This window comes from Urtica dioica, chromosome 1 (assembly GCF_054948205.1).
Source record: "Urtica dioica subsp. dioica isolate 48M chromosome 1, U.dioica_male_clone48M_v1_H2, whole genome shotgun sequence".
NCBI lineage: Eukaryota > Viridiplantae > Streptophyta > Magnoliopsida > Rosales > Urticaceae > Urtica > Urtica dioica.
In genome coordinates, this window is record NC_142756.1 from 9,981,493 (window position 1) to 10,053,581 (window position 72,089).

At 35.2% G+C, this 72,089-nt stretch overlaps 6 protein-coding genes across 8 annotated transcripts; 4 read left to right on the plus strand and 2 right to left on the minus strand.

Moving 5' to 3' along the window:
* Positions 1–15,746: 15,746 nt before the first annotated feature.
* On the plus strand, positions 15,747–20,712 carry LOC149407106 (mitogen-activated protein kinase 10-like). Its single transcript, XM_089611108.1, has 10 exons — positions 15,747–16,275; positions 16,806–17,214; positions 17,299–17,426; positions 17,516–17,575; positions 18,470–18,619; positions 18,720–18,875; positions 18,961–19,172; positions 19,279–19,380; positions 19,991–20,157; positions 20,244–20,712. Exons 1-10 carry the CDS (start codon positions 16,252–16,254, stop codon positions 20,588–20,590), a joined length of 1,755 nt encoding a protein of 584 aa, XP_089467234.1. The 5' UTR covers positions 15,747–16,251; the 3' UTR covers positions 20,591–20,712.
* Positions 20,713–32,778: 12,066 nt separating this feature from the next.
* Positions 32,779–33,371, plus strand: LOC149407107 (transcription factor PAR1-like). The gene has a single exon (XM_089626419.1). It carries the CDS (start codon positions 32,935–32,937, stop codon positions 33,244–33,246), a length of 312 nt encoding a protein of 103 aa, XP_089482545.1. The 5' UTR covers positions 32,779–32,934; the 3' UTR covers positions 33,247–33,371.
* Positions 33,372–45,457: 12,086 nt separating this feature from the next.
* LOC149407108 (peroxisomal and mitochondrial division factor 2-like) lies at positions 45,458–47,015 on the plus strand. Its single transcript, XM_089611118.1, has 2 exons — positions 45,458–45,717; positions 45,809–47,015. Exon 2 carries the CDS (start codon positions 45,811–45,813, stop codon positions 46,663–46,665), a length of 855 nt encoding a protein of 284 aa, XP_089467244.1. The 5' UTR covers positions 45,458–45,717; positions 45,809–45,810; the 3' UTR covers positions 46,666–47,015.
* Positions 47,016–47,766: 751 nt separating this feature from the next.
* Positions 47,767–49,292, minus strand: LOC149407109 (diphthamide synthesis DPH2 family protein). The gene has a single exon (XM_089611129.1). The coding sequence runs from the start codon at positions 49,202–49,204 to the stop codon at positions 47,924–47,926; it is 1,281 nt and encodes a 426-aa protein (XP_089467255.1). The 5' UTR covers positions 49,205–49,292; the 3' UTR covers positions 47,767–47,923.
* A 3,001-nt stretch (positions 49,293–52,293) lies between these two features.
* Positions 52,294–54,487, plus strand: LOC149407110 (uncharacterized). Its single transcript, XM_089618733.1, has 2 exons — positions 52,294–52,616; positions 53,509–54,487. Exons 1-2 carry the CDS (start codon positions 52,294–52,296, stop codon positions 54,485–54,487), a joined length of 1,302 nt encoding a protein of 433 aa, XP_089474859.1.
* Positions 54,488–59,052: 4,565 nt separating this feature from the next.
* On the minus strand, positions 59,053–60,673 carry LOC149407111 (uncharacterized). 3 transcript variants are annotated; one of them, XM_089611155.1, is made up of 4 exons: positions 60,515–60,673; positions 59,638–60,257; positions 59,398–59,503; positions 59,053–59,311 (listed from the first exon to the last, which is right to left on the minus strand). In XM_089611155.1, exons 1-3 carry the CDS (start codon positions 60,621–60,623, stop codon positions 59,408–59,410), a joined length of 825 nt encoding a protein of 274 aa, XP_089467281.1. In that variant the 5' UTR covers positions 60,624–60,673; the 3' UTR covers positions 59,053–59,311; positions 59,398–59,407. The 3 variants fall into 3 exon arrangements, with proteins under 3 accessions (XP_089467281.1, XP_089467273.1, XP_089467264.1); XM_089611147.1 differs by having other exon boundaries at positions 59,053–59,329; XM_089611138.1 differs by having other exon boundaries at positions 59,053–59,315; positions 60,515–60,671.
* Between the last annotated feature and the right edge of the window lie 11,416 nt (positions 60,674–72,089).

A 72,089-nucleotide genomic window follows, 5' to 3' on the forward strand; every position in this document is an offset into this window, starting at 1 on the left:
TCGGTTTTTTAACTGAAATTTCAAACATTATAAAAACAAGTAAATAGACTGTATACATGGAAAATATTGTTTGAAAAATTGTAGACTGGTGGCATTTTATTAGATTAAGAAACTATTGACTGTTATTTGTAGAATATATTTTAAAAATGCAATATAGTAAGCAAATGTTTAAAATTCTTTCGCCTAATATGAGTCTTTACGCTACCTCATATTGGCCTCACGCTAGTTGCTAAAGTAGTGGGCCTTTGGAATGCTGGGACTCGAGGCTCCTCCTCGTGGGCTGTGCTCAATCATTTATTTATTTTGTCAAAAACCGTATGATTCTAAAAGAGCTTATAAAAAGAATTTAGCCACATATGTTTTTCATTTTCCAAAAATTATAACCTGCCGTTATATAGTTAGATGAAAAACAACAAACTTTAAATAAAAGATAACACGGAATTACAACTAAATCAAAATTAAATCAGCAACTTAATCGTGTTATTAGTAGTCTTGATATGTGAGTTTGTCGTAAAAAAAAAAAAAAAAAAAATCAGTTATATATGTAGACTTGTGATCTCGGGCTATTTTTTTTTCTAAAAAAGATGTTGATTTCAAAATATATCAAAAAAATGTTGTTTGACAATACCCGTTCATATGCAATTTTTAGTATAATAATCAATATACATTATATAATTTGGGTATATAATTTGCAGTATGTATACCAACAAGACAAACACATAAGAGTCATTGTACATCTATAAAAACATTACTTTAATTAAACATCAGTATAAAAAAATTTAAACGTGCATTAACACACAGTTACGAGACTTTATACATTTATAATACGGCATACAAAAATCAATTATGTTGGTAAAATTGAAACTTTACTTGATATACGTGTAATTTCCACTATATTTGAAAGGGCTTCTTTTAAAGCTCATTTTCTGAGCATGGGCTTTAACCCATTTTCTTTCGCTTTCCTTTAACCTTTGAAATGGGCCCAGTTTTATTTTTCTTTTTCGAAAGGTGAATTGGCCAAGTTTCTAGAAGGACAAGTTATATTCACGTCATATATATATATATATATATATATATATATATATATATATATATATATATATTTTGGATATATTTGCCTTCATAACTTCACACTTACTGATTGCCGGCATAAATATAAATATATGTTATTATCAACTTCCACGTCACCTCTATTTCCATGGAAGATGGAAGGAAAATATCGTACACATGTTGCTGATGGATATTTCGAAGTCTTTTAAGAGAAGCACGTGCTTAAAAATTTAAAAGAGGTCCCAAAGTAGAAGAAAATTTCAAAACTGGTCGAGTGTGCCATTGAGTTTCATACTTTTCTGATTGCAACCACTGATTCAATATTGGCTTCTAAAAATGTTGTTGCCAATAGAAAATAAAATAAAATTAAAAATTGAAGGAAAAGTCACGACGATAAAATAGAGTTGTAATTAATCTAGGCGGATTCGCGGTTTAATTAGGTGGCTATGTAAAAAAACAAAAACTTGGCTGTGCTTGGCTTTGATCACGCTCGAACTTCATTGTATTTTTGTATTTTTTTCTACCCTGAAACTTCAATTGGAGGAAAAGAAATCAAATGCTGAAGGAAAAACTTCAATTTAAGCTTGAAAAATTCTTGATAAGTTTGTTGCACAATGACGGAGCTTGAAGGACATTTTTGGAGGGGATAGTGATTTTTTTATGTTAAAGTAAAAAAATATTGGAATAATAATAAACAAAATAAATAAAAGACTAATGTTTGAGGATGACTTGTAATGAATTATGCTTGTATTATGGTTGAAGTTGGCTCATGAATATTTGGTGTGTGTGATAGAAATAGCAAAAATTATCCGTTATATTGTTATAATTTTTTTTCTTGTGAATACGTTGCTTCTCATTTTTATCATGATAATTATTTTATTTTATTTCGAGAATATATTTTATAATATTAATTTTCATGGTTTAGTTTAAAATTTTCTTAATTGATAATAATTTTGTTTAAAATAATGAAAAATTATATGAAATAAAGAATGAAGTATTAATAACATCACTAAAAATTAAAGGCATTCAAAAAATCACCATCCCAAAGTTAAGAATTTTTTATTTTTTTTTAATAAAATACCATTATCACCATTTCTAAATTTTTGTTATTCATATTTTAATTATTTTGTTTATATTTTGAGCCCAATTTTTTTTTTTCATATTTGCTTGAAAAAAAAACTTGATTATACACTTGTATTTTTTTAAAAAATATATATGTATTTATTAAATATGCCATCTTGAGTTCAATTTTGACTACGCTGCCCGTACATAATAATAATAAACTCATCTTTCTAAAAAAAAGGAGTTAGCCAACTCTAGCACACGGTATATCATCAAATATAATGAAAATCTTCTTCAATCACACTACAAATACAACACTATAGTTGGTTATTGTATCATGCTAAATTTGGTGTGTTAATGTATCACACGAAAAAAGAAAAAAAAATTATATTATTTTAACTTTAGTTGATTACCGATTCAACTATCAAACCAATTTTATTGTACTATTTTATTGATTTTAATAATATAATAATGAAGAATAATATTTTTAGTGTGAAATTTAGTGTTGTATTGTTGTGATTGGAATTGAAAAAAAATTTGACGTTAAAAGCACACAAAAATAGTGTAATTTCAACATAAAACTTAGTGTTAAGTTGGAGTTGCATTAGAAGTTTAGAACGAAGATTGTCCCTTTTTTGTAGGGGTGGCAATTCGGGTCACGTGTCGTGTTCGTGTCGTGTCCTATTCGTTTTCATGTATTTTTTGACAGACTCAAACCCGACCCATTTATTAATCGTGTCTAGGAGCAAAACCCAAACCCGACCCACTATGTTTTTGCCAAACCCAGACCCAACCCATTAAGACCCATTTATTAATCGTGTCTTAATGGACCATGTAACCCACGAACCCACTTAGACCCACAAACCCATTTAGACCACTAAACCCGTTTGAACACGTGAATCGGTTTAGGCCCTTACACATGTTTATTTCAAAATATTAAAATTCTCTAAATCAAATTAATTAAAAAATTAGTCATAATAAGTAATTAATAAAAATACTCCATATAATCAACTAAGCCACCAACATAATATTTGTAATATAAAAGAGAAGTTCAAACACAATCTTTCAAAAAGCAATGTATCTCCAACAGATCATTAACTAGAGATTATTCTATGTAAAGTGGATACACTTCACTTATAATTTGTATTGTATATAATATTTATTCTTATAATTTAATTTGATAGTTGTTTTTAATATTTTAACTGGGTCATTACGGGTTTGATCGTGTTTACCCATTTAATATTCGTGTCTAATCGGGTCCCAATGGGTTGTCGTGTTCGTGTCGTGTTCACCCGTTATTTAATCGTGTTAATCGTGTTCGACACGGATGGATCCAGATCCATTTTAGGTCGACCCAAACCCATTTAAACCGTGTCGTAACCGTGTCGTGTCTCGTGTCCGGCCCAAATTGCCACCCCTACTTTTTTGTTTAAGTTGTATTATTTTTACAAGTTTAATCATTTCAAGAAATATTTTAGTGATTTATTTACATTCTTCTCTATATCCTCAATTTGTGGCCTGGTAGTGTCATTGCAAAGAAAACGTCACATGGCCACGTAGACTCGAATAGTAGACAAGATATGCGTGCCAAGCAGGTTAAGGATATCCTTTGTCCCTCTCATACACACAGCATTCGTATTTTGCAACTTCGAAAGGGCTATAATAGTAAATTACAATTTATGTCAAATCCTTTGCTTTACAAATCCGTGAATCACGTGACTATATATTTATATATAATTTTCTTTAAATCGAAATATATAATTTCTTTTAACGGAATTTGATAATGATCTTGGTAGTACTTAATTCATATATTACTATCAAGCATTTATATCTATTTATAAAATCAAAATAATGCTAATATATTATAAGTTAACACTAATATTGGCTTAGACGTTAAAAAATGCGTCATTTTATTATGTGGCTTATAAAAACATAAGAAACATTACAAAACAAATTGGATGCCCTCTTTTAATATAATTAGTCTCCATTAGAATAGTGTGTTTATCATCTAAGACGATTACTATCAATAAAAGTGTATGTGTCTTATTTTTAGCATTTGAAAAAACAAGAATAATCACACAGACTAAATCATTGAAAACGTTAAAATTGTTAGTTAGGCAATGTTTCTAGTATATTTAAAATGTAAACATATTTGATGACGTGACTGAATTATTCATATAGCAATTTACGTGATTGTCATTTGTTAAAAAAAAGGTACAAAATGTCCTATAGCCAATGTTTCAACGCAACAATACAGCCAATATTTAATCTACGTTATACTCATTTATTCAACAAAATTTTATTTCCTAATTTGTAGTCCATTTATTTGCTATGAATATTAATTTTATATCAACGTTGACTTTCTATTTAAATTCACACGTGTATCAGTGACTTTCTATTTCCTAATTCATAATCATTTACGTATATAGAAGGTAGTTATTCTTATAAAATGTGAACTGTCTTATTTAGTTAGGCATAATGAATAACCCATACTTTTAGAGACCTATTATACTTTTGAAACATAAAACTTTTATTCAAATTTTTTGAATATTTCGAGCGGATCAATGCAAATAAATGGACTGCAAATTAAGAAATAAAATTTTATGTTATACTCATTTATTTGGCAAACTTTTATATAATTTCATTTATTTTCTTTTATATTCAGCTTCTTTGTTTTACGTTATAGTGCATTATCTAGTCTCCTGTTAATTTATGTTTATTTATATTAGTTTGTGTTTATTTATATAATTTTTTGTTTATTTATGTTAGTTTGTGTTTATTTATATAAAATTTTGTTTATTTATGTTGTAAGGGAAAATGAAAAGTTTGCTCATTCTCATTCTATGTGGGACTCTTGTAAGAACACTTATATGTACAATATTTTTTATTTTCCCTTCACGAGCATTGATATTATCCAACACACTTTGAACATCAATTTCTCATTCAACTTAGCTCCGATTTTTTGAAAATAAATATTAAATCTTATATCCCTCAAAACGAGAAATACGAATATGCTAGAATTATTCAATTTAGATTAGTGGACCTCATTCAACTATTAGTCACAAATCAACTCATCATAAAGTATTAAATGCTCTTTAATATTTTTATTCCAACAGTTATTACCGATAAAAGTGTATTTTTTTAGTTTGAAAAAAAAAACCAATTAAAACGGCTTATGATGGGGCTAATAAAAACGTAATAGAGACCTTACTAAACTCTTTTAGGAAAAGTATTCTCAATCAACAAGGTGATATGTTTTATCTAGTAGAGTAGAAACTTGTGTTTATCATCTAAGGCGATCACTATCAATAAAAGTGTATACATATCTTGTTTTTAGCGTTTGAAAAAAAAAAAAAGAATTAAAACGGTTGGTGATGTGGCTTATAAGAACGTAAAAAACCTTACAAAACGAATTGGATGCGCTTTATTATGGATCCATTTTACTAATATACTATCTTTTACTATAAATATTGATATAATTATGTTATGCAGTTCTTTTTTCTCTTCATTTTTTAATGTTTTAGTATTAGCGGTCATGCTTTTATAATAATCATGATATTAGCTTTGTGTTAAAGTTAATATAAGATATAAAGAGTAAGATTTTATAGGCCAATAGGATTGTAAGTCCAGCATTAACTACTTGAATGTATAATAAACTAACAATCTTCTTTTTTTTTTTTTTTTTTTTGAATAGAACTAACAATCTTCTTTTAGCTGTGTCATCTTCCACTCTCATTTGTAGGCTTTTTGTTTCTTAAGACTTAAGTACTTGAGCAAAAGGAAATATAAATGAAACAATGTTTTGGTTACGCCGTATCATGCAGAGACTTGAAGATGAAAAGCAAATACAAGTATTAAGGTGAATGGGTTAAAAAATAACTTGTTGAATTCGTTATCATAATAAAATAAAAAAAATCAGTATAAATATAAGTTGATTATTTGATTAAAGCAGAACAATTTCCAGTCCCAGCGACCGGACTCGTCGAACTTGAAGCAACTATAAATTAAACAGAAACTTGATAAGATGTGTGAAAACACCATAAATCTATAGTTTAACTTATTGTTGTCCAACTAAAATAATAAGTAAGCATATCTTTTCACTGTTAAATCGTAGTGCTTCTCAATGAAAAAAAAAAAAAAATTTACTCTAAATTTTTCAAAACACCACAAAGTTGGTGAAGTTTTGCAACACCGCATGGAGTAAAAATCACAGATTATTCTTTAACGGTGGTTTCCTCAATATTTTTGGACCAAAATCTAATATGTCAAAATTAATCCAAAAGTATGACTTTTTTATATTTGTTGGTACAAAACAACCCTCAATGAAATATCTTTCTCACTACAACAAAAACTGGTAACAGCCACGACAAAAGTCGTGGCTATTGGTATAGATTTATAGGGTGAAAATTTATAAGGTTTTCGATTTCGGGTTGATAAAAGTCTAGGGCTTCGTTTTAAAAAATTATCTGAAAAATCAAATAATCCTAAATAAACATAATAATCAAATAATCAATTCCTTAAATTATGGAGAAAAAAAAGTCAACAAACAATGTGAAACTGATAAGTGTGTGGTGGATTTTGTTTCCTTCTTTTTCACAACTACGAATTAATACTCATGTTAAAATTTATTTAATTTTAAATTTGAGAAATTTTTGAGCGGGAATTTTGATAGGGTATCTCAATCAATTTACGCGTGTAAATATTAGGTCATTATTGGGGATATAAAAAAATCATTTTATTGGGTCTGGTCGACCAGAGGCCCAATAAATGATTCAGCTCGGCATAAGGAGAAAACTCAAGCCCAGTCCGCAAAGAAGTGATCCAGCTCGCCTATTTTGACCCAGCCAAGGAGCGAAGTCGTGGTCAACTGCAATGTTACCGAGAAAACCGGATTTGAGACTTGACCAATCCGTGACGTGACAAGGGCGAGCTGATCAACACGTGTCTTAGACGATCATTTCTTCGCCTATAAGTAATAACCGTTGTAAATATTTTTCGCACACAAGCTTTCGTATTGACATTCTACATTATTCAAATTTCTCTCAGTCGATTATTGTTGAGCTCGCCTGCTTGAGTTCGGCACCTCATCTTTTTGTAATATCTGACATTAATAAAGATTATTTTTTTTCACATTTCGTGTTATATTTCTTTCAAATTAAATATTGTTTGTTTATTATACGAAGTCATTTTGAGACCTACTATATAATAAAACAAATACCTCATAAATAAGTATTTGTGATTGTTGAGATCTCGAAATCGACATCAACAATCATGACTATTTATAAAAAGCTTACTAAAAATAGGCTAAAATAAATACTGAAAAAATATAAATAAGATTATATATCTAATGAACCCTTAGTTATAAGACATAACTCTATAGTATTTTCTTTATCTAGATAGAAGACTTTTCATGGCTTGAATTCTTTCGGCTTACATGGATTAATTACATCCATAAAACTCTATCTCAATTATCCAACCCATGTTTAATTTACTATAATTTATATAAACTAATCCACATTAATATTTAACGAGAGTTACTATTCTGTAATATATGTCAATTATTGTTTATATATGAGTCCTGACTCCTGACCGACTATTACAGTGATAAATAATAGAATTCTAAATAATATAATTAGATGTGTGTTATTGATAAGTTATAGGAATGAAGGCATGGCCCAAGAGATGGGTAGTTAGGAAGACTTGGCATGTTACTTTTGTACGAATCAAATCAGCTCTTCCTCTCCATCTTATGATTGATGACCCTGCAACGAAATATTATATTAATACTTCTACTTTATAAATGTTGTTGCGCATTTGTATTTTACATAAATAAAAATAAAATAAAAATGCTAATGTCTGATATTTTTATTTTGTCGAAATAAATATGTGGCTGGGACTCATCTATATTTACAAATACAATTATTATCAGTATCACGGTTCAAAAAAAAAAAAAATTATTATCAGTATTGCGTTTAGTCGTAGCTAACTTCTGGTGATAAAGGGCGGGCTATGTCACATGATGTTAGTGGGTTTTTTTTTTTATATAAAAAATTTCTGTTTATTTATGCCGAAAGTCAATTCATGTTTGATAAAATGTCGGTATTGGGCGGTGTGGGATTTGCTTCTCATACCAAACAGGTTAACCAATGTTTTTCTTTTAAAAAATGCATGAAACTTTCTATTAGAATTTAGATAAAATACTTTTAAACACCGGTTAATAATATTTTAGTACAAGATAAACCACGGACTTAAATCGGCGTGAATCTAACAATAAATAAGTACATATGTTCACTCATACATACTCCGACACAAGAACGAATATAGAATACAATATAATTAAAGCGTTCGTTTGACTCTTTTGAGGGACATTTTGCTAACTAGCCAAATCAACCTACTAATATTAATATTAAGATAATAGTCAAAGTTTCATTTAATTAAGGGAATAGCCCAACTAATCTAAACTACCTAAATTACCCTTTCACACAACTCTCTCTCTCTCTCTCTCTCTCTCTCTCTCTCTCTCTTAAGCATATTCTTCTAAGACGAGAACGCCGAGTCCTTCGGGATGAAGATCGTCATCGTTGGCCTGATTCTGTACCGTTTCGATGACCTTCGTCGAGATCAGGTGGCCGAGGAACATCTTGAACGGTCCGGCCACGCTGAGGAGCTCCGTGAGGTTCACGAACTCCTGCGTCGGCGTCGGAGCCGACGTCAGAGTCAGCGACGGAGGCGACGGCGTCTTCTGAGCTGAGCCGTTTCAGCTTTTCGTCGTCGTTAGGGATTTTCTGGCCATGGTTGACTTGGTCTGTGTTGAGATTGCCAGGAACGGACCCTAGAACCCCCAAATTCGCGATAAGTTAATTGAATTAACCTACTAGAGTGAGTTAGGTTAATTAAATTAACTTATTGGTTGAAAAAATTAGATTAGGTTCTGAATTTTTTTGTGAGTAAATTTAGGCTCAGATTGACTCCAAAATCGGTGGGGGGAGAGGAATCGACGGCGGAGAGGAAATCGGCAGCAATGGAGGGGATTGAGGAGAGGCACTTTGTAAATTCGCGAATCGGTTAATTTAATTAACCTACTGGAGCGAGTTAGGTTAATTAATTAACTGATTCGTGAATGATTTGAAATTCACAAAAAAATTACAAAAATCATAACTTAAGTCAATTGATATTCAAAGCATTCAATTAATTAACTTAATTCCGAATTCAATCATTTAGTAAATTAACTTTACTCACAAAAAAATTCAGAATCTAAACTAATATTCAACCAATAAGTTAATTAATTAACCTAACTCATTCCAGTAGGTTAATTAAATTAACCTATTCGCGAATTTACCAATGGCGTTATGGTCTGAGCCGAAAATATGGATTATTTGCTTAATAAAATGAAACTTGGGCTATTCCCCCAATAAGAATGACAAACTTGGCTAGTTACAACAAATTTCACTTCAAAATATCCACAATGGTTGATGGGAAAAATACACACAATTTTGGTCCGATGACCATAAAGAAGATGATTTTTTTCACCTGTATAAGAAAAAACTAACAAGAAGCCCATAAAGAGAAGGTGAAAAGTGGTTAATCCATCTCTAATCCGAAACAAAGCGATAAACAAACAAAAACAAATTAACATGTTTACAAACACTATAAGACCATCTCCAACCCAAAAACGAAATTTGGTATAATTTTATACCAAATTTGGTACAGCTACAGTGTTTACACTCCAATCCACAACATCAAATCCTATCCCAGAAAGAAAATATTCTCTTTTTATACTTTTCAATATTATTTTATATTAATTTCATATTAACCTCTCTATTAATATGTTATGTCAATATTAATCTTATTAAACATTAGTTTATTTTTCTATGTCAACAATATTAAATTAATTTGTATTTATATTAAGTATTATGTTAATATTACAATATTAAACTATAAAAATTAACTTATAAAAACAAATATTATTTTGGATAACATTAATAGAACAAAGATATTACATAAACATTGCATTTCGTAGGTAAAATTAATTTTTTTCTATTATATGGCGTACGTTGTAAGTTTAATTTTTATTTAAGATTGTATTAGTATAATTGGTATGTATTTTATTTGGTTGTATCGTGCTTAATTAATGTTATATATTATTATCAATGTCATATTCTTTACTCTCTTTTTTTATTGATAATATGTATTTTTTTGTATAAATTATTTAAATTAGGGTCTAAATTACAAATTAATTTTTTTGTGGGTGGATTTGTAATTACAAATAGTTTCACCCCAAATTTGGGGTGGATGAATAGTTTCACCCCAAATTTGGTGATATACTATTTATCAACCCCAAATTTGGGGTAAAATTTGGAGTGGGTTGGAGCAATCCCACCCCAAATATCTACAATCCCACCCTAAATTAAGGGTGGGTTAGAGATGGTGTAGGGTTTGAAAAAAATAAAAATTAAAATCAGATCTCATCACTAATTTGACAACTTTGTGCAACCTCAATGCTCCCTCGACGATTGCAATATTATTAGCCGGCATTAAAACTGGCCATATGGAATCCGGGAAATGGGATCCCTTGGTCCCGTCCCATATTTTGTGGGAAATGGGACTCCCGGAACCGTAAAAAATGGTACCGGGAAATCCCGGAACCATTTTCCACGGTACCGGGAATTCTCTGTACCATATTTCGCGGTTCCGGGATTCCCATATTTATTTTTTCATTTTATTTTAATCATGAATACATTTAAAAATAAATAAAATTCATATATTTTCAATTAAAAAAAATACAATTTTAAAAATATGATACTAAATGGTGCTAAACGGGGATCCCAGTTCCGTCCCATTTCCCGGATGGTTCTGGGACAAAAGTCTCGGTACCACATTTCCTAATACGGTTTTTTCCCATTTCCCATATGGTACCAAAAATATGGGAAACGGGGTCCTGCGGTATCCCGTATGGCCACCTTTAGCCGGCATAACAAGCCCAAAAAATTATCAAAAAATAATAAATATGAAATTGCTACAACACGAAAAGATTAAATTAGACGAAATATATACTTGAAATTCTTACTTCCCCTCTCAAAAAATGAGACACAAAGGTCTCAAGAAAGGGGAGAGTATGGCGGCAGTGCAAGATTTATAGGTTAAATTAGTTACACAGGCTTAAATAAATGGGCAATTTAGCAAAATATCCAACTCAAACCTTAGAAATTGATAAATAGCCAATGTTTTGTAAATATTAAGTAAATAACCACCAGTATTTAATTACTCGTCCAAGTTTACTAAAATGCCCAAATAATTTTCTCGCCCATTCTCCATTTCCTTATTAATATTAAAAAAAAATCCAGGGAAATCATGATCTCCGAGAATCGAGGTAATTAAATCACATTCATAATCGCTCACCCTCCATTATCTCTCGGTTAAGAAAAAAATCTCCAAACAAAAAAACCTCTAGTCTCTTCCGCGACGAAAACCTGTCCAACATCTCTGACGAACGATTTTGGCAGCAGCAAATATATTTGGTATGCAAATGTAGATGTTCTTGCTATTTTAACTAGTATTTACTAATTTCCAACAAAGATTTACACAAAATGGAAAGATAAATCTGGGTTTTTGGGTTCGATTTTTGAAAAACATGGATTTTGTGCTAGTCATCTTCCTCTGGGCATAAAGATTCATGTATTGTTAATAGTTGTTAATATTCATGTATAGCTTATATATAATCCTAGATTTTTACCTTAAACCCTAGAAATTTTCAGCGAGATTTAGGAGTTCGGGTTTTAAAACGTGTATTTACTGTTGAAAATGTCATTGAAAATGAATATGATGTCCAGGTATTTTAGATGTTATTGTTTCTTTGTTAAAATGTGTATTTACTGCCGAAAATGTCAATTAAAAAGTTGTGACAAAGATATTTCCATGTATGTACTGCTGAATATGTCAAGTAATGAATTTGTTATAACTAATGAAATTGGAATATTAACACGTATTTACTGCAAACAGGGTTAATAGGGCCAAATCACGATGGCGAGAACAAAAATAACTGCCGTCGGAAATAAGGCACTCACAATAACGCCTTCTACCGAAAACATTTGTAAATCATTTTGATTACATTCTGTATTTACACCACCTGACAATGGATTATGGCTTTTCAGCCATTGACGTTCAAAAAGCTTTACTGCAACATAACAGTGACAATAAATATACGTAAATACAATAGTAATTTTATGTAAACCGGTGCGAAAATAGCCTAAATTAAAAAAAAAATATATACACCACATGATTCATTCAGAGATAGCCCAAATATATTGTGGATCGGTGATATTTTCAGACGTTTGAATAATTTATGAGCGCTTGGCAATATAACGTCTTAATGAAGATCAAACTAAAAAGTAAAGAAATAATCAAAACAGTAAATAAGGAATAAAAATCAAATATATAAGGAAACAAAATAACAATGCACAACCACGTTAATTAAGTTGCTACATATAAGGAAATAGTTAAACAACTAAATCGTGTTCACACATAAATTCGGCCAGTTCAAATTTAAAGTTTCGGAAAGCCTAACAAATTCAAATTTCAAATATTTTCATAATTCAAAACTCTAAAAGGACAGATTTCAGAATTGAAAAAATATCTAATTGGGTCATGCCATCCGAGTGGCTATTTATTTAATATTTACAAAACCTTGACTATTTAGCAAATCCCAACGTTTGAGTTGGCTATTTTGCTAATTTTTTGTAAATAAATCTATAGCTATATTATTAATAAAGATAACGTATTAATTATTTATTGTTTGATTATTTACATATTAAAAATATATCTTAACTTATATCTACATACGTTTTATTCTAATTTAGACTATTTTTTATTTTTAAATAGTTAAACTATAATTTAAATATAAAAGATCTAAATAATTTATTACGATTAACTCTCCTATAATTAATTTCACTAAGTCTTCAAATAACTAAATTATAAAATAAAAAAAGTATTTTATTTACACTTGTTTACTGTCTCACTATTTAAATTAATAAAGAAATCAAATTCACGATATTAATTATTCTACTTTTTCTTTTAAACAAACTCAATTTCGTGTTTAATAATTAAGTATTTAAATAAATCTTTTAATCATATAATATTTGAAAAATATTATTTCATGACATCAAACACCACACGGCGCACTTTTGTAGGACTAATATATCTGGTCTTGATTGGTTTTCTGTTGTTTACTTTAGTTCATCATTCTAAGTTTAATTAAGTTTGAGTTTTTCTTTTCAGAAAATAAAATACTTGGATTTGTCCAAACTTTCTGAATACAGATGATCATATACGTGTGTGTTCGAGTGATAAGTCCACTCAACCTTCACGCCCTAATTATAAGATAATAAAATAAGTAATGAACTAGACAAGATGATTAAAGGTAAGCAAATAAATAGCTTATTATATATGGAGGATTAAAATATAAAGTTGACGGATCGAAAATATTGGTATTATCATAAGTGCCGGATGTAACATATATATAGCCTAAGGAAGACGACCATTCTTAAAATATTTGATCCGGAGCATATTACAATAATACCATAAATCGTTACATAGCTAAATGTTTGGTTCTAAAAAGATATAATTCAAAAAATCTCTGATTTTTTGTGAACATTCTTAAGGGTGTGCCACTCTTAAATTACAACTATGTTCATGACAATATGGACTACTACTAAACATTCCCATAAAATATGATATTCGAGTCACAAAAAATACCAAAAAATAATTAGGAAGCGTATATAAAATCATCCAAGAGCATAGCAAATGTGTACATAAACAAGGATATATGAGCCATAGACAAACGAGACATTATAGTTGATAATCACATATTTCATGCATCAAATTCTGATCGATCGACAATTGAATCTTGATCTAAATCACTATGATAGCACATTCTATAAATTGAGACTCATTTCCTACCATCTCATTTTGATCACTAACTCATTTAGCTAAAAATATGATTAAAAAAGTAAAATTATAAATATAAATACTGAAATTTTAGTATTTTTAATGTTGATGTTCTAATAGTGTATTGCTCCAAAAAATTTGTTTTGTTCTTCATATGCTCGATTGACATTTTGATTTTTTGCATGATGTATGTTTTTTCAAATAATGATACTAATCTCATAATTATCGATAATTATCTCTAGCCTGATTAGCTACGTTATGAAAGGTGGAATATGGAAGTAGGGCAAATGATTAAAAGTGTATCGTAAGCTACATCTTGGAAAAAAATTGAAAAAGAATATCCAAAAGACGCCGTTTATTGACTTATGTTTTATACGTGCGAACATCTCATTTTCGGGCTAAAATCTAGCTTTTTTAAGTGTATTTGACGATTATTTTAAATTTTTATGATGTATTTTCAGGTAATAGGTGATAGTTGAGGGTCAAGGTGACATTGAAGCCAATTAGAGTTACTCGGGAGCATTCGGAAGCCAAAACGAGACGAAACGGAGTCATCAGGACCTAGAAACATCAATCTTGGAGCCGTGCGCTTTCTTCTGCGCGCCACGCAATTCATCGGCGCATTCAAATCAGCTACATACAGTTTTTGCGCGTTGCGTAGTCTTCCAGAAGGCACTCGCGCACTATGCAGATCTTCAATTTTTTACGAAATTTATTGCTGAATTTGATTTTTTTGGATCATTGGATCTCATCCAAAGACCAAAATTGCTCCGAAAATCACCCTTAAACCTATCTAAGCAAAAATTGTAACTTAAAAACGCATCTTTCGTTGTTCTTTAGTTTTTGATATAGTGTTTGGTAGTTTTTGAGAGCTTTTTGAAGAAAAAAAAATGTTCTTTGGCTGAATTGACAACCCGACGAGTCATTCTTGTTCATGTTTGCTTGATTATTAGCTGTGCATAATGTTAGTTCATTGATTGACTACTTTTGATTTATTATATATGATTGTTTGATTTTCGAGAGAGAGTAAATTATCGTGTTTTTGCTACAGTTTTCATTATTAACTTAGGTTAGAAAAAAACTCTAAGCGATAGTGCAATCGTATGAATTATTGCTCTCTATACGTGTGATTGTTTTAATAAAATTAGAAGTCGAGATGATAATAATCCGTCAATTGCATAAGTTTTTTAGAGCATCCGAAAAAAGATAATGAATATGTTTGAAAGAGTTAAATTAGTAATATACGAATGAAATAACAACAGATAAATTAGAGATGATCAATGTAATCGATTCGTGTTCAAGTCATCACCGTGTTTTTTCTCATTAATTAAATTTGTTAGAATTTTGTCTTCTTATCTTTTATCTAGTTTTAATTTAATCGCTCGTAATGAGTTCACTCCGTAAACAATTTAATCCCTGGAGTTGGATTTGGATTTGATTTGATTTGATTTGATTTTTTTTTTTTTTTTTTTTTTGTGATGAGTTTGATCTCTCATGGATAGCAAACGTGGCAGGGTGAGCTGTCAATCTAATTCCAACGGCGCAGAAGAACACGTGTGGCTCCACTTACCCTGGCGCACCTAACTTCCCAAAATACCCCGCAACAGGAACAAGAATCACGAGGGATTGCCACTGGTATCGTATACGGTACACAACTGGAAGCGTGTGAGCGAGAGATCGCTAGATTTATGCTTCGCAACTCTCTCTCTCTCTCTCTCTGTTAAGTCGGTCGGTGATAGAAAGCGAAATAGCACCTCCCAGATCTCGGAAAATGCGAAGGTGCTCGGCCGAGAAAAAGCTTGGGTGATACATGGTTGTTGTTGTTGTTGTGCGTCAGAGGATCGATAACATTTCGGAGGAGTTTATGAGGGAGTGTTTGGGTCGGAGAAGAAGCCTAAGCTGTCGTGATTGGTCCGAAGAGGATTCCGAGAGGATTTGGGATTGTTCCTTTGTTATCAGAAGCAGGGGTAGATGGGGAAAATGTGGCTAATTTCCTCTTTCTCCAATAGATAATAAAACCCTCTTTCCTTTTTTTTTTCCTTTCTTTTTTTAATTGGTAATTTGATCTTTGAAGACACCAATTAGGTTGCCTATTGGTCCTTGTTGTTGGTGTGGCTTTTTGGTTCGTTTTTTTTTATTTCTTTCTTTACCTCTGAGATTTTGTTTTTGGGAGAAAGAAGAAGAAAAAAAGACAATATGCAGCAAGATCACCGCAAGAAGGTGATTTATTAATTTATTTATTTTTGTTAATAATGCGTTTACTGTGGCGAAACTCTTTTTGGAGACTTGTGATAATTTTTTTTTTGGGTGGGGTTTTCCTGAAGAAGGTAAAGTAATTGTCTTTGTGGTATTCAATTATTGTTTCGTTAGCTCTTCTCTATGTCCAATTGAACCTGATTACCTATGTCAGTCTGGATTTTTTTTTTCTTTGCTTGTACTAGTTATTAAAATCGCAGTAGTCGAGGATCGTATTTGTGAGATTCGGATAAAAAAATATATACGAAAAACAATGACACTTCACATGCTCGCAGACATCGTCATCACCGTAGACTATTATATATAATTTGAAACGAATTCAAATTCTTAGTCGTTGCTTTTGTTTAGGGTGATGAGATTATCACCTTTCTGAAACTTTGCACATATATTTCTTTCTATGGTAAAAATCACAACTTTTTATTTTTTTTACTATACATGTGTTAGCCTTTTTGTTTCCCTTCTACGAAATTGATCCGAATGTTTCAATGGCACAGACTAACACGGAAGTTGACTTCTTCTCCGAATATGGAGACGCGAGTCGCTTCAAAATTCAAGAAGTTATAGGCAAAGGAAGTTACGGGGTCGTTTGCTCGGCGATAGACACCCATGGCGGTGAGAAAGTGGCGATCAAGAAAATACACGACATTTTCGAACACATCTCCGACGCGGCTCGAATTCTGCGCGAGATAAAGCTTCTGAGACTCCTCAGACACCCCGACATTGTCGAGATCAAGCACATCATGTTGCCTCCGTCGAGGCGAGACTTCAAAGATATTTACGTCGTCTTCGAGCTCATGGAGTCGGATCTTCATCAAGTGATCAAAGCGAACGACGACTTGACACGCGAGCACTACCAGTTTTTTCTTTACCAACTGCTTCGCGCGCTCAAGTACATCCATACGGGTGCGATTCAGTTTCGTGGCTCTGCAATTTTTTATGTTTTAGAATGTCTAACCCTTGGCTGATTTATTATATTTTATTTTGTAGCTAATGTATACCATCGGGATTTAAAACCGAAGAATATATTGGCGAATGCGAACTGTAAACTTAAGATCTGTGATTTTGGGTTGGCAAGAGTTGCGTTCAGTGATACACCAACTACGATATTCTGGACGGTATGTTGTTGAGAATCATTTGTTTTTGTTTCATAGATAGTTCATTAGATAAATTTGTGTAGGTTATAAACCCTATTGCACTCTTACAGGACTATGTTGCCACGAGATGGTATAGAGCGCCAGAGCTTTGTGGATCGTTTTTCTCTAAGGTACAATTTCGTATGACTTGGAGCAAAAACAATCCTCTGATGTCTGATCACATAGCAGTGTATATGTATGGGAACTCAAAAGTTTTCATTTCTGGGAACTCGAAGTCTTATTTGCATTATAATAGTAGTATTTTGGCTTATATTGTTACATTCCATGTGTAGGTAATAATATGGGTTCATAGCTCTAAGTGTAGTCGTGATATGATGTTTATGTTTTCTTTCTTAGTGCATGTAAGCCCTTAGCAATTGAATTCTCCCTTATTCTAATTCAAGAAACACTTTTTACTTTCAGGGTTCGAATATGTATTAGGTTGTAGGAGTTTAGTAAAATCAGTCAAAGAGTAAACTACTCTATGATCAACAATAACATTTTGAGTGAGATCTATTGTTGTTGTTCATGAATATTCTTCCGATTGTGCTCCATGGGTTTTCTTCCCCTCTCATTTGGGTATATAGGATCAATGGTTCAAAAATTAATGCTGATTTCGATATTTGTATCAAATTTGTGTACCGCTGGAAGTATCACTAAAGCTCTTCCACAAACTATATCATGTTTACATGTCTATTATTCTAAATATTCGTACCATTTCTATACCCTGTATTTTCATAATATATAGTCTTACTGATTTCTATCATTGTGCACACTTAAAATTATATATTCCTTCGGAATTTCGGCATTGATATTGTCATCCTCGTTTAGGACTTCTCATCCCAAATTTAGCGATGTTTTATACACATATATGATCTTCATTTTTCATCGATAAAGAAAAGGTATACCTTTTCATAAAACAAAAACTAAAAAGGAAAAGAGTGAAACAATGTCCTTAATATGCTTAAATGCTGTAATTTAGCGGCATAATGTGAACGCTGTTTTTGTGTCATATTTGGATGCAGTACACTCCTGCAATTGACATATGGAGTATAGGCTGTATTTTTGCCGAAGTATTAACTGGGAAGCCTTTATTCCCCGGTAAAAATGTCGTTCACCAGCTCGATTTGATGACCGATCTTTTGGGTACGCCTTCATTGGATACCATATCTCGGGTAAGCAAGTTTGCCCTTGAAACTACATTCAATCTATGTTTGCCATTTTGTATTTGGGGCTCAAGTAAACTCATCAAAAACTGATAATTTCCACGAACAGGTTCGAAATGACAAGGCCAGGAGATACTTGACTACCATGAGGAAAAAACAGCCTGTTTCATTCGCGCAGAAATTCCCAAACGCGGATCCATTAGCGTTACGACTACTGGAAAGTCTGCTCGCCTTTGACCCAAAAGACCGGCCAACCGCTGAAGAGGTCGGAAAGTGTTTCGTTGACTTTTTCGTGCCATAATTCCTAAAAATTCTGTGTATTGAGTTTGCGGGACTTGGTGTTGCATCAGGCACTTGCGGATCCTTATTTCAAGGGATTGTCCAAAGTCGAGAGAGAGCCTTCGTGCCAACCAATCACGAAGATGGAGTTCGAATTCGAGAGGCGAAGGGTCACCAAAGATGATATTCGGGAGCTTATCTTTCGAGAGATACTAGAATATCATCCTCAGTTGCTAAAAGATTATTTGAACGGAACCGAACGGACTAATTTTCTCTATCCAAGGTTTCTAAATCGTTTGGTTACTTATTTCATCTATTAAAAGTATTTGGGCAAGCATTAGTGATCCAAACACCTCACTTATATATTTGCTTTCTTTTATATGTTCCAGTGCTGTTGATCAGTTCAGAAAACAGTTTGCACATCTCGAGGAAAACGGCGGTAAAAGTGGTCCCGTAATCCCACTTGAAAGAAAACACGCATCGCTTCCCAGGTAAACTATTAATAGTTGATATATAGGTTACTTTTTTTTTTTTTTTTTAAACTGTGTTTTAACTGATTAAAATTAACTTCGGTTAAGTTTTTATAAAAAAAAATTGAGTTAAAATTAACCGGAGAAAAAGGTAAAGAAAAAACAAAAAATTAGGAAAATAGCCAACTTAAACATTTGGCATTACTAAATAGCAAACGTTTGACAAATCTTAGGTAATTAGCCACTTCTAGGCGTAAATCTTAGGTAAATAGCCAACGTTGGGCATATGAATGTGGCTGAATCCAGTGCTGTTGATCAGTTCAGAAAACAGTTTGCACATCTCGAGGAAAACGGCGGTAAAAGTGGTCCCGTAAATCTTACCAAACGTTGGCTATTTAGCAATGTCAAATGATTAAAGTGGCTATTTTCCTAGTGGGCCCAAGAAAAAAAAACCAATATTTTGGGTTGAAAATTAAAATAAATTTGGTTATGGTTGATCTCCAAACAGAAGTTTTGGTTAATGTTCAACTTAAAATAACCAAAAAGTCATCTAGTGATACCAATTTTGAAGATTTAGTGCGGAATCACATTATATAATGCACACTAAATTTACAATTTGATGTTTTGACAGGTCTACAATTGTACACTCGAACACGGTTCCCGCCAAAGACCAACAGAGCTATGGCCCGAACAGAGAGCGACAAAACGCAGAAGAGGCTTACAGGAACGCGAAAGAAACGGAATCAGCTTATGTTAATATAGCAAGAACTATGCAGGCACCGCAAAGAATCCCTCTAGGTATACTTCGCTCCCCCATGTTTTTATTCGGTTTTTCTCGGGTTTAATTTTTTTGTTGTCTAAAATTAATTTTTTTCTCTGTTCAGCTAAACCAGGCCGGGTCGTGGGACCCGTAGTCCCGTACGAAAACAACAACGGGAACATGAACAGAAGTACAGTCGTCCCCAACGCAGCTGGATATTACTATCGAAGACCCGCGATCGGAAACCAAGAAAGGCCGCCGGAGATGGCGACCAAGCTGGCCCCGGATATCGCCATCAACATCGACACGAACCCGTTCTTCATGACAAAGGCCGGCGTGACTAAACCCGTGGTGGACCCCGCCGCCTTGTTGCCGGGGAAGGCCCCATACGGAGGCGGCGGCGCCGGAGCCACTGCCGGAGCTTCTCACCGGAAAGTTCCGGTCCAGTACGGTATGACGAGGATGTATTAGGAGGGAGAGTTGTGTTAGAGAGAGTGATGTACTGTACGTTTCTGTAACAAAGAAAACTCCATTTTCATGAACATTTTTATAAGGACTAATCTCTCAGTTATATACATAATTTGTTGAAATTATATATATATATTGGGTTGAAAATTGAAAAGGGTCTCATCTTCGTTTCTTTATTCCAAAAGAAGTCTACTAATACTACTGAAAGGAGCTTTGGAAATATTTGAGCTTATAATAAGCTTATTAGAAGAAGCAAGAGGGCTTTTGATGAAAGATGTATATGAAAGTATATAACAGCTAGCCATGTGGTTATGTAGGGATTTCATGCAGGTGGTTCTGACACAATTTTATTACAATGAATTGATGCTTATGTGTGTAGTCATAAAATTGATGAGTGCTTTTTAAGTTTCCAGTCACTCTGATCTTTTGAACTGGTAGGAGGGTGAAAAATAAATCAGAGCTGAAAAAATGAGGAAAACCAAATTGACTCCGAGGGGGAAAAAAAAGGACAAGTTTTAATATCAATTATAATTACATTATGACACAAATATCATTAAGCTTATTTGACTTTATCAAATCAACTAAAATCCAAAATCTGATAATTTCATTATTAAATAAGTTATACAAATACTGTAATACCATTAATACTTGATAAATTGCCTCAACTACCACAATTTCATAAGTTTTTTCCAATTTCCCATAAAAAACTTAATTTGACCAAAAATAATACCAAGCCTCTTGTACAAATACAATTTTACCTTCAACAATTGATGTCAACAATTGATGTCAATTGTTGATATAGATGTCAATAATAGATGTCAACAATAGATGTCTATTATTTACATCTATGTCAACAAACAGATAGCCCAAAACTCACAGATGTCAACAATAGATGTCTATTATTTACATCTATGTCAACAAACAGATAGCCCAAAACTCACAGATGTCAACAATAGATGTCAATTGTTGACATCACATTCAGGATAAATTGTATTTGTACAAGTGGCTTACTAGTATTTTTGGCCAAATTAAGCTTTTGGTGGAAAATTGAAAAAAAAACTTATCAAATGATAATAGTTGAGACAATTTCTCTCTATACTCTAATCACAAAATACATAATTTAGTGATAGTTCGATCACGAAATTATGTATTTTGTGAACGATTTTAAAATTTCGTGATAGATCAATCTCGGAATAAGAAAACGGTCGTGAAATGGTATTTTTGTAGTAAAATAATTCTCTTTTATGATTTTAATAATAAAATTATCAAATTTTAAGTTTTGGTTGATTCTGGTAAAATTCTTTTAAGTACCAATATATTTGTTAAAATCCTTATAAGTCAACAATATTTGTGTCAAAATCCTATAAGTTACATGATGATTTTTTTTTCATATTTTATTAATGTAAAATGGTGATAGAAGCAGATACTCTGTGATACGTGTTTATCGATCCAGTCATAATTGGTGAAATAATATGGGAAAAAAAACTATGGAGTAAGTAAGTGTTGGAAAGAAGGAAAGGAAATGAGTTGGCATGGGATCGCAAGAAAAGCGAGTTCTGACTCACATTCACACACAAACACATGCACCATTTTACCCTGTTTGTTTCTCCTCCTTCTTCTCATCACTTCTGTGATTCACAATTATGGGAAGGAAATGGGTTCACATAATTCCATGCCATGCATGTGTCCATCATCATCGTCATCATCATTATTTTCCTATACAATCTTTTTCTTTTTCCTTCATCAAATGGGTCCCATTTGTTCTTCACCCCCTCTATGCTTTGTCCCGATGAATGCCCATCATATTGGCCCCCACTTTTGGCTCTCCATATTAGTGGATATGATATAATTATAGTTATCGTACACTACTACTACATTTTGTTTAAAGTAGCTAAAAATGAGTCGTTTACAACTTCGAGCGACGCTTAAACGTTTTTTCAGCGTCTTCAAGCGACGTGACAACAATTTTGTGCGGCCACATCATCTATATTTTTGACGTATGTTGAGGCGTCGCTCGGTCGACTTTTGAGCGTCACTTTTGTAAAAAGCGATGACATATTTTATTCTCTCGATAATTTTTACGTTATGATATATAGAGCATCCCTTTTCGAGTGACTCTATAATGAGTCCTTTTTTTTTTCTTTGTAATATTGGTGGTAATATGCCCTCTAGACTTGTGGTCATTTATTTATCATCTCTACAAATATCTCCATTACACTCCAACACTACTTTACTTTGTCAATATTATGAGGCAAGTAGTTCCACTACTTATCCATTTGTCTGTTCACACTTCAAGAAATTTAAACACTAGTTTTGTAATAAGCATAGGATGTGATTTAGTTGTTGAACTAATTTAGTAGGTTAATCAATGCGGCCTTATCTAGTAGTTTTTGTACTTCACATGGGTACGGACGTGAAGGAAGAAAACAAATGAATATAAAAATTGAAGATCAGATAAAGAGAGAGAGGTGGGTGGGATTTGATCCAAGAAAAATGAAATGTAGGTGTGGTGGGAATATAATAAGAGAGAGAGAGAGATATTTGATGTGTTGGGCATTTGGGGCTCCTTTTTACCAGAGCCATCTCAGAGCCTTCTGTAATTTGTGTCACATTCACAACCTACAGTTCAACAACAGAAACACACAACACATCAAATCTCTCTCTCTCTCTCTCAATGACGAAACCAAACCACCAGCTTGTTTCCTCCTTGGAAACACCACCACAACTTTTTTCTAATCTCCTTTTCTATCTAAATTCTAAACCATCTTGTAAAACACAATTTCGGAACACGAAATATTCATAATATACTTGTTGATCCGAGATAACAAACAAGTAATATTATTATATGCTTGAACTTTAAGCAAAATAATATATGTGTGTACATATATATATATAAATTTTTTTTCCACAAATAATCGCTCAATTTTATTTAAGATTGCGTCATTTTAGTTCCTAATTTTATTTTTTCCGAGTAATTTGATCCTTAATTTATTGATTAAAATGGTCTTTGCCAAGGCACAGTTAACTTTGTTTATGTGAAAATAAAGATCTAAACTTAATTTAAATCATGTATATAAACTAAATAATAATTTGTGTATAATTCTTAAAGATATTATTTTAAATAAAATAATGCTCTAACGCTATTACAAAATGGTTTTTTGTCGTAACACGTCGCTTTAAAAATGACTTGTCACTTCTAAAGCGATTATTGGTATTTTAAAATAGATATCAATTTTATTTTTTTAGTCGTTGCTAAATGATTAAATAATTTAGAAGCAACTAGTCGTTTCTAATGTCGCTTCTAAATTGATTTTAACCGGTTTAAATTGTTCTTATTTTGTTCAAACCAACAACATTAGAAGCAACTAGTCGCTTCATCTTCACTTCTCTTCTCTTCTCTTCCTCATTCCATATGTTCTCGAAGAGAGAAAAAAGAAAACAATAACTACCTCCGATTTGAAGCTCTCTCTCTCTCTCTCTCTTTCTATTTACCGCTCATTAATCTCACCACGAAGCCCGTCGGACCTCTATTGCACCTCTGAATCGCGTATGTTGAACCTCCGCCAAAAATATACAACTTCCTCTCTTTGTCTCTCTCTCTCCCAATGGTCTGCTCTCCACCACACCACCACCCTCCAATCGACCCACCCCAAATAAGCTCTTTGACCTACTGTCAACTCACGTTGACCCAAATAGAACCCAACCCCCGGCCTACCCTTGCTTGAACTCCAAACTCATCCCCCAATCCCACCACAGACCCACCTTGAATCCCATGAACCCACAGTTGAATACACCACATGAACCCATCCTACCCCCTGAACCCACCCCGACCACCATTGCCACCTTCCAACCACCTCTACCATCAATGTAAGTTATAGCTACAATCTCTTTTATATTTTTTTATCGAGTATTTTGATATAAATTGTCATAAATGCCTATAAAGAAAAAAAGACGGCCATATATGCTTGGAGCCCTTGAGACTCGAGCGGCTCTCTACCAACACACAAACAAAAATTAGGTGACACTCTCCGTATGAGAAACCTATGTAAGTTGTCATTCATTTACATGAATTAATATTGTTAAATATCAACTTAAAATTATGTTTTTAACTTTCATATACATATTAAGATCATAGTGTTCATCGCTTGATGTTGTAAAACAACAAGCAGAGGACCGTGGTCATCCCTATGAGATGGATACATGGGCAGGCAGGGCCAAAATTTCTTAAAACACATATGAGACACAATCACGACATCCTCCTTAGAAGACACCGCTAGCATCGGTCTCACACAAAAGAGATTGCCTAAGCAACAACCTTGGAAGAGGAGGAGGACCTGGGTCTAGGGGCAGAAGAGGAAAAAGAGTCAAAGTTGTTTTTCCAATCAATCTAAAAACAAGTGAATTCTTATCACGCACTAGTATATATGTGTTTGTACGTATGCTATTATTATTATTTGTTAGTCACTTTATTATAACGTTGATATGACGTTAGTATGTGTATCCGTTTTGTTGTAATGTGAATGAATTGAAATTTATTTACTGTTTCACTCAATTTTGAATTTCTAAATAATTTTAATTATAGATAATAACAAAAATAAATTTATGATCTTGAAGCCATATGCCTCATTTAAATATAAACCGGTCATATCACGAGAACGACTCATTAGAAGCAACAAGTAGCTTCTAAATGATCTCCCGTTGTATGGCGGAATAAAGATTTAGAACCGACTTGTGGCTTCTACGTTATTTGTAGATGACTCATTAGAAGCGACTTTATCAGTAATTAGCCACTTATAAAGCGTCGCTTCTAAGTAATTTAGAAGCGATTTTTTTTTCGCTTCTAAATGAATTATAAAAGCGACTCTTAGGCATCTAGAAGAGAATTTGACTGCTTCTAAATACCGTATTTGTTTTAGTATAATAATCTAAAACTATTTAACTTTATATAGTATTTTTAGGATCAAATATAGTTTAATTACTTTATTTATAATATTAACAATATCTATCAATTTTATTTATGTTTAAGTTATTTAGGTATTAAATTTTATAAGAAAAAATAATAAACAAAAAACGAATAATTTAATAAGTTAGAGACCAAATATTTTAGGAACAAGTTCTAGATTCTAAAAGAGAAAATTTATTTTGCAGACCTCATAATTAGCAATAATTCATGAATGAACTTGTGGCTAGCAACTTTTAAATATGGATTTTTGTAATGTTTTTAGACAAAAATACTATTCCAAATTAACATACCTTATTTTAATCTCTTTTTCGCATTACCTCACTTCTCTCTCTTCTCTATGTCTACAACTCTTTGTTCTCAATCCTCACTCTTCGTTAGACGATGTTCAACGATCGGCGATCGCAGACAAGCACTCGCATAATCAAGTTTTGAGAAATTCAATTATTTTTTTCATCATTGAAGAAAATATTAAATTTCATCGGATTTAATCATAATTTATCGGATTTAAGGGCAACAACAACTCATTTTGGAGCAGCAACTCTAAAAGGAGTTTTCATTGCCCCCCCTTAAATCCGATTAATTATGGATGAATTTTGATTAATTCCAATTAAATTCGATGAATTCTCTTCAATGAAAAAAAATTAAATTGATCCCGCGTCTGTTCGCCTAAGGTAGATATAGGTCGTCGGATGGAAGAGTGAGGAGTGAGAACCACCAAAAGAGAGTTAAGAGAGAAGTAAGAGAATGAAAAAATGAGTTTAAAATGAGATATGTTAATTTGGAAATGTATTTTTGTTTAAAAATATAACAAAAGTCTATATTTGAAATAAGATCTACAAAACGAGATTCCCTACTAAAATAGCATCATCATAAAGTCAGAACCTTTTCTATACAATATAAATGTATATGGGTGTGTAGAGCATTAGCAAACGCGCATACAGTAGTAGGTCAGGCCTTATCGGCGCAGTAATAATACGAGTTTAAAATAATGCTTATGCGTGTGATTAAGGTTATCAAATTTATTTAATCATGTCTGATTAGTATATTGAAGTTGTATATGGCATAGCTACATTCGAAAGATAAGCTATGAAATATTTTATTTTTCAAGACAATGAATAGAGACGCAAAAGTTCTCGGTAATTCTAAGATTTTAATCATATAGAGTTGTTTGATAGTGATAAGTAGGGAAATAAAAAAAATAGAGCAATATTCGTATTTCTTTTTATTCATTGAAAAAGACCAAAGAGCTGAAAATATTAGCCAATTATCCTAACTAGTATAGTATTTTATTTGTTTGTTTTTTGTTTAAAGGAAGCTAATAATTAGTGATTAGGTCGACACTGTGGAATATTTTATTCGTCAAGACGATAAAGTGAGAGGCAAAAATAGTGATTGGCCATTTATTATCAAGTGTTGATCAAATTTTTTTCGTCAAGACGATAAAGTGAGAGGCAAAAATAGTGATTGTCCATTTATTATCATGTGTTGATCAATAAGGATTGTTCATTAGACCAATGATCGAACATTTATTTTGTGGTAATATACATGACTTTGACAAATTATTTTCTTTAAAGTACGTTCTTATTTTAGAGAAAAAACTTGAAATATTTCATTAGAAATTGGACAAAATACCCACAGATACAAAGACAGAACCACATCAAACGAGACTCAACTAATAAAATTTGACATTAAATACAAATAATAACCCAGACCGTGCACACTTTCGTAAATAAGAAGACCAAGAGGTGCACTAATTTTCGATCGCAATTCAAGCTCTTTCAAAAAATCCATATTCGACGGTGGAAAGATTCAATCAACCTCGATCATGCGACCATGATGAAGAAAGTTCTCCAGGCTGTATAGACGAGACTCTAACAGAATTTTCCAAGCGAGAAAGTGGATGACGAATCGACTCCAATCCAAATCGAAACATAAAACGATAAAAAAAATCCAGTTCCAAACAAAAGCAACTAAATCTTCTTCAAGTTGCAGTCAAAATCATCATCACTCAAGTTAACAACATAAGACTTGTTGTTCTTCTTCAAGTTGTTTGCACACTCAGCCTGAATATGTCCAAATCCTTCGCATTCTCTTCATTGAATCCCTTTTGAATTTTCTCCTCTTTTATTATTGTCATTATCACCAAATTTATCCCTCATCTGGAAGTTACTGTCTCTTCTGTTATGTGAGTTTGATGTAGAATGTTGCCCTTGGTCTTCTCCTATTCTATTAATCTTCTTCATGAATCTCCCAAAGTTCCTAGAAAGCAGAGCAATTTGATCTAACATGTCACCATCTTCTTCAGCTTCTGAGAATGCTTCAGATTTGAGACCAACACCTTTGTTCTTATTCTCTAGCTCTTTCACCTTCAAATTCATCTCAAAGGTTAAGAGAGACCCTATCAGATCATTAAGTCTCATATTCTTCACATCGTGAGTTTCTTCTACAACAACCGCCTTCATATCAAATTGTTCTGGAAGAGATCTCAGAAATTTTCTCACAAGCCTAAAATCTTTGTAGGTTCTCCCAAAGCTAAATATTTATTAGAAATATAATAAATTCTAGCACTGAATTCAACAATAGTAAGCATCCGGAGACAAGAAGATCTTACTTTATATGTGTCATCATGAGAAACTTGAAGGATGTCCCATGATTCATTGGTGACTTCACAATTAGTGATCACCTTGAATATGTTCTCATCGACATCAGAAAATATGGCATTCATAGCTTTCGAGTTTCCCATGCTAACTCTCTGTTGATCTTCAGACCACTTATCCCGAGTCAACGTGGTCGTTGTTTCCTTATCATCAATATCCGTGGGAGCATTCCAAGCTTTCTCAACTGCACTCCAAGTTTTCTCATCTATTGCCTTGAGAAAAGCTCTCATCCTTGCTAAGGTCGGCGTGAATTGACCAAACAGAAAAAAGTGATTAATCTAATTCAACCCTAGAAGAGTTTATTAAGTTAACATCAAAAATCTCTCGCGAATCTGTTATTCACGGAAACCAAATATCTAAGAATATCTCTCAAAAAATTTTAAACTGAAAACATGATATTTCCAGTTTTATTCGCACGAGAGGAAAGTGACTTTAAGTGACCCGGGTCTTGAACAACTTTATCAAAATTATTTTGCCAAACTAAACCATGCCACTGAGAATCCAACATTTATTTTTGATAAATTTGAGCTAATCATATATGAATTTTATGTGGGTATAGAGTGCATTGCATATAGGAATAAGTTTATAATATAATTTAATTTATATAAAAAAATTATTTTTTATTACACTTGTGCGAAAGAATTCCTTTCAAATTAATTTAATATTTAAGGATAATTTAAATATTTATTTAGGAATCTGGTTAATATTTTTTTTTAATACGAAATCAAGTCGTTTTATATTTTTATTTAAATGAGTGATACATTTTGAGATATCTGTAAATGAATGTAAATTTATAAAATATTTTATCTTCGCATCATCTACATATTGAGATCATTAGTGCAACGTGCCGTTTATTTATTGGCATCATCGGCAATGTCAGATCCCATGCTTTGGAGTTGGCCAACAAATGACCTGACCAGTAAAGCTACCGGAATATTTGTGGACATCGAGCCTTTTGTCTTTTATTTACTACGTATTATTCGTAGACATACTAATATCGACGTCCTATTTTAGTGTCAAAATATTAGGTAATTAGCCAACTAAAATGTCTGAAATTGCTATATAGCCAATGTTTCGTAAATCTTAGGTAAATAGCCATAACGATGACGTGACATTCCTGATTTATCATTTTATTGAAATAAATAAGAGGAATATTTACGTCAATTTACACGTGAAAATACATGGACGTGACTAATTACCTAAGATTTACGAAACGTCAAACTGTAAATATAGCTATTTATCTAATGGACCCTTTTATTTTTATTTATTTATTTATTTAAAAGTTTTTATGTTTATGGACTCATTATTTTGTAGTGGTGTATCTTTTGCTTTGCTTCATATTGAAAATTGGTTATCCCAATATAATTATATCAATAGGAGAGTATTAGATTTTTTTTTCGAGGAAATGGCATTGTGTGTCCCTATTTTGAAACTGAGGAGCTTTTTTGACCATTCCATCTTTTCTTATTATAAGTTCTTCAAATTTGCGTAAACGTTTACACTAAAAAAATGTATTGATTTGAAAACAAATGTAAAATGGGGCATAGATGACTAATGTTAAAAAAAATGGGACAATCCAGTACATTTTCCGATTTTTGTCTCTATGTAGATTGGTTTATATATATATCTTCATCATAGTCAAAGAACTTCAAACCATCTATTAACTAATATGAGTATTGTTCGAAATTCAGTGCGTCTATTGTCTTTTCTTTGATTGAAACGTACATAGTTGAACGAACACATGTATTTAGTCTTTTGACGTTTGACCAATACGACCAAAATTTGTAACCCATACGTGTACGTATAAACGTCTACATGAATGTTCATCCGTATTCTAATACCATGCTGCGTGCAATATTTATTTTCATTTTTGAAAAATTATTTGTTTCAATTTAAATGCGTTGCTAATACAGTATTGGGTGTCTATTATAAAGGGAATTTTGTGGGGCTCAAGGTGGGGCCAGAGAAGGACACGTGGCGATCATGCCAAGGCTAGTGATGTAGATCATAGGAAGGAGATTGGGAGTGTTGGCCTTTGTGGGGATTTGCACATGGGTGGTGTTACGTTCAAGAAAATCATGTGATCACATGTGCTCTCTCTCCCATTTCCTCTCCCCGGGCCCACGCACGCTCTATCCCTAAAAAGAGCCTATCCGCAGGTGATTATTCCATGTCAAAAAAACTATTCAATTCACATTTCGCAAAGCAAAACAACAACAAAAAATCCACATGCGCGTGGGGATTGTATAGTATTACTATTATTACCCTTTCCATTAGTATCTTTTTTTTTTTAATTTTTTTTTATTTTATCTATGATGTCCGTACGATAAAATGGATTACATGGGCGGTTTAACCACTATATACATATCCCTTGAACTATAAGACGTTGCAAATTATGAAATAAAAAATGGTGGTGATATTAAGTCAATATATGCTAATCGGTTGAGCTACTTTTTTCTTTGTAGCTTATAATTATATATGTATGTGGTTTAATTACTTGATCGTGAGTGGTCCTTCACTTGTGTATGTACGTATGTACATATATTTACGCATATATTCATTGCTCATGTCATAATGTTAGTTTTAGTTGGTGGAATGTCTTTTAATTCCCTTCTTAAATACCCTCACATTCATTCACAACTTTCCTTCGCAAGGGAAAATTAATAGCAATAAAACATCATGGTTTTAGTTTTTGTGTTAATACTTAGTGAAGACTTCATTTGCTAATATTAATATCCAGCGAGAGCATATTCATGGATGATAGGTCCATATTTCATTATCATCTCCATATATGTTTAACCCCAAGGTAGAAAACTTAAATAATTCATTTACGGTAAAGAGGCCACATGTAGTTTTTTTTTTGTTATTTATTTAATATAAATCAAGGCTACATTTAGTTTAAACTTTAAGCCAAGTACTGTTTAAATGCCCACGGCAATTATTAAGTATCCATTAATACATTATATCTGTGATCAATGACCTCATGCATTTTTATCATTGTGTTAATATTGAATATTGACATTTTTTTTATGTAATGAATTGAACATTACGAGAGTGTTTTATACTTCGATGTTAAAAAAATATGTGTATGTATATGAAAATTTCTATATTGTATTTGTCTCATGTTCCGTTGGTATATTGACTCTGTATCTTTCCAATTTATCTACTATGTAAGTAGTGAAAAATGGGCTCTATAGATATGTGCGAACATATTATAAGCAAGATTTGAAATGTCAATAGTGGAATAATTTGATTTTAGAGTAGTATGCCTGTTATCAAAAGTATTGTCAAAGAAAATTTAGAGAAGTTAAGCATCGTATCAATAAACTATTTTTTCGTCAAAAGAAAATATCCAAAATTTCTTTGAATTTCAGAAGTTTCAGTTTTCCGTGAGCATTTTCTCAAATCCCCACACTTTCCATTGTTTTTTGTCTTGGCGGCCTGCACATGTGGACAATCGGTTTTATGTTGGTATTGATTTTTCGCCGCAACTTTTAATATTTGGTTTTCTATTTAATTATATCAGGAAAGTTATGATTATTATCATATGTAGCGGAGTTAGAATTTAAACTCAAAATGGTGTATTTGATAAATGAATAAAATATTTTAAAAAAAATTTAGGGGAGCATATGTCTCTCTTAGTCTCCAACTAATTATCATTCTAGAAATTGCGACCAATATTTTAAATATTTATAGAGGTGTATATGATTCGGCGTCAACCCAAACCATAGTTCGATTGTAACGTCTTCAATGGCATACAAAGATTGAGTTTGAACATAGAAAACTCATAAAATAAAAAATAAAAAAATCAAAGCAGGCCAATCGTTTAAGACCGTGATCCCATATTTTTAATTTTTTTTATTTGTTTATTCTAGTGATTTTTTTATTTTTATAAAAGTAAATATATAACTCCTTATAATTACTGATCAATCAACAAGCTCAACTTAAATGATAAATATAACTATAATGTTAAAATCGTGGTTTCGACACTTGTAACCAAAATTGTTTGGGAATCAAACGAATTAAAGAAAGGAGAAGAAAAATAAATCAGAGTGAGAATTCCGATTTGTATTTTCTGCTTTGTTTACACCTAGATATTTCTGTTGATAATATGTAATAGTACTGAATTAATTTGAATTTGTGGTCAAAATATGATTCGTACGAATATTACTAAAAAGCTATGGAATCATAACCATAGAAAACGTCCTAGTTTCTTCTCACTCTGTTTACACATTTACATAAATAAATAAATAAATAAAAACTGTATTTTGATGCTCACAATTTACTTTGACGTAGATACATTGTAGATAAACGATTAATAGTAATAATAATTAAAATGGATTGCCAAACAAACACATGTACGGTGAAACGCTACTTGGAAGTGATAGCGAAGGTTATCTCACACCACGCGCTTAAACCCAATACGTGAACACAACGAACTGACTTACTATATAATATATATAATATCATATATTTCTTTATATGTGTATGTATGTATGTATACACACACACACAAACACATATATATATACACCCAGGTCGGGGACTAGGGAAGCCAAAAACTCAGTGGGTCCAGCTTCGTTGGCATTGACAATTCTAGAGCCAGAAAATAAATCTCTCTCTTTCTCTTAATAATTTAACACACAGACACAATCTCTCTTATTCTCTCTCTCTCAAGCCTTTTCTCTCTCTAAAACCCTTGGCTTCTCTGAAGCGAAAAAAACGACATGGAAAACCCAGCTCACGAGCAGCACAAAGGCAAGCGAAAACCCTCCGCGAAATCGGCCACATTGCGGAAGAAGATCGACAGGAAATCGTCGAGAGCGGCTATGGACGGCGGAGATGAGAGGGAAGAAGTGGAGGTTAAGATACGCGCGTTGCAGAGGATCGTGCCCGGAGGAGAGAGCCTCGGAGCTGACAAGCTCTTCGAAGAGACCGCAGGGTATATAATGGCTCTGCAGAGACAGCTTAAAGCCATGAAAACCATCGCCAACTTCTTTGAAGCTTTGGACAAGGAAAATACCAAGCTCGGAGGTTGATTCATTGTTATTTATTATAATTATTAATTTCATTACAGTATTAAATTAATCTTCTTTTTTTTTTTAGTAATTAATTAGTTTGTTACTTTACGATGTTAATCAATTCGCTTCTGTTGATCTGGTCACACACTCACACTGATGAAAAGGCCAGTATTTGGGAGCCAATTAGCAAAGCAAGGTTTCCCATTTTTTGTTCTTTATTTAAAAAAAAAAATTTAATTCTTGTTAATCAGTATTCAGTCATAAAGTAAAAAAAAAAAATGTAAAATTGGCTAGGTCTATTTTATTTTTATTTTTCATCTTTTTGTTTCATTGTGAATGAATGGGAAATCCCAATTGGTAACTTTATGGATATTGTGAGTGTACAAATGTACCAAGAAGGGAAGTTTTCCAGTGCTACAAAATTTGGAGTGACGAAGAGAGAAACAACTGTAAAAGACTGTGATAGTTACTTCTCGGTTACAAAATGGGGTCGTGTTAAAAGAGGCTTTTCTGGGGAAATTTCTGACGTATAGGCTATTAGCTGAGAAGAGAAGAAAGAAAAAAGAGTACTCGGTGAATTTTCATTTTTGGTTAAAAATAGTCATTTTTAACACATTTGCCAAAACTATGCAAGTTTCGGTATGTGACAAAATAAAAGATTTTTTAGGGAATTTTTTTTTTTAATTTTTTTTAATATATACGCAGAATATGGTTGAAATGTGGCAGGGTCTTAATCCATTGCAAACTTTTACTTCAGTCTTATCCATTTCAGTTTTTATTATATACATTTTTACGTAATTGGGACGAATTATTGAGTCGCTGCTTTGGCAGAGAGTAACAACAAGACTTCAAATCTGTACTAGTTTTGTGTGTAAATAAATGAATACATTCATAGCAATCCATGCAAGTATAAAAATAGTTAGAATAGTTTTCTTTGGTGAGACTTGACACGAGAATAGTGCTCTTGAATATTGACGTTAATAATAATTTTGGCAAGTTGTCCGAAATTCATTAATTAAGAAAATAGATTGATGTTCATGTACATAAATCCAATTTATAAGAAAATTTCTGGCTCACAATAGTATTAAAATGTAATTGTATTATTTTTTAAGGAAGTAATGGTAGCAATGAAAGTCAAAAGGCAAGTCTTTGTCTAAGTCGGACAATAAAAGTAGTTTATATATTGATTTGCTGTCAGTCATATTGCTAGAGTTTGGGAGACAAGAAAGGCTAATCAAACAACCTAATTTTGTTTGAGAGATAAGTCAAATAGATGAGACAAGTTTGAGGCTCTATTAACTTCTTCTTCACTTTATTTTCTTTTAGTCATTCGGCGTTAGAATCTGTGTATCCAATTCCAATGCATTTCTTTCCATACCAAACTTTTTTCAGATTGATAAGAAAGTATTTATTTAGATTAGAGCCGACATGTCTGTTTTTAAATTAGATCTTTCTTTTTATATTTATCTTTTTTTTTTAAATACAAATATTGGATTTACTTGTGCAAAAATGTTTTGTTTCGAGGTTGGTCTCTGAATTTTTGTTCATTTGAAAAATAAAAATCTTCGACATATAATATTAATAAAGCAGAATGAATTTTTTAAATATTTCATATTATCTATAAATTTTGAAGAAATGTTTTCAAAATCTGAAAATGTATTGAGAAAAGGAATTTCCAATATATTTAAGTGGAACAAGTCAATAATCTATATAATAATTTTTATAAAATAAAAGTCTTTTGAGATTTTCTAAACGTAAGGACAAATGCTAACGTTTGCCATATGCAACGATGTTTTGATGTTGATATCAAATTGTTTAAATAAAAAAATTTGAAAGATAAAAATATACTGGAAAGCATAAGATTCAATATCTTGCTTTTATTGCAAACATCAGCAGTGCCAGCAAATAGTTGTAAGCTTCCATGGTAATATAATTATATTCAAATAAATATTTTGGTACCACTTTTTTTTTTCTTTCTATTCTGCATAAGGAATTACAATTTAGAATTCATGCATTTTGCAAAGACATTAACGTTGCATTTATTCAAATAAGAAATGACAAGGAAAAAAAAAAGAAAAAAAAAATAATATAAGATGAGGGAAACAAGGAAACAAAGAAACAGTTTTATTTGCTTCAAAAAGAGCACTGCCATCACTAGTGGTCCAAAAGATGGTACATTCATGGTATTTAGGCAATACAACCTCAAATGTGCTCTGTAGAAAATGCTAGTTGTGACAAGCTGTATAACTTAAATTCTCCTTCATAAATAAAATTTAAAATATATAATTGGCAGCCAAAGGCGTAGCATGAAAACATTTTCAGATATTGCCCATTCTCATTCTCTTGATCTCATTTGTTGACTTAGGAGGCTAGAGGTTTCTTTGGTCCCCTTGTGCTGTGTAAATCACAATACAAAAATCTTCGCTGCTGAGAGTTAAAACATCTAATCATATTATTGAATATATTTCGCATAGAAGTTCGGTTTTAGATTTTGTGAACACACACGTGTATTATCGAATCTTGGTTCTGCTTTACAATTTGGATTTCTGGACTAACTTGTCTAGTTTGCATCTTTATTGATTGGGCTGCTATGCCTTTGCATGGCCCAAGTTATGAGCCCAACTGGTTGATAGTCCATACAGCAAGTGAGACGCGTTTATACCCAATCTTGATGACAAAATTCAAATAAGAAAAAGGGAAATTGCCCTAAATAGGAGTAAAAAAAAGTGTTTTTGACTTTTTTTAGACTTTTTTTTTCAAAAGGTCACAAATAGGATTTATGAATTTAAAATGAATTATGTAATTACAATTTTATCCTTACTTTTACTTTTTAATTACAATTCATTATATTTCATTTAATATATTTTTTTTCCTTTTACTCTGACTATCTCACTTCCTCTCTCTCTCCACCATTTTTCTCCTCTTCTTCTTCTTCGATCTTTTTCTGGCGAAGCATCCGGCGATGAGATCGTCGGCGGCCGGCGCGGCGACGCTCGGGATGATCTGGTCTTCTTTGGTCTCCGATCTGCGGACTGGTCTTCTTCGGTCTTATGTCATCTGAATTCTCTTACCCTTGGCTATTACCCTTGGCGTCTTATGACTATCTCACAAAGCCTGGTAGACGAAAATTTGTAGTTACTCTCCTCAGAATATATCAGGTGAGGCTAATATCATTGTAAAAAACTTTCAGCATTTGACTTGATGATAAAATCATCACATGTGTTTAACGCTCTACCATAAAAAAAACAAACAAACTCAACTTTATTAATTAGACATATTTTTTTAGTGATGTAGTTTCAACGTTTTTTTTTTTGGGCTGAAACAGTGCTGAGCATATTATTGCGGTGGACTCAGATAAAGTTTTTTTTGTTTTTTTTTTTTTTTTGTTTTGTTTTGTTTTGTTTTGTTTTGTTATGTTTTTTGTTGTTGTTTTTTTTTTCTTTATTGGAGCTAAGCTAGTTAATAGCACTTATGGCGCTCTCTCTGGTGTCTTCCGTAGTTTTTAGTTGTTTTATTTATTTATTTCTTTGCAGGAGACAATAACGACGTGGACGACCGAATGTTGTACGCTCCGGGCCAGAAATGGCTTGAAAACCACCATATCATGGGAAGAGCTGTCGCGTAAGTCATAGAAGCTTTTGATAAAATACTTGCATAGGGGGAGAATATTATTGACAACTTAAAGTTACAACATCCAACTCGAGCGAAGTCTCGACGATTTCTCAGATTCTAGGTTTATAGAAGATTGTGTTTTCTCGTGACCTCATTGACTTTTGTAACACATTTTCATGATTATAGTTAGAAGTTGTATTAATTAACCCGGATTTATTGTTGTTCAATCAAAGAACTCCTGAAATATCGAAATTCATCTCTCGTTTATCATTCCTTACAGTGTTTATAATTATGAGAAATAATAATCCTGACATTCTTCTCTGCAGGTTCTTAGCTCATGTTGGCTGGCTGACTATAATCATGATTGTGTTTACATAATATTTTTTTTTTCGAACTTTTTCATTTTGTTTCGCCACCATGCTTTTCCTTGGATTTATTTTTATTTATAAATTATTATTTCCCTTCAATGTGACATAGCTTGCTCTTTCTATATAATTAACTAATAATTGTTTTTCTCTTGCAGTACATAGTTATAGGTGCGTTGGGATTGTTGGTTATCACCTCAAAGGATTAGGAGTAACAACTCTCCAGTTTAATCCACTTTTTCCCAACAATTTTTTTTTCATTAATTTTGAGGAACCAACATCACATTTATTCCCTTTTTTTATTTATTCAAAAGATAATGAAATGTGCTTTTGATACCGGACGAGCCAGGTAGTTGATCACAAGATCTTGGACCATGGAGAACAGTGTATTTTAGAATGAATCAATGGGAATGATGGTAAGTGACTTTCTGTTTTGGTACCGTCTGTTTAGGCGTTGATGCACAGCTCGTAATCAGAGATTAGAAATCAATGTTTGAAATGGTCACTGCAAAATTCGGTTAGGTGTTTATCTTTCCCGTGAAAGCCACCGGTCCTTATTTTTCGCGACAAATAAGTCACAAAATCCCAATATTTCGTGACGTAGAAGTCACGAAATTCCTATTTTTCGTGACGTAGAAGTCACGAATTTCCTATTTTTCGTGACATAAAAGTCACGAATTTCCTTTTTTCGTGACAAAGACGTCACTAATTCTCATTCAATTACGTGAAACATGCTCTCTTTTGCTCTTTGGATCTCATTTGTTCCTCATAAACTTGCTTCTAGACTGTTAAATGAGTTGATTTGGAGGACTAACAACGCTAATACATGTGTTATCAATAAATCCCCACATTAAGGAGAAGTTGGAGGGAAAAACGACATGCCAGACGACATGACAGTAAATCTCATTTACCTATGTTCATTTGTTTTAGACTACTTGACACTTTGTCCCATTAATTTGAAATGATGAAATGGGACAAATAAATGTATGTCAACAATACTTCACAATACAAGACACATTAGTTAATTCCTCAATATCTTCTAGGTAAGTAGAGCTTGACTAACTATGTATTTTTTCAAATTTTTTTATTTTTATATTTATAACAAATATTGGTCACCTAAGACGTATTTAATAAAATAAAAGATAGATTTGTCATTAAATTCCATCAAAGTATCCCATTTCGTGACTGTTATGTTACGAAAACGTACTGTTTCGTGACTTAAAGAGCTTTGTTTCGTGACAGATAAGTCACGAAATCCTTATTTTTTGTGACAAATTAGTCACGAAATCCCAATATTTTGTGACGTAGAAGTCACGAAATTCCTATTTTTCGTGACATAAAATTCACGAATTTATTATTTTTCGTGACAAAGACGTCACGAATTCTCAGTCAATTACGTGAAACATGCTCTCTTTTGCTCTTTGGATCTTGTTTGTTCCTCATAAACTTGCTTCTAGACTGTTAAATGAGTTGATTTGGAGGACTAACAACGCTAATACATGTGTTCTCAATAAATCCCCACATTAAGGAGAAGTTGGAGGGGAAAACGACATGCCAGACGACATGACAGTAAATCTCATTTACCTATGTTCATTTGTTTTAGACTACTTGACACTTTGTCCCATTAATTTGAAATGATGAAATGGGACAAATAAATGTATGTCAACAATACTTCACAATACAAGACACATTAGTTAATTCCTCAATATCTTCTAGGTAAGTAGAGCTTGACTAACTATGTATTTTTTCAAATTTTTTTATTTTTATATTTATAACAAATATTGGTCACCTAAGACGTATTTAATAAAATAAAAGAGAGAATTGTCATTAAATTCCATCAAAGTATCCCATTTCGTGACTGTTATGTCACGAAAACGTACTGCTTCGTGACTTAAAGAGCTTTGTTTCGCGACAGATAAGTCACGAAATCCTTATTTTTCGTGACAAATTAGTCACGAAATCCCAATATTTTGTGACGTAGAAGTCACGAAATTCCTATTTTTCGTGACATAAAATTCACGAATTTATTATTTTTCGTGACAAAGACGTCACGAATTCTCAGTCAATTACGTGAAACATGCTCTCTTTTGCTCTTTGGATCTTGTTTGTTCCTCATAAACTTGCTTCTAGACTGTTAAATGAGTTGATTTGGAGGACTAACAACGCTAATACATGTGTTCTCAATAAATCCCCACATTAAGGAGAAGTTGGAGGGGGAAACGACATGCCAGACGACATGACAGTAAATCTCATTTACCTATGTTCATTTGTTTTAGACTACTTGACACTTTGTCCCATTAATTTGAAATGATGAAATGGGACAAATAAATGTATGTCAACAATACTTCACAATACAAGACACATTAGTTAATTCCTCAATATCTTCTAGGTAAGTAGAGCTTGACTAAATATGTATTTTTTCAAATTTTTTTATTTTTATATTTATAACAAATATTGGTCACCTAAGACGTATTTAATAAAATAAAAGAGAGAATTGTCATTAAATTCCATCAAAGTATCCCATTTCGTGACTGTTATGTCACGAAAACGTACTGCTTCGTGACTTAAAGAGCTTTGTTTCGCGACAGATAAGTCACGAAATCCTTATTTTTCGTGACAAATTAGTCACGAAATCCCAATATTTTGTGACGTAGAAGTCACGAAATTCCTATTTTTCATGACATAAAAGTCACGAATTTCTTTTTTTCGTGACAAAGACGTCACGAATTCTCAGTCAATTACGTGAAACATGCTCTCTTTTGCTCTTGGATCTCGTTTGTTCCTCATAAACTTGCTTCTAGACTGTTAAATGAGTTGATTTGGAGGACTAACAACGCTAATACATGTGTTCTCAATAAATCCCCACATTAAGGAGAAGTTGGAGGGGAAAACGACATGCCAGACGACATGACAGTAAATCTCATTTACCTATGTTCATTTGTTTTAGACTACTTGACACTTTGTCCCATTAATTTGAAATGATGAAATGAGACAAATAAATGTATGTCAACAATACTTCACAATACAAGACACATTAGTTAATTCCTCAATATCTTCTAGGTAAGTAGAGCTTGACTAAATATGTATTTTTTCAAATTTTTTTTATTTTTATATTTATAACAAATATTGGTCACCTAAGACGTATTTAATAAAATAAAAGAGAGAGTTGTCATTAAATTCCATCAAAGTATCCCATTTCGTGACTGTTATGTCACGAAAACGTACTGCTTCGTGACTTAAAGAGCTTTGTTTCGCGACAGATAAGTCACGAAATCCTTATTTTTCGTGACAAATTAGTCACGAAATCCCAATATTTTGTGACGTAGAAGTCACGAAATCCCTATTTTTCATGACATAAAAGTCACGAATTTCTTTTTTTCGTGACAAAGACGTCACGAATTCTCAGTCAATTACGTGAAACATGCTCTCTTTTGCTCTTTGGATCTCGTTTGTTCCTCATAAACTTGCTTCTAGACTGTTAAATGAGTTGATTTGGAGGACTAACAACGCTAATACATGTGTTCTCAATAAATCCCCACATTAAGGAGAAGTTGGAGGGGAAAACGACATGCCAGACGACATGACAGTAAATCTCATTTACCTATGTTCATTTGTTTTAGACTACTTGACACTTTGTCCCATTAATTTGAAATGATGAAATGGGACAAATAAATGTATGTCAACAATACTTCACAATACAAGACACATTAGTTAATTCCTCAATATCTTCTAGGTAAGTAGAACTTGACTAACTATGTATTTTTTCAATTTTTTTATTTTTATATTTATAACAGATATTGGTCACCTAAGACGTATTTAATAAAATAAAAGAGAGATTTGTCATTAAATTCCATCAAAGTATCCCATTTCGTGACTGAAATGTCACGAAAACGTACTGTTTTGTGACTTGAATAGTTTTTTTTCGTGACATCTACGTCACGAAATCTCAATGTTTCATGAGAGGAAAGTCACGAAATCCCAATTTTTCGTGATAGAAAAGTCACGAATCCATGTGTTTCGTTACATGAAAGTCACGAAATCTTATTGTTTCGTGTTATTATTTCATATAAATAAATAAAAAATTTGTTTGTTTTATTAATCATTTATTTGTGCACTTTATTATTTTCATGGAAATTAAATCGAACTAATTTCATAAAAATAAAAAAAAATTGTCTGTTTTATTAATCATTTATTTGTGCACTTTATTATTTTCACGGAAATTAAATCGAACTAATTTCATAAAAATAAAAAATGTGTCTATTTTATTAATTATTTATGTGTGTACTTTATTATTTTCATGAAAATTAACACAAAATTATTTTAAAAAATAAAAAATGTGTCTATTTGATTAATTATTTATTAAAAACTAATTTTATAAAAATAAAAAAAATGTATCTATTTTATTAATTATTTATGTGTACTTTATTATTTTCAAATTTTTATTTTTATATTTATAATAACCATTGGTCCTCTACGCCGTATTTAATGAAATAAACAAGAGTTTTATCATTAAATTCCATCAAAGTGTCACGAAATTCTAATTTTTTCGTGACATAAAGGTCACGAATTCCCATTTTTTGTGATAAATACGTTTCGAATTCTCAGAATTTTTAGAATTTCGTGATAAAAAAATGTGTCTATTTTATTAATTATTTATGTGTACTTTATTATAACATATAAGGACAAATAATAGAGAGAGGGGGGTAGGTGAGAGTGGGGTCCATGAGATATTGATATTTACAAAAAGTAAATAAATAAGGATATAATGGTAATTACATAAATGAAAAAAATGTTAGAGTTCCTATTTGTGACCTTTTAAAAAAAAAGTCCAAAAAAGTCATTTGCATTTTTTTTACTCCTAGTTTTGGAAAACCCCCTAAGAAAAACGTCTTAAAAAAATAGAGAAGTATGGGTAAACAAAATTGTTCCAAATTTATTGCATATGGGCTGGAATATCTAAAAAACTACGTCAATGTTGCCCAATACTTTCAATTCCATAAATCTCCCGTCCCGTCATCAAAAGTGAACATATTCCTCTATTCATATTTATTTCCGTTTTTAAGCACTAAATAGTTGGTGGCAAATCTTGTTGGCCTCAGATGAACAATCTCACTTCCTCTTTCATCTCTCATCTTCAACAAAACTATTATGTGATTGTAGATGAATTTGTTAATGTCACTAGCGTCCTTCGCAATCCGTGAGATAGTATCCCTCTCGCCGAAATCTTCTAGTATTAAGTAAATGCAGTGAGCCGCACATGACGTCTAGTACAAGTTGAATTTGTTTATCAACTATGGCCGGCCTTTTTATAGGTTGAGCCGTTGTCAGTGACTATTTGAATGATGTTGTGGTTACCGAAATTGTTCTTCACCTCAAACAAGAGTTTAAAAATGAAATCCAAATTATTCATCTTGTAAGACATGTCAACAAACTTAAAGAAAATGGTCTTAGCAAAAGTGTAGACCATGAAATTGACAATGCTTAAACAAGTGGGTCTCGTCCTACCGTCACACATGATGGTGCACTCATACTTATGCCAGATTGGTCGTTGACTATCAATGTACTCCATTTCATCCACAACCTATTCTTTAAGGTATATGTTGTGAAGCTCGTACATCAAAGCTAAAGCTTCATGAGTAAATGATTCGTCATTGTAGGCAACTATTTTTCCCGCGAATTATTTAATTGATTATTGGAAGGTGTGGCTGCATACCACAAACTTGCATACAATATCGACCTACCTAACTCAGGCTGCGTTGCAGAACCTTCATCTGGACCGAATATCCAAATTTGTGCAGCCACCTTATCATCGTATTGTATAGTTCACACTCCATCTCTGGGCCAAAGTCTTATTCTTCATCTAATGGACCGAGAGTTCAACGAATCTCTCTCCGAATTATCTTTTCCATGGTTTATTTACTTTTATTTTGTAGTAGCAACAATCATATCTCTTCTTCCACTCATATATGACACTTCTCACACTTCTTCATATTACTTTCCCATTCGTTCCACTCCAATGAATTTTTATACGTGTAACGCCCCCTTTTCTTGTTGTCATTCCACTATAGTTTCATGTAAAATCATTGATTACCTAAAAAAACTAAACACAAAAGTCATATTTTCTGAAAATTCACAAGAGTTTGTCTATAATTTAATGAATTCCGAACTTAAAGAATCTATAAAGAGCTTACACTTGATTTACATTTTACAAACCAAAGATATATGTTAAAAATTTCGGAATTTCACCATTTGAAGTTTTCAACTACATTCTCTAACAAGTAACAACTAACATCATTTCAAATTTTGGTATCTCTCCAAAATATTGAAAAAATATATGTTAACCAAAAAACAATTAGAAAAAACTCTAGTTAAATATGTTTATAAAAAAATTATCAAAAAAACCATGAAACCTTACCTCAGAAATTTGGAATAAATGAAATAACATACAAATTAACAATGAAAACAATGGCTACTTGATGACGGTATCATTGATAAATTGCTCATTTTGTATATATAGAGACTACTCTTGAGTGGTTTTGACCGAGATTGTGCCTCTATAACACGAAATTCGTTCGAGATCGAGGGATATTTTTTTTTAGGATTTACGATGATGAAATGACGTGATTTTATGGTTTTATAACTCAAATTGAACGACATAAATGGACAAAACGATAATATCGTGCACAAACAAAAGCGAGAACATTTCAGCGATATTGTGTAACATAACGCACAACTCGTCCTTTGTTGGCCGATAAGCAACGACAAACGACGTATCTATGTCAAACAATGATATACCCTAAAATTTAATTCTTGCATAAAAGTAATGGAATCTTAAACCAATCAGTTAGGATATAGTCATACTTCATTAACATATGCCAATAGTTCATACAATCAACATATTCCACATCAAATTTCAAACCAAATGCCCATAAAAGAAATAATTTAAAACATCAATATTTACACTCATAATATATAAAATAAAGAAATTCTTTGTTACATGTTACAGAGAATCGGAGATCATCAATGATGGAATTAACACATTATTGTTCGTGATATAGTTCAATGTATAACTAAAAATTCTATCTTGTGTCTTGTTGGTGTGAAGTATAGTGACGATTATATTATTGTTTAAAAAGATTGTTCGGTGGTGGTTATTTAGAAACTAAAACTGTGAGAATACAATATATCATTCTACTTGAACATCTTAACTTTCAAAAGATATTATTAGTATTCTATAGGAATGATCATCATATTGTACTTTGCGGCTTAAGTCTGAAGCACTTGTGCCTTCTTTTTTAATCTTGAGTCACCCGACACTCGCTCTTCTTGGATCTTCTGTGGCGGGCAAGCCGCTACAAGAGATTGAAAGAAATATGATAAGTGTACTTAAGTGAGAACATTGGTCAATAAGCTTAGTATTTCACTCACCATTAGGCCGTTTAAGCTCCACAACTTTATCACTAAGGGGGATGAGGAGCGACTATGGTTTGAGGAGGCTGAACAGTTTCGTCCACGAAATCCAATTATCTTAGGTAATATCAACTTGTACTCTATCACATATTTGCCACGGAAAATTCGTCTTAGTCAGCTTTTTGTCCTAAAAAAACCTTTTCGAATTTGAAAACATCTTACATCTTCATTAGTCTCCAAGAAAATGAGAAGAGAAAATAACTAACCTTTGAAACTTTATTCAAACTATGGATAGTCCCAAAAACTTAGCTCACTTTGAGATTTATGCTTTCAAGGTTTGTTTCATATTTTCCTGTGTGTCATCCTCTTCCCCGCCAAAAGTTTGTATTTTAGTTTCATTTTATCATATAGGGATGCGTATGAAATTACGAGTCTTGGACGGAGGAAATCGACCTCGGTCTTGTAGATAAGAAGTCATGATAGCTTCTTGTTGCGTGCCGGGTTAAACCGTGAAAGTAAGACTTTTACCAGTACGTAACAATTATTTTGTACTAATATTTTAAATAGGTTGATTTATTCTCAATATCCAATCAGGTTTCTACTAACACATGTCTTGTGCGGATTTGTTTATTCAATTTTTTTTTAGTTATTGGATTTGTTTTCATAATTTAGCTTGTTGGCAGCTGTTTATTTATTTATTATTATTATTTTTAAAATATGTTTTTGTGTATTGAATATTGATGATCTTTTCTTGATGAAATAGTAATATGATCAAGAAAGGAATTACATCGTGGGTCCTACATCTTTAACCACGTGCTAAGCACTAATCCCTTCGACCATTCTCAACCGTCTGTTCGTCTTTCATCACAGATCCACTTCGTATCCGCTTTTGCTGCTATTCCAAAATTCCCTTTCTTAATAAGCTTTTCCCAAAAAAAAAGAAAAAAAAAAAAGGAACAGTGATAAATTCATTAAACAAGAAGAAACCCTAGCAAGGGTTTAATTTTCTACAATTGCAATCCCAATAATCGTGAAGGGGAAATCAACGTTCCAAATTTAAATTTTCCGAGGAAATCGATAACAGAATCAACAATCTCGAAGAGTAAGATTTGCAGATACTTTTCTCTCGTCAGCCAAACAAGTCATTTCTAGGTTGTCTTGGATTTTATTCGCGTTGATTTTGTTTTCCGCAGAAATGGCGGATGGGGTGCCGGTGGAGGTAGAGGTGAACGGAGTCGGAGATTCGGCGACGGAGGAGAGCTTCTACGACGCCGATCAGACGGCGGAGCTGAGCCGTAAGGTGGAGGCGCTGGAGCAGGAGAAGCGAAAGCTTGCATCGGAGAACGACGAGGCAAGAGAGAAAGCGAAGAAGATGGCGATCGAGATCGAGAAGATTAGGGTTGCAGGAGAGGATAAGGAAGCGAAGCTGAAAGCGGCGGAGGCCGAGGCCGAGAGAGCCACGGCAGCGATCGCGGCGAGAGCGGCGGCGCTCGAGTCCGAGATTGTGAGGCTCCAGGACGATCTGGTTCAGGCGATGTCCGAGGCGGAGGAGGCCAACGCCGAGCTCGCCAATATCAGCCGTGCCTCGACAGAGAAATCGGCGACGATCGAGGCTTTGGAGCGCGAAATCGAGAGTTCCAAGGCTGCGAAAGCAGAGATCGAGAAGCGAGCGACGGAGTTGGAGAAAAAAGTCCTTTCGTTAGAGGCGAGAGAGGTTGATGGGAGAAACAAGACGGTTAGGGCTGAGGAACTGGCCAGAGATTCGGTGGGGGAGAAGGAGAAGGAGATCGGATTCCTGAAGAGGACCGTGGCAGAGTTGGAGATTGCGGCGAGGAGCGCGGAGGAGAGAGCTAGGGCTTTGGAGTCGAAAGTAGCCGGGGCTATGAACAGCGCCGCCAATGCCGCGAAGGAGATCTTCGAATTGGATGAGGACGAGGATGAGGACGGGACGGGCTCGGAGTGGCGTACGGTGGCGCTGGCCGCCGGAGCCGGCGCCGCCGTCGTCGCCGGCCTGGGTTTGATCTGCGTGGTCTACGCTAGGCGTCGGTGAAGGTGAAGAGGTTAATGAAATTCAAATTTTGTTAGGCATCAGAAAACAGAAGAATTCTGATTATGTGTGTTTCTGTTGTTTTTTCTGTCTGTAATGTGGCTTTTGGCTTAGCCTTAATTTTTGAGTGAGTGCTCTGTCTTTCTCACAAACACAGTTTGCGATATTCTTTACCAGGGAATTGTTAGCTGCTATATAACGTCTTTTGTGCTTGAAAAAAATAACACATTGTCTTAGACAATGGATTTTTTTTGGTTTTGTTGCTGTTGTTCGGTGGTCTTATAGTTCTTAAGTTTCGTACTTTTTTATTTGAGGCCATCACTCCAACCTGCAATGGAATTTGTTTCTTATTATGATTAATATAATTTAGCCAAAGAAAGTTGATTTAGATTGCTATTTGCCTTGTATGCTTTAGCTTGTTGTTTCTCTTGCTTCAAGCTGAAATAAATAAATAAACAACACCTTTCTTCTTCACATTCTTGTTCTTGTATTTGCAATATTGATCCATTATAATCTCTAGGAGTACACAACACTTAAATAGTGGTTCTTCAAAAAATGCTCAAACTTGCTAATATTTTCTCAATCAACAATGGGCTCAAACCTCTATTGTTTGCTTTATTGTAATGAACCTTTTCGATCCTAATAGGCGATCACCGATGATCTGAAAGACATTCGCGCCCTTGATATGTTCTGATGGAGAGCCTAAATGTCCCACGGCTCACAGGATTTCATCATTTTGACGAATCATATCCTTCTTGACATCAAATAGGGATATGAATATATTGAGTCTGTCTTAACTACAATAATCTTGGGCGTTATCATAGTTTGGTCTGCAAAGCATTTCCTTGTAAAAGCTGATATTACTTATCCAAGACCATCGTCTCTCAACTCAAGAGTTATACAAGTTTTAATGAATGCGTAAACTACTTTGTTTGAAGCTTCTATAGTCACAGCATGTTTGGTGTCATCTCCAACCAGTTTCTTCCAAGTTCTAACGATGATGTTTCCTACACGCTGAAGAAGAAATTGGTTTATTTATTTATTAACAGAACTTGGATCAGTAATTGCAGGCACTTGAGAGTTGAACAATACAGAGATCTCCTAGGAAGCTATGACGATATTGAAGAACTAAAAAAAAAAAGCAACACACTTGCAAATTCCCAAGAGTCTTATATCATGTAAGGATTGCCATAACATATCAAATTCACAACTCAAGTTAAATTCAAAAACTCAAAACATAGGATCAAAACTGAAACGCCGTTTACGGAGGAGGCACTGAAACCGGAGGCCTCAAGGGCTTCTTCTTAACATAAGAAGAATTCCAATCCCCTCCATCCTGAGCATAGTAATCCATCGGATAATCTCCCCCGACAGCCTCCTCCGCCGCCGTGCTCCGATCACCGCCGCAGCAGCGCCGCCGGCGACTCTCCCACCAGCCGGGAACGTAGCCGAGAGCGACGTCGGCCTCGAAAGGAGTCAAAACGGGCCTGCGAAAAGCGTCGCCCCAGTCGATGGAGAGCCTCGGGCAAGCCACCTGGACCCAAGCCTCGACGGAGTCCTCGAACAGAGCCACCCTGGCCGGGCTGATCTCCGACATCAGTACCACCGTGTAAGCCATTCCTCTCTCGCCCATCTTCTTCTCCAGCGATGACACGATCCTCGGGTTCCCTTGCCTCCCCAGAGTCCCCATTATGATCCCCCATTGCTTGGCCTTCGCCGCCGCTTCGACCGCGCTCTTTCGGCAATCTCTCATCCCTCTCTGATCGTACTCTTCCAGAAACATCTTCCCGAGGTACGGATCGTACCGGAAGAACGTCGCGCCCGGGTTCGCGATCATCATCGCCTCCAGATGAAATCTACCATCCGCGACGAACACCACGACGGATTCGGATTCGGAGCCTCCGATTTTGGGCGCAGTGCAGCCGAGAACCTCGCCGGCCGAGAGAGGCTTGGACTGCGGGATCAGGACTTGAAACCCTAGGCTTTCGAGCTCCGGCTTGGCGGCGCGGATGGCGGAGGAGAATTGGATCGTTCCGGCGAGGACTACGGAGGAGGAGGGAGTGAGATTGACGGCGATTGTTTGGGAGAGGAGGTCGACGTCGATGGAGATCTCGACGAAGACGTAGAGGCAAGGGAGGGCGGAGAGAGTGACGGGGACGAGGCAGCTGTGGCCGAAGTGGACGAGGAGGTCGGCGGAGAGCGCGGCGGCGGCGAGGTCGTCGACGCAGCAAGCGCCGTAAGCGACGTCGCCGAGGACGAAGCACTGGTCGGCGCCGGCGAAGGCGGTGACGATGTCGGCGAGGGCGAGGGAGTACATGAGGAGGCCTTCCGGGAGTTGGAGGGCGACGCGCTTGGCGGCGGCGGAGCGGACGCGCCAGACGATCTTGTGGACCTCGAAGTTGTAGTTGGGAGGGAGGGCGGCGATGGCGGCGTTGAGAGCGGGGTCCAGGAGGATGGAGTCTGGGATCTGGCTCTTTATGAATCGCTTTGGTTGTCGCTTCGGGGCAGGGCTCACTGTAACCTCGCCGCCGCCGATTTCCATGGCGGAAAACGCTGGTTTAGGGTTTGCTTTCGGCGACGAATTTTGGAGGGACTTTGTTCAGTATTGCCTTTCTTGTTTTTCGACTCTTTCAAACCTTTTTTTTTTTTTAATTTTTTTTTTTATATATATCTCTTAAAAAAAAAAAAGGGTGATGCAGTTAAAAATGTTTAAAGTTATGAATTTGCAAAATAACAAAAGTTTGACTTAATTTAATGAAATAGTCAAAATATGCAGTAATCTGATTTCAATTTTTTTTTATCTCAAGACTAATTTTTTTGAAAATTGTAAATTATTTATAATAATCGTCAATTAATTTAATCTTGGTTGTCAAAAAAAATTTGAAAACGTAAATTTGATTATTTTCCTGAAAAGTTAAAACTTTGGTTATTTTGCTAATCAATAAATTTCAAATGACTATTTTGTACAATTTTTTATTTAAAAAAAAAAAATTATTGACAGTAAAAATACTTAATATTTTTATTTAATGCAGCTTAGTACTATTTTTTAAAAATTGTGTCAAATATTCTCAATGTTACAAAATCGTAACTCCATTACTATATGGTCGTTAAATTGGATGGAAAGACCATCGAAGTATTTGAATATCATGAAAAAATAAAAATAAATACTTTATTTTTGTTATGCTTATAAAGAGTTTTCAGAATATTCTTTATCGCGCATAACAAAAAAACTCTTTATTTTCGGAATTTGATAAGAAAACTCTTTCTTTATTCCATAAGGACTTAAAATTCTTATCTCTTCTAAGCAGAAACGAACGAAAGAAAAAAATTCGCTATGTGATATTTTGAGCGAGAGAGAGAGAGAGAGAGAGAGTAACACACATCGTTCTTTCTTGTAACGTAAAATAGTAAAACTCAAAAATTGTGATATACAGACTTTTATTTGAGTTTTCTATAGTATATAATCTCTCTCTCAACTTATAATAGTGAATTTCGGAGTTAAAAACTTCAATTGGCACAAGACTACCAAAAAATTTATGAAATTACATTTTTTTTGCCTTCGCAATATAAATATCCGAGTAAAGGAATATAAAACAATTATTTCCATAATTTTTAATAAAGCTCGGTGTTGATTTGAGGTGGACTGGAAAGTTTGAATATGTTATGAGAAGGTTCGGATTACTTTAAGAGTAAATAGTTTTTCTCGAGCACAAGGTTCGAAAAATTATGCATAATTAGCAAACAAGCTCGAAAAATTATGAAACTTTCTAGAACGTTATATTATATGTTAAGGTATCTAGAAATTTAAGAAAATTATTTGCATAATTTTTGTGCACAATTTTACAAGAGGAATGAAATAAATAACATATTTTCAATAAAAAAGACTAAACTGCAATTTTTGGAGGGGTATTTCTGCAAATTCTGTGAGTCATCAGAATTAAATGTTGAGTTGTCTTCTGGAGAGTTTGGTTTGATGTGTTGTCAAGAGGAAAATGGGGTACATAGAAGTTTTAAATAGTTCAGGGATTAAAATGAAAAATCCCCAATTTTTTTAGTTAAAACCTAGGTTTTCCTCTCTCTTTCCTTCATTTCACTTCCGGGTCTGGACTTTAGAGAGAGAGAGAGAGAGAGAGGAGAAAATAAAAAATAGAGGTAAAAGAAGAAAGAAGAAGAAACATAGAGCAAACTTGAAGAAGAAATCAAGAGGAAAATGAAGGAGAAGGTGTTGGCCAAATGTATTTTATTTCTTACTCTCTTGTTATAAGGATGAAAAATGAGGGTTAGAGATGGATTCATATTGGGTTGGATCATATGATATGTTGAATGGTCGTGCTTCTTGGACTTGTTAAATTCGTTATTGGGTTTGTTTGTGCTCGGTTTTAGATATAGAACATCTCTTGAATGTTTTTATTGATTTCTTATTTATCTTGGATATGTTATTTTGTAAGAGTGGCCTGAATTTGGATTTAAATGAGCTGCATGCTTTATAATTGGTTTTATGATTGAAAGATTTGCGTTAGTTCTGATTTTCGAGTTGAAATGAGCATTCATTCTGATTGTTTAATTTTTTTTATTAAAATTTGGAAAAACAATTTAAGTGCAGAAACTGTTTCCGAAGAAGGACCGATATGGACGATCTCTATACATAAATATATTTAATAGTTATTTTTCATAGAAACTAGACTATGTGATATTTCTTAGAGAAATTGCTCAAACTGCCACCTTATCACTAATTTTTTCCAAAATTCCACCAAAGCATAATTTTGGCCAAAAATACAAGTTGACCACTAGTGAAAAACCAAGTTTACCCTCCACTTTAAATTTTCTTTCAATCTCACACCTAGCCTCTCATAACTCATTTAATACCATCATTTAATCCATTCTGAATTAAATTATCTCTCTCTCTCTCTCTCTCTCTCTCTCGTCAGAAAAAAAGCTTAAAGCTCAAAACCAAAAGAGAACCAAAACCCTAGATTTGAGCTCACCCAAACCCTTGGATTTGAGCTACGACACGCTCAAGGAAACACGACCAAAGCTCATAGATCCGGTCACGACGAAGACGTAGCTCCGACCAAGCACGTAGCTCCGATCCTCGCCCCGATAGCTCTGATCCTCGCCCCGACTAAGGTTAGTTTTTTTTTTTTTTTTTTGTTTTATCAAACTTTTCTTTGGTTTTTGGGTATGTTTATTCTGGGTATGTTTGAGATTGGAAAAAAAAAGAGACTCTTTTTGTTCTGGGCAATTTTTATTGTTTTCTCTTGTTTTTAGGCGAAGTTAATGAGTTGTTGACATCAGATGTCAACAGTTGACGCAACTGTTGACATTTGATGTCAACAACTCATGAACTTCGCTGATAGTAATGTCATCGAAGTTCATCAGTTGTTGACATTAGATGTCAACAGTTGACGTAAATTGTTGACATCTAATATCAATTGTTGACATTAGCGTCAACAGTTGACGTCTACGGTTGAGATTTAGAGATCAACTGTTGACATCTGAAGTCAACAGTTACTAACTTTACCTTTGTTTGTTTATTTGTATGCAGTGATGACAGAAATTTATTTATTATTCAAGCATAGCGGTACTTGGGTTGAACCTGGTCGGTATCATGAGAAAAGATCTTTCGGAATTATGGTGTCGTCTGAAGTGAACTTCGCTAGTTTGATGCTAATAATTTACGCGTATTTGCGCAAATCACCATCTACCCATACAATTGGCGTTTCATATGCGATGGCTAGTGCAATGATACCTGTTGAGATAACCAACGACGACACGCTGAAAGTTTATTTATACTTGAGGAGAAGGAGCGAAGATGACACGGAGAAATTACAATTGATATTGGAAATAAAAGAAAAACCATCGGGGCTCGATTCTCCAAGAGTTGGATCCACTCGCAACAGCCGTGATAGTGGTTGTGACGGAAATCCCCTTATGCCATCAATACCCGAGGATGGGTGTGATTCGGTCTCAACTCATGAATCGGCAATTCGTTCTACATTAGGATTGGATGACATTAGGTTGTCAGACAATGAGATATAACAACGACGAGGCTTCCCACCACGAAACCCAACTCCTCCTCCACCACGACGAAACTCCCCTCCTCAACCACCACGAAGCTCCCCCCTCCACCACCACGAAACTCCCCTCCACCGCCATGAAACTCTATGTCTCCACCACGACGAAACTCCCCTCCTCAACCGCCACAAACTCCCCCCATCCACCACCATGAAACTCCTCCCATCCACCGCGAAGAACAAGTCCTCCACCATCCCCTCCACATAGTGTGCCAAGTTGCTCTACTACGAGAGAGGACACCCTTATTTTGGATGGTGATTCCCCTGTATTTATTGAGCGTTATGCATTGTACTCGAATAAAAAGACTTTAAAGAAACACTTGATGTTGTTCGCCATAAGCAACAACTTCTCGTATATGAGAAAGAGCTCGGACAAAAACACCTTGCACGTTGTTTGTCCGGGAGAGCATTGTAAATGGGCTTCGAGCTGTGAGAAAGGAAAACACGCCCATATTTCAAATTAGAAGGTAAACTCTTTGTTGAATTATGAATTTGAATTATAGTTATCAACTGTTGACATCAACTGTTGACGTCAATTGTTGACATCTGTGAGATATTTCCTCTCAGTCAACAGAAGGCAAATAATTCACAGATGTCAACAATTGACGTCAACTGTTGACATCAATTGTTGACGTCGGTGAATTATTTGCCTTCTGTTGAGTGAGAGCGAATATCTCACAGACGTCAACAATTGATGTCAACAGTTGATAACTCTAAAGTCAACAGTTGACATTTGAGTTTTGAAACTAATTGTGTAATTTTCATATTTTAGGTTTGACAATAAGCACACTTGTCCCCTAAACTTAAGGCAAGGACGTCACCCTCAAACAACAGCTTCGTTAATAGGAGAGATGATTAAGCATAAGTGTATTGATCCAACCGTGGGAGTGAGCAAACCAAAAGAGATAAGGAATTACATACAAATGGATTACGGAGTGTCTATGTCTTACAAAAAAGCTTGGCGGTCCAGAGAGGAGGCTCTAAAGTCCCTCTACGACAATTCGAAAGACTCGTACAAGTTCTTGCCTAAGCTAAGGTACATGATCGAGATTAAGAATCCAGGTTCTTTTTTTGACCTTGTCACTGGTGATGGCGGTGTATTTGTAAGTTTTTTCATGTCACTCGAGCCATGGAGAACGGGGTGGAAGTACGTAAGGCCTGTTATTATTGTCGATGGTACGCATTTGAAGAACTATTACAAATGGACGTTATATACGGCATGTGCGATGGACGGAAACAAGCAGATTTTTCCACTAGCCTATAGTCTTGGTCCTTCAGAATCTAACGAGGCTTGGATTTACTTCTTTGAAAAATTAAAGGACGCAATTGGGGAATGGGAGCAACAAGTATTTGTATCCAATAGACATGCTGGCATAATCAATGGCCTCAAGACGGTATTTCCAAATTGTGATCATGGTTTTTGCATGTTCCATCTACACGGTAATTTGAAGACTACTTTCACGGGGATCACGAAGGAGGTAAAGCGGAAATTTTACGGTGCCGCAAAAGCATACAATCAGCGGGAATTTGAAAGTTTCATGGTCATGTTGGACGCTGAAAATCCCGAAATACGTCGCTACTTAGCCAATGATGTCGGGTACCAAAGATGGGCAAGGTGTATGTTCAGGGCAAATAGGTATGGTATCATGACGAACAACAACACGGAGTCATTAAATGCATTAAATGTAAAGGTGAGACAATTTCCAGTTTCAAAATTGATGGATTGGCTGAGAGAGCGAAGTATGAGATAGTTTTATGAGCGTCGGAAAGCTGCGGCAAATACACAAACCATTTTGACAAAAGAATACCAAGTCAGAGCAGAAAAGTACACTTCATATGCTGTTTGAATGTTGGTAAGTGTCTATTTAAATTTACTAAAGATGTCAACATTTGACGTCAACAGTTGACATCAACGTCAACAATTGACGTCAACTGTTGACATCAACGTCAACAATTGACGTCAACTGTTGACTAAAATGTCAACAGTTGACGTCAACTGTTGACGTTAATGTCAACAATTGACACTAACTGTTGACATCAATGTCAAAAATTGACACCAACTGTTGACATCAATGTCAACAATTGACTTCAAAACCATTAAAAACAACAGTAGAGTTGACTGTCGTACCTGATCGCTAAGCCATTCTTCGGTCCAGAGGTTACAGAAAAATGTCTTTGATCTAATTTCAACTTCTGTGAAATTCCATCCCCATGGAAATTTATCTTCCAGTGGCTCGTACCAACGTTGTTCATCATCTTTCTTCTTCAACAATCCAAACTTCAGCCATGTCTCCATTATAGTGATGTCCTCAAGATTTGATGGTGCAAAAAGAGGAGTCAATGGATTTTTTAATGGACGGGAAATTCCTTTCGTAAACTTCGCGAACGGCCTCGGAATGGGTGTAGGAGTGTACCTATCCGGCGATCGAGTGATTCTCACAGGTCTTTGCAGTGAATCGTCTATGTTAATCGGAATCATCTTCCATGAATCCCGATTTTCCTTATCCTTTGCGTCATTTAATTCGTCCTCCATTTCCTCGCGGGTTCGTCCATCCGGAACCTCTCCTACAAAGATGAGTTGACTATCATCATAAATCTCATCTTCAAACTGCTCACAATCTAATTCTAGAATGCGGGCTCTCGATTGGGACTCAGGTAGTTCTTGACTTGATTATAACTAGCTTTCTTTGATCAATCCTGAATTTAAAAAGATCAATGCCAACAATTGATGGTAACTGTGGACATCAATGTCAACAATTGACGTTAAATGTTGATGTTAATGTCAACAATTGACGTCAACTGTTGATATCAATGTCAACAGTTGAGGTCAACTGTTGACATCAATGTAAACACTTGACATCAACTGTTGACATCATTGTCAACAAACAGAGGGCTCATAAATCAAAGATGTCAACAATTCACTTGAACAGTTGACATCAATGTCAACAATTGATGTCAGTTGTTGACAGTGATGTCAACAGTTGACGTCAATTGTTGACATTGATGTCAATAGTTGACGTCAATTGTTGACATTGATGTCAACTGTTCAAGTGAATTGTTGACATTGATGAACATAGATAGACAGTTATCCAAAACTTTTCAAACACCACAAACCAAAAAATTTTCAAAAAACATAAATAAAAAACTTTTCATAAAACACAAACCAAAAACATTTCATCAAACACAAACCAAAAACTTCATAAAACACAAACCAAAAACTTTTCATAAAACACAAACCATACTCGACTCTTCAACCAATAATACCTTCTTGAGTCTCTTGTGTATCTCTTATGTAGTCTCCTATGTTGACAAGCGGCCCAACATCTCATTCTTCTTCTTCTTTGTCTTGATTATTTTTGTCTTCATCATCTTTCTTCTTTTCAGCCTCTTCTTTGTCTTCATCTTTTTTTTTTCTCTTTTCAGCCTCTTCCTCATCACCGTCTTTCTCGGCCGAAGCTTCTGGATCCTATAGCTCTTCAGGTTGTGCATCTTGGACAGCTCCCGGGATCATCTTGGACAGCTCCATCAACTTTTCATTCACACATCCAGTGAATTCTTTGAAGCTCTGTTCCATCTCCATCTTGAACGCCGCGAACTCTGTCCTTATATGGGTGACAGAGGCTTCCACGGACATCAACCGAGTCCATGTTAAAAGTAGACGTAAGCCAATGTTTTCTATAAATAAAGAGCAAATCATGTATGAAAGATTTACAAACCTCAGAGTTTTCTCCGATGCCGGACGGATGTGTTGTATACGGAGTGGATGTGCCTCCACTTGATTTCACCGGTGCCTGTCAAAATTAATGTCAACAAAGGTTATGCAACATAGATCTCATAAATCACTGATGTCAACAATTGATGTCAACTGCTGACATTCATGTCAACAAAGAGAAAGGTCATAAATCACAGATGTCAACAAAAAATATCATTTACGTGACGTTACTACACGGGAATTTTTTTTATACCTTGTCTGTATCAGAGGTGGGTTTAGGCCACGGAAGGGCTTCTTCGTAGCCTTCTTCGTGTTCACCTTGGGCAAAACGGTCGTTTTCCTTTTCTGGGCCGGAGAAAGGTTTGGCGTGGTCGCTCCGGACGCCTCTGATTGTTTGGGCCCTATCGTCCTAGGACTCTTTCGCGTTGTGGGTTCGAGAATAGGGTTCAGTGGGTCAGACATGGCGACTTGAGGGATTGGTTGAGTGAAGTCGAGTTCGGGCAAAGGTTTCGGTCGCGATTTTGGGTGAGTTTGAATGAGAGAGAGAGAGAGAGAGAGAGAGAGAGAGATAGAGAGAGAGAGAGAGAGAGAGAGAGAGATAGAGAGAGAGAGAGAGAGAGAGAGAGAGAGAGAGAGAGAGAGAGAGAGACTGGTCGTGAAGGAATTCGCGTTCGGGGTGGGTTTCGGTCGCGATTCAGAGAAGAAGAACACTATCTTCTCTCGGGGATTTTGGGTGAGGAACGGTTTCTGAACGGTTTCTAAAGAGACATAAGTAGGTTGATTAGTATCTGACCTTCTCGCGGCGACCTTCAAGGAATTGAGTCGACGAGTACACACTCAAGCATTGAGATCAGCCATTAATCATTGAGAACACTTGGCTAGATAAAGTTGGACATCATTGAAGAGTTGGAGCATACGTGTAACAAAGGACATATTTTATTGAGTGTAAGTGGAACTTGCACTGCAACATCAGGAATCAGGTTTGGTGTGTTTATTACTTATGCTCTAGACTAGGTCGAGCTAGTAATTAAAGAATAGGCTAAGGCTCTCACTTGATGAAACCAAAAGATAATCGAGCGACGACTCATCTAGTAAAATTTTGTTTAGAGACTATATCTCTTTAATATGGCTGGAGAAGTTAGAACCCAGCTTTTATGTGTTAATTGTTATGTACTTTCCTAGAAGCGAGGAATAATCTTGAGTCTCGTGACTCGACGAGATATAGTGTCAGGTAAGAGGGTACTTATACGCCGTTATTCAATAACGAGCGTTGTACTTATCACGAGTGTCTTGGATTCAATTCCCAGACTTAGTGACGCAAACCGAGAAAGACCCGTTTGATCGATCCATGTATAATAGCCCTAATAAACGTAGTGTGGGGCCCATGAAAGTTTGAAATGGATCGTTGTAAGGGGTCTCAAGGATCGAAATTTTATCTCGATCGACTCTGTACTCTATATTAAGAAATAGAAGACCGGCTAGCCAAGAGAAAGGGCAGCGACAACAAATAGCGAAATGAGAAAAGAATGATATCGATGGTACCGCTCGAGTTTCCCCAAATTCGTGATCGAATGGTCGATATATCATTTTTCCGAGGGTATCCCATACGTAGTGAGAATGGCCACCCTCTTTCTAGCGCCTTATTAAAGAAAGTAAAGTTGCGGTAACCATCAGTGGATCCCAGACGAAAAAGAGAGATAGATGCTCGATATTAAAGCGTTTTGATGTAGATGTTTAAAGTATTTTTTTAACACAATATTATAAATATTTGTGTGACAACTTATGTAACGTTATGTTTTCGATGTTTCGAAATATTAAGTTCAAAGTATCCTTAATTTTATATAACTGAATCGTGGTATTTTAAATAGTATCGGTTATATTATATATTATAAAGTATTATAAAAAAATTCAATACAAATATCCTCCGGTTTTTTGGATTTTGGCGGAGGGGTTATTCGATTTTGTGGATTTTAGCGGAGGAATCTTTTAGTTTTGTGAGTCTTGGCGGAGAGATCTTCTGGTTTTGGACAAATCAGCGGAAGGATCCTCTGGTTTCAGGACCTTTGGCAGAGAGATCCACCGGTTTTGTGAGTTCTAGCGGAGGAATCCTTTGATTTTGTGAGTCTTGACGGAGAGCTCTTCCAGTTTTGGACAAGCCAACGGAGGGATCCTCTAGTTTCGGAACCTTTGGCAGAGAGATCCTCCGGTTTTGAGAGTCTTGACGGAGGGATCCTTTGGCGAGAAGATCTTCCGATTTTATGTTATTTTTTGTTGTTGGGGTCTCGTTTCTACTTCGTAAAAATGACGACATAACACTTCATAAACGGTGAATGTTTTTTTTTTTTTTTTTTTTTTTTTTTTTTTTTTTTTTTTATCACTCTTACAGTACTTTTGGATATTGATAAATTATTGAAGGCAATGAATTATATCTCTTTTAAAATTGTCGTCCAATTCAGCAAACATAATTAAAATAAAGTCTTCTCTTTTGAAAAATCTGCTAGGGACTGCTTTAGAGAAAGTGAAACAAAGTGTATATTTCATTTTCGGAAATATCATGTAAATTGTATAGCCAATAAAAAGGGTACAAAGGGAACGCTTAGCCGATGACAACAAAAAACTGTTAGTTTGGAACTTTGAGATGACAATAATACAACGGCGTTACTAATTCCAAGCAAACTCAAATTATATATAAAAAAAAATCACCAAATGCACTTGATGATAAAATATACAGAACCAACCAATGGTAAACAAATAAAGACAAAATCAAACACACTTGAGAATAATATTGCTTCAGAAATTAATCCGAACGAACAATCTTCACACTCTTCCCTCACCAACGCATATCGCATCACACGATATGTACCTGCCTGCCACCATATTTCTAGTCTAATTAATTAATCAATAAATCTTTTATTTTATTTTTCTCATTAATACAATTAATATTATTACCTTGAAACAATCATCGCTGGGATGGTCGAAGAACTTCGAATAGTCCACAACAGCTCTTCCATGTTGAACTTTCTTGCAACGAGGCACTAGTCACAGGCACAACAGGCTTCCCAAAATGGACCCCAAAAAAAAAATAAAAAAAAGCAAAAGTCATAATTTAAAAAAAAAAGGTTAAAAGAGAGACGTGATGATGAAGATAGAGTAATTATAAAGAAAAAAAAAGGAATTCAAAGCACTCACAGCAGTATTAGGTGTGGTTTCAGGAACATCACAGCTTTCAGCATTAATATTCTCAATCGGAGCCTCAGAAACAGCCTTATTATCATTTGATGCCTCACCAACATTATTATTCTCTCCACTCTCTTTCTTAGGATCATGTTTGAACGCAGACTTGAATTTCTCTTCCACGTTAGAAACGAAGCCCTGAATCTTCTCCTTCTTGTCATCGTCGAACGTGGACTTGAACTTCTCTTCCACGTTCACCACCAAGCCTTGAATCACCGCCGGAACTGCGCCGATCCCGAGGCTCTCTGCGAAAGAGTGCTTGGCTTTCTCTACATTTTCTTCTTCTTTTTCTTTTCCTTTTTCCTTCTCTTTCTCTTTCTCTTTTTCTTTCTTTTCGTCGTCCGAGTCGCTGCTCGAGGACGAGCTGCTCTTGGTGCGGTGGAGGAGTTTATTGGCCTCGTCAGCGATCTCGTCGATAATGGAAATGTCCCTTTTACCCTCGTCGGCCCCGGGATTCTCTATGTCGAGGGACTTGACGGACTCAATGACGACTTCTTCTACTTTCGCAACATTCGATGAATCGTCGGCCATTGTTGGAATAGATCTCAGCTTCTCTCCTTCACAACGCTCTTTCTCTTCAACAATTATGATAATAATTATAATAAAGGAGTTAGGAGATCTTTTTATTAGAGAAGTTGAGATGAGATGTCAAAGCACCGAGTTGTCATGTATTGCTTAACAGCAATAACAAAAACAACTCACATGGTATATAAAATAACGGGCTAGGAATAATTTCAATAGTAAGTTGAACCCGTCAAATGGGAATTAATTTAATTATAAAACTAAAAACACATAAAGGCAATGAAAATAATAGTAATAATAAAATACGTACCTTGGTATTGAAAGGCAGGTGAGGAATGGTGGATATGAGTTGTGGTGGTGCAGTTTGTATTCTTGGCGGATTTTGGTTTGTTGTTTCTCTTCTTTTTATTATTAGGCATAGTTCTAGGTTTTTGTTGACTTGTCGTTGAGTAATATAAACAAAAACAAATAATTACAAACCCTACCTAGTATCGGAGTAATAAAGAAAGAATACGTTACTCTTTCGTATAATTATAATGAGTGTGGTATTTAATATGTTTTTTTTTCTCTCTCTTATGTACTTTCTTTAAACGGTTTTTGAAATTGAAAACGGTCATGGAGGGATGTTATGTTATAACTTTCAAGTATAAAAAAAATAATGATGTCTCTGCGTTATGTACAACTGCCTATGGGATTTGTAAAGGCAAGACTGCTTATAATGAGGTGTAATTGAGTAATTAATAGCCCAAAGTATTTAACTTGCCGGCTAGGAGCTTGTTACTCCTAGTCAAACCGTTTTTTTTTTTCATTTACTTTTTTCTGTTGCTTTTGTCTTATTTTTAGAAGAATTGTTCTAAAAAGATAGCACCATATTACTTTTTATTTGAAGAAGTCTCGAATATAAAAAAAATTAAATTTTAATGTAAACAAGCAAGTAGTTGATTTTTTTTAAAAAAATATTCGTAATAGCGTATTAAATGCTAAATTTTATACATTTACATTTAGTCTTTTTTATACATTCATCATATATGTACAAATTGTTTGTGCAGGAAACTAGAAAGTGGTAAACGATGTGGTACTTGTCCTCGACTCAACATTCTTATATTACCGGTTTGTTTTGAATTGATCAATAGATTAATCTTAATTAGATCGCAATGAAATTAGTACTTTAATCCTCTCATTTGATGAATAGAATATAATCTGTGAGTACAACGGTAACAATATTTATGAGATCGAGCCGTCTATGAATAAATTAATTTCTCAATTCTTGAGAGCGTACATCCATTCAAAATAATTACAAATATGTCATCAATCTTATGTGATAGTTCAATCTTACTCACTCGAGAATGTCGGTCTTTATCATCTCATTTTCATCTAACTTCTAAAGTTTGTGATGTGTTTGCCCTAATCGCTTGGAAGAGTTTGCCTTGCTTTCAAAATCTTAAGTCCGGTTGATCTTGCAATTGCTTGCATAACTTCAAGTTGGGTACATCGAAACGTGACTTACCTTGTTACATTGATGACTTGGTTGATAGTAGTATTTTGAAATCCCTACAAAAATCTTATATATTAGAAAACGTAAAAAATTATTATCTGTGTCGAAGACTCGACTATGATTCAACTAAATCCAAATTTTGATCAGAAGAATCAAATTTGGAAAAGTATGGGGTATCGAAATGACAGAGCGAGATAACTGCATCGAGAGGAAGATATGAGAGGTATCAACTTGGGTTAATTTTTTCGAATGAAGTAACTTTTGTTTTAAAAATCTTTAATAGTGTGACATTTAATTTAATCTAAATAACAAATACACACTGTATATTGTTTACACGCTCAATATATGAATCTCAGTTTAAAATTCCAATGAGAATGGAGTAAGGGAACTCAACAGAGACTATCTCTTTCTTATTTTTAAAAGAAATTTCATTACTTGTACTCAACCATGCATCAATATATTCAATATTATTTTTGTTATAAAAATAGACGCATCTTTGTATTTTGGATACAAATATCCTTAACTATCAATAATACACATTTTTTTTTCTCACACCCATTTTAGTTTCTCTCATTTTTCTCACTTGAACATCCAAAAGTCCAATACTAACATTCAACAATCGAACTAAGAGAAGTTAATATATGTTCAAAATTCTTTTTCATGTTTATTGGTGATACTTTGACGCGTGTATACATTGTCAAACAATGCAGTGAAAATAATCGAAAACCATTTTATTTTGTTTGAAATCATAGGAATCAATTAGAAATTATTGGAAATTGTTAGATATCATAAAAAAATGCATAAAATATTTTGTTTTCTACATTTACGATGAAATTCGATGGAATCCAACAATTTCTTATAAATTCCACTTAGTTATTCAATAAATATTAAGTGCAAATTCGTTACACACTCCTCCTTTCGTTTGAGGTTAAATCGATTCAATATGAGGAAAATTAAATAAAAAAATTTAAATTTTACCTCAAATTGAAGCGGTTTGGTCCAAAATTTTGGCAAAACCGAACAAAACCGCCACCCCTAGACTATGGAACTTTCAGGAATAGTGTATATATATAAATATATATATATATATATATATTTTAAATATATATATATTTTTTTATCATGATTGGTACTTGGTAGTTTGAATCGGTAGATTGGTTATGTATTCCAATCTAATCTATGCTTTCATTTAGTGACATTATATAAACAAAAATAAAATAATATATCTATATAGTTTAGGGCAGTGATATACATATATATATATATATATATATATATATATATATATATATATATGGGTCCTCTTGTATATCTGTCTCCCACAGCTATCAATCGCTGGTGCTTACTTGTTTCAACTTATATAATAAACACCCACTGGCCAAGTTTCTTCCCTTGTATTCTTACTTGGAAGACGTGTCACACCTGTGTGTGTGTTTTTTTCTTGCCACTTCATTCAAATATTTATATATTTATCATACATAAGTCGCTTCAGCAAAACCAACAACAATAACAAATAATTAGCAAACCAACCCTATTTACACTTTAAATTCTTATATAGTCCATTTTTAGTAATTATTTTGTAAATAACCACAAATGATTACGTAGAATCATGTGAATGATTTACGGTTCTCACATGTTTATCTTTCTGATTTCGTAAATAATTTTTAGTAAATATTTGATAAATATTGCTTTTATAACTATGTACCAAATATTTATTAAAAATTAGCTAAATAGTAAATCATACATGTAAATATGATTACATATCTACTAAACCCTAATAATAAATTATATATATATATATATATATATATATATATATATAACAATAATAAAAAAAAGGTGAACTTACTTTACTTTTCCTTTTTCTCCTGTCATGCTAAAGGGTGCTAGCTAGATATTCAGCCATGCCATGTTATTATTTGCTTCACTTACACTAAATATTTTTCTTACTTTGTCGCTTGACTAATTCATGCACCACATTCAATTATCAACCGATGGCCATATCGTGGTACGAATCATAAGTAACAGTCCCTTTTAGAGTGTTTTATAAATGAATATTTGTTTGTTATCCGATCAATTGGCCTAACACCATACTTCTTAGTGTCTATAGACACTACTAAACGGAGTCGTTGTTTGGCACAAAATACAAATTCTTCGTGGTCTTCTTCTTCTTCTTCAAATAGTGTTTCCATCAAGCCCGCTTTCCCACCTTGACGATTTCAGCGACAATAGTCACCTTAAACAGAAGAAACGCGTTCAAAATCACCGGAGCCACGACAAGGAAGGCAAAATAGACGAAGATCAGAGTGATGACAATAGGTTCAAACAAGCTAACATGGATATTACACAAAAATTATTTTGAATTGAGATAAATTCGAACAAAAAGAAAACTTTAAGAACGTCTCTCCAAATAATTATATCAGTGTGTCTATCTTTCTTTTTGCTCGTGGTTATTTTTATTGTTTTAACCGACCCTCAAGAAACAATAATAGTCCCTACTATTGATCCCATTGAGTAGAGCATTTTGACTGAAACTTTTTTGCTTTTTTGGATAAAATAAAATAAACCTCAGTTGTGAACTATGTCTCTCCAAATAAAATAAATTCAGTTGCTTTTTTTCTTTTTTAGCATTTAGAATCGTCTGTGATTCAATCTAAGACCGGATCCTATGATCGTATGTACATTGGAGTGTGGTAAAGTCTTCTATTCTCGTCGTCCCTTGCTCTCCGAAAAAGGATTCCGGCTTCTTATTTCTTCGTCAATAGTCGGCTTTCGTGTTCTTCATGCTTTTCACGTGTTCGCGTTCTTCATGTTCATAGTTTTCTTCCCATTCTTTGTGTCTTTCGTATTCTTCGTGTTCTTCACCTGAGAACCAATCAACATGAACTAGGGGCGCATAGGGTTTTTCCTTGATGCGTGCTCTGACGCTCAACATTAGTCGAGTTGATGGGTCTCATCTCGGAAAGATTTCTCTAGTGATAATTTTCTAGTGAGAGAGACAGATGTTTTTCGAGTCAAGAGAGAGTTTTTTAGTGTCCTAGGGACACATGTACTAAGATATGTTTGGGATTTTAAGGTTAGATTCATACTTGAATTGGTGGCATGCAAGGGTTGATGCCTCCATGAGGTTGGTGGCAAGGAGGGGTTGGCAGCGCCTTCGAGTTGGCGGAAAAGCTTGTTTTTTTTTGCCAAAATGAGTGGGCTGAAAGGCTTGTTTGATGGCCAAAATGAGTTGAAGGTAAGGTTCATTTGGTGGCCAAACTAGTTTGAAGGCAATGCATGTTTTGTGGTCAAAATGGATTGACCGCAAGACATGTTGTGTAGCCAATATAGGTTGGCGGCAAGATATGTTTGGGTGCCAAAATAAGTTGAAGGCGAGGCTTTTTTGGTGGCCAAAATGAGTTGAAAGAAAAGCTCATTTTATGACCAAAATGAGTTGAAGGTAAACCTCAGGCTGAAAGCAAAAGTTGAGTTGAATGCAAAACTCGGGTTGAATGCAAAACTCGAGTTGAAGGCAAGAGTAAAGTTGACTCGAAGTTTGACCAAATGACTTTGCTTGTGGGATTACCTTGTCGTTTTTTCTCTCAGGGTGTCATTTTTACCTTGTCAAAAAGACGGCGTAACGTTAACCCCTAATTTTTTGAGCGACTTATCGTTCGGGAAATTTACTTTTGAGTTATCCGAGAGCTTCGTAGCTTATGTCTATGGATCATTAGATCTTGTGACTTGGAGATGTATCTCGTACCAGCATGCCTCGTGGAGCGCGACTTTGTAAAATGTGACCCCGTGGGGTTGTGTCTTGTAAGACGACCTTATAAGGTTGATCCTGTAGGATTGAGTCTCGTGGGATATAATCTCGTAAGGCTAACTCTGCGGGGCTTCGTCTCGTAAGATATGACCTCGTAAGGGTAATCTCGTGGAGCTGCATCTCGTAAGACGTTGCCTCGTAAGGCTAATCTCGTAGGATTGAGTCCCGTAAGGATAACCACGTAGGACTGCGTCTCGTAAGACGTGGCCTCATAAAGCTGATCTCGTAGGATTGTGTTATGTGGGACGTGGTCTTGTAAGGCTAACCTCGTAGGATTGAGTCTCGTAAGATGTGGCCTCGTAAGGCTAACTTCGTAGGGATGCGTCTCGTAAGACGTGGCCTTATAAGGCTGTGTCTCGTAAACCGTGGTCTCGTAAGGCTGATCCCGTATAATCGTGTCTCTTGGGACGTGGCCTCGTAAGGCCAAGATCTTGAAAGAATGCAGTCTTAGAAGACCGAGGGATGACCCAAGCAAAATTTATTTTAAGTGGTGCAACGACCAAAACTTCTTGTGACCGAGTAAGTCCCTTTAGTGGCTATGCTCGATCTCGGAAGATTATGGTATAAGGATATTCTAGTCGGTTCCAACTACCATTACATTAGGATACAATATATCATAGGAGTTGGAGTTCTTGTTGAAATGGCGTACGGTTCATGTCATGCTGTTTAACCTTGGTTTCGTCCAGTCATTAATAACTTAAGGGAAAATAACACATTTATACCCTGTGTTTTAGTTAAATGTCGAGTTTAACCCTGAGTTTTCAAAAATGTCGAGTTCATACCCTCTGTTTAACTAAAATGACGAAATTATACCTGAAATGAATAACAGCGTCACAAATCTCCCTTTCATTGATATTAACTCTTATATAAGAAAAACCGAATCAAATCTAAATCAGTACCCTAATTTCCAAATTCTCAATTTTGAAATAAAAATAGCCTTAAATTGAAATTAAATAATAAAACTCATACCGCCTAAGAAATGACTTCATTCCGTGTTCGAATTGTAACTCTAAATCTTGGATTCTCTGTTCGAATATGCGATTTTGATGACTATCAACTATCGATGTTTACCCCTTTGCCTCTTTCTGTGTTCTTCACGATTAAGAGACTGTTGTTTATTTTTTAGTTTTTAAATAAATTACATATATGGCGCGAATGAATAAATATAATTGGTGTTTATATTATAAATATTATAGTCAACGTCATTGAAAAGTCAATAAAAAGAATATTTGTGACACTGTTGTCTATTTCATGGTATAATTTCGTCATTTTAGTTAAACAGAGGGTATAATTTCGTCATTTTAGTTAAACAGAGGGTATGAACTCGATATTTTTGAAAACCGAGGGTTAAACTCGACATTTCACTAAAACACAGGGTATAAATGTGTTATTTTCCCATAACTTAATTATTTTTAGATAATAGTATATGGCATCGTAAGGTGGGCTTTGCTCGGGTACGACTTGAGCCACTAGTGGCATGGAGCGTTGCACTCATCAATGTAGATTTTGTGAGGATCTCTCATAGGATCGACTCTTTTCCGAACCGCTAGGAGTTAAAGCGAAATGAACTCGGAGTCATTATGCCACTTGGAGCAGATTCTACCTTACCTACCCGGGTTGGATGGTCGCAATGCTAGGGAGGCGTTGAACGACAAGAATATTGATCTTTGGGTGCGACTATTCGCACCCAAACTTCTACCCGCCTCATTTTAGGGTGCGGATAGTCGCACCCGATAGTATACTTTTTGTTATGCTTATATATTCTATGATTGTAATAAAATAATATGTACTTTAGTTTATTAATTAGAAAATTCATTAATTAATATTCATAATTATTGTTATGTCGTTATTTTCACATGGTATAAATAACACCCAGATAGCAAAAATTGACATATCAAGCTCATACACAAAGCAATAAGCGACAAGCGACAAACGCCAAGCGCCAAGCGCCAAGCGACAAACGATAAGCAACAAGCGCCAAGCGACAAGCATCAACCAACAAGCGACAAGCGCCAAAATCCTATAAATACCCCATCTCTCTCTTTCTCAAGGTAAGTCATTAAAAACTCAGAGAAGTCATTCTCGACTCATAAATTCTCTCTGAACTTGAAAAGTTCTCTCTTAACTTGAAAAACTACGCCTCTCTCTCACTAAAGAAACATTTCCTCTCTCTATACCCTCTAGAGACGAGATGAGACCCCCCACATCTGCTAATGTTGAGCGTCGGAGCGCGCGTCGGGGGAAAACCCTCTGCGTCCCCCTAGTTCATGTTTCTTGATTCTCAGGTTGAAGAACACGAAGAACATGAAGAACATGAAGGCCAACTGTTGACGAAGTGACGAGGAGCCGAAAACTACTTTCCGGCGAGGCAAGGACGATGAGAATAGAAGAACTTCACCACACCTAACCTACGTGCGATCATAGGGTCCGACCCTAGATCGAACAACGGACGGTTCTGAATGCTAGTCCAAAAAACGCGATTAATATTTTGGCGCTAGAAGGAGGGGTACTCGAAAACAACCACGAGTTCTCCACCGGCAAATTCACTTCCTCCGCGGGAACCACAAAATTCACCGACAACAAATGGCTAACCACTTGGCCATCTCTGAGGGCGGCGCCCCCCCGACGGGAAGCGTTGCACTCAACACTCGGGCCCGAGCCCGCCAAGCTCAAGAGAACAACAACCATCGAGACGAGGCTCACCCCGTGCCCGTTCCTGACGACCGAGACGCACGAATAGAGCGAATTGAGACAAGTCTCTTCCAACTTGCCAGTATTGTTGGAAGAATCGGAGGCCGCGGCACTGTCGTTAGAGACATCTTCAATGATCAAGACGAACGAGACGCGCCAAGAGGTTAGCGACGATGCCCCCGACCCGAGATACAAGACTCGGAGCAAGGTCCAAACAACGACCCCAACCCTGAAGACGAAGACCTCGAGCCCTGCCAAGAGGTTAGCGATGACGCCCCCGGCCCGAGTATTCGTGGCATCAAGCGCATTATCCTCGCGGAGGCAAGAGCTAATCGTGAACGTCTCCAACATCATGAGGTGCGTGAGGCTCGCCGAACGGTGATTGAGCCAAGTCCACGAAACCACCAAGCCGCACCGCGAAGCTTTCACTCATTCTCTGAGGCAAGAACAAGACACTCGCGTCCATCCGTTTTCGATCGCATAAGCCACGGAGAAGATGTGGAAGATAACGGCGACGCTCGGAGATTCACGCCACCAAGGCGCATCCACGACCCGAGGCCCGCGCCCCACCATGACGAGGACATAAGACAACAACTCAATGCTCAGTGGGAGATTCCACGGAATCCCCCTCATCTCGAACCAACAAATCTTCGAGCGGAAACGGGTGCAATCGCGGTCAACCCGACTCCACCACACATTGCACTTCTCGACCAAGCGTCAAATAAGAGAGGACACACGGACATGATGACCCTCTTTCAAGAGTTGAGGGACGAAGTGCGAGGTCTACGAGCTGCTCAAACCTTGACACCCGACATCCGCGGAATGATGGAGGACGTCGCCTCACCTTTCAGTACTGAAATCCTGGCAGAGGACTTTGCGCATGACTTTTGCCTCCCGACCACATCAACCTATGACGGGAAGACTGATCCCCTTCCTCACATCCAACATTACCAGATGTGGATGAAGGTGGGAAGACACTCGCCGGCAATCATGTGTCAGGCGTTTTGCCTCACCCTAAGTGGCCCCGCATATCAATGTTTTCTCAAGCTGAGGCCTGAGACAATCCAATCCTTTGAAGAGCTACAACAAAGCTTTCTTGCTCGTTTCAGCGGCTCTAGAGAACGAAAGCTTGGGAAAAACCATCTCCGCACCGTCAAGCAGAGAAGGAACGAGCCTCTGCGCGAATACTTGTCGCGATTTACTGAGGAATCAAACAAGGTCGATACGTTTGAAGACAACGACGCTATTTCGGCGATCTTAGATGGACTCCAACTTGGAGGCTTCCTCGACTCCATGATTAAGAATGAGCCGAGGACAATGACTGAACTTACCGCCCGAGCCGGAAAGTACATCACTCTTGAGGAGTTCGTTCACGGTCGGAGAGTCAACGACCACGTAAGTCGTAGAAGGGATGATGACGAATCTGAGGACCAACGAAGGAAGAAGGCAAAAGCTGATGCCAACGGTCGTCCCCTGATTGAGCCAAGGCGTGGCCTAGTGCACAAATATCAAGAACAGACCAATTTCACTCCGCTGAACACGAGGCCTGAAAGAATCTTAGTACTAGCTCGCGAGAAGTTTAGAGCCCCCGAACCTTTGAGGATAGAACCAGGAAAGCGAGATAGGTCAAAGTATTGCGAGTTCCACAAGGATCACGGGCACTTAACCTCTGAGTGCTTCCATCTGAAAAGGCAAATCGAGGCCCTCATCCAGCACGGAGAACTGAAAGAGTTTGTTCTCGACATGATCAACAACGCCAGAGCCTCCGCAAGCCAACAAACTGCGACTACCAACGGAGAAGCACATGGCCGTAATAACCGAGCGGCGACTCCCCTTAACATCGTCAACTAAAGAGCCACCCATCAGATTAGAGATCCGTGCCATATACCGGATCCTAAGGCCTAGATCGCCTATTTTGAGATTTGAATTCGCGACTCCCACGAGGGAATGTTTTAATTTTTCTTTGTCTTTATTTTTGTAAACCCCTAAGAGGGTCCGACTTTTGTAATCCGCATCCGCGAAAACCCTTTTTGCAATGAAAAAATAGTTTTTCGCTCACATTGCTGCTTTTGAATAATTTTCAAACTTATGCATCCAGAGGAATAAAAGGATTAAGAAATAATTAGTCTTACGAGGCCATGTCCCACAGGACTCAATCCTACGGGATCAGCCTTACGAGGCCACGTCCCACATGACTCAATCCTACGGGATCAGCCTTACGAGGCCACGTCTTACGAGACGCAGCCCCACGGGGTCAGCCTTACGAGGCCACGTCCCACGGGACTCAATCCTACAGGATCAAGCCTTACGAGGCCACGTCCCACGGGACTCAATCCTATAGGATCAAGCCTTACGAGGCCATGTCCCACGGGATCCAATCCTACGAGATTTAGCCTTACGAGGCCACGTCCCACGGGACGCAATCCTACGGGATCAACCCCACGGGGTTAGCCTTACGAGGCCACGTCCCACGGGACTTAATCCTACAGGATCAACCACACTGGGTTAGCCTTACGAGGTCACGTCCCACGGGACTTAAATTTTGCAAATTCGCATCCCACGAGGCGTACCGCTACAAGATACGTATCTAAATCACAAATGGAAACCAAACAGTCTAAAGACATCAACGACGAAGCTCTCGGGGAATTCAAATTAAATTTCTCGCTCGACAAGTCGTTCAAGAAACTGGGGGGTTAATGTTATGTCGTTATTTTCACATGGTATAAATAACACCCGGATAGCAAAAATTGATATATCAAGCTCATACACAAAGTAACAAGCGCCAAGCGCTAAGCGACAAGCGCCAAACGATAAGCAACAAGCGCCAAGCGCCAAGCGCCAAGCATCAAGCAACAAGCAACAAGCGCCAAAATCCTATAAATACCCCATCTCTCTCTTTCTCAAGGTAAGTCATTAAAAACTCAGAGAAGTCATTCTCGACTCATAAATTCTATCTTAACTTGATAAGTTCTCTCTTAACTTGAAAAACTACGCCTCTCTCTCACTAAAGAAACATTTCCTCTCTCTACCCTCTAGAGACGAGATGAGACCCCCCACCTCTGCTAATGTTGAGCTTCGGAGCGCGCGTCGGGGGAAAACCCTCTGCGCCCCCTAGTTCATGTTTCTTGATTCTCAGGTTGAAGAACACGAAGAACGTGAAGAACATGAAGGCCAACTGTTGACGAAGTGACGAGGAGCCGAAAACCACTTTCCGGCGAGGCAAGGGCGACGAGAATAGAAGAACTTCACCACACCTAACCTACGTGCGGTCATAGGGTCCGACCCTAGATCGAACCACGGACGGTTCTGAATGCTAATCCAAAAAACGCGATTAACAATTATAATAAAAATTATCCGTTTGTTCTTCGATTACAATAATAATTATAATGTACGACAAATAATTAAAAAAAATGTTCAATCTTTTTCTTTCTCTTTTCCCTTTCCATTTCCTTTTCCTCGGTTTGTAAACCACTCCTTGAATGTTTTACTTCCTCTTCCGCCGAAACTTCCTCCGGAACTGCTGCTACCTCCTCGTGCATTGCCGTTCGTACGCTCTCGCTGGAACTCTGCTGAAGATGGCGGCGTCGTCTGAGCATCCGCCATTGAAACTGATGGCGGCGTTGTCTGATGCATAGGGTGCATCTGAGGCGACGGCGTCGTCTGAGGCATCTGTAGCATCATGTTGGGCGACATCTGAGGCATCTGTGGAATCATGTCGGGCGACATCTGAGGCAAGGGCGAAAACTGCTGCCTGAACGCGAACATTTGTGGCTGCATCTCCTCCATCTGGTGTTGCGAGGCTCGCCTCATCTCCTCCATAGTGACTTGTTGTGCCGCCAACTGAGCCTGGAGCTCGCCAACCACTGGATCTCGAACGCGCCGCGATGACGA

Bases quoted from the DNA above. Each gene is read 5' to 3' on its own strand.
- LOC149407106 (XM_089611108.1), top strand. From the start codon at position 16,252: ATGCAGCAAGATCACCGCAAGAAG. The intron at 17,427-17,515 runs GTATGTTGTTGA...GCACTCTTACAG, and splicing joins CAACTACGATATTCTGGACG to GACTATGTTGCCACGAGATG. The intron at 18,876-18,960 runs GTCGGAAAGTGT...GTGTTGCATCAG, and splicing joins ACCGGCCAACCGCTGAAGAG to GCACTTGCGGATCCTTATTT.
- LOC149407107 (XM_089626419.1), top strand. From the start codon at position 32,935: ATGGAAAACCCAGCTCACGAGCAGCACAAAGGCAAGCGAAAACCCTCC.
- LOC149407108 (XM_089611118.1), top strand. From the start codon at position 45,811: ATGGCGGATGGGGTGCCGGTGGAGGTAGAGGTGAACGGAGTCGGAGAT.
- LOC149407109 (XM_089611129.1), bottom strand. From the start codon at position 49,204: ATGGAAATCGGCGGCGGCGAGGTTACAGTGAGCCCTGCCCCGAAGCGA.
- LOC149407110 (XM_089618733.1), top strand. From the start codon at position 52,294: ATGGTGTCGTCTGAAGTGAACTTCGCTAGTTTGATGCTAATAATTTAC. The intron at 52,617-53,508 runs GTGTGATTCGGT...TTCATATTTTAG, and splicing joins CCATCAATACCCGAGGATGG to GTTTGACAATAAGCACACTT.
- LOC149407111 (XM_089611155.1), bottom strand. From the start codon at position 60,623: ATGCCTAATAATAAAAAGAAGAGAAACAACAAACCAAAATCCGCCAAG. The intron at 60,258-60,514 runs GTACGTATTTTA...TAATTGTTGAAG, and splicing joins ACCTGCCTTTCAATACCAAG to AGAAAGAGCGTTGTGAAGGA. The intron at 59,504-59,637 runs GTGAGTGCTTTG...CATTTTGGGAAG, and splicing joins AAACCACACCTAATACTGCT to CCTGTTGTGCCTGTGACTAG.